Genomic DNA, 69,458 nt, shown 5'->3' on the forward strand with positions numbered 1-69,458 from the left:
CGCGACTGCCTTGGCTCGCCCTTCGCCCATGCCCATTCGTCCATTGCTCGTGGCCCACGACACAAGGCAGGGCTGCTGCCTTGTGCACGTGCACCATGCCTTGCTCATTGCATTTGTGCCGCACGGGCGACGAGCTCCCTTGCTCGTCGTCGCATGCCCGCATTATACAACACCCCTTAAGGGTAACACGAAGCGTCCATTGCTTTGTGCGTGCAAGTTATATGAACGAATCGCATAAAAAATTTAAAATTTATAAAATTAATGACAAATTAATAACTATTATTAATTTCATAATTTTAGGGCGAAAAATCGAAAATTTATTATCCAATTGATTTCCGATTGTTATGGATTCAAGCCTAGGTCATAAAAATTTAAAATTTATCATAAATTTACAATTTTTTTATGGTGGTTTTTAATCATAGGTTTCTAATTAAATTACAATTAATTATGAAAATCAAATTAATTCTAAATTATTCTAATTTTCAACAAATTAATCATAATTACAAATTAGATTGCATAATTAACAAGACTAGGCATTCAAACTTGTTAAACATATGCAGTAGGTCAATCAAAAATTCAAGATTTATCAACAAGAATCGCAAATATTTAATTTAACATCTTAAATTTACGAAATTTTGCATTCGAAAAACTAAAACCTTCGAAAAGTCATAGTTAGGCTTCGAATTTGAGAATTCTGGGTTCGGCAGAAAAATAATATTTTTGTCAAAATTTTAGAATGCTTTTTACATGCGAAATTGACACAAAAATCACTCGATTTGGATGAGTAACGAAGAAACTGCCGAAAAACTGCGTACGTATAATTAAATAAACGCAATTTGCAATTAATTAACAATTACGAAAATTAATCACCCCTTTTAATTCTTGCAAATTTGTAATATTTAACCATGTTTATGCAATTTAGATTATGAAAATAATAAGGGGCTCGTGATACCACTGTTAGGTTATGATACATATGATATTACATAAATCATGCGGAAACAACCATTAACCCAGGATTACATATTATTTACACATAATCATATAGCATAATTTAGATGCATACTCTTTGTTGCGTGCCCTCCCTAGCTGCGCCCGAACCGAGCAAGAACAAGTCTTTAGGACTCCAAGTGTCGTCCCTCCGTAGATAGTCCACAGCACGTCCGGATCCGCCTTAAGATTGACCAACTAGAATCGCCCTTAAGGTACTAGAATTTTCGGCACTTTTGAGCAAGATGTGTGGCTGAATTTTTCTCTCAAAAACTCACTTTGAATACTTTGAAACTCGTTATAAATTGTGAACCCAGGCCACATATTTATAGGGTTATGGAAAGGGAATTGGAATCCTATTCAGATACAAATTAATTAAACCTAGAATCCTACAAGAACTCTAATTTAATTAATTTATCAAATAGAATTAGGAATTTAACCATTAACCGAACTCTGCACGTTTTAGGAAACGTGCACGAACACAAACACTTACACACGCACACACGGCAGCCACGATGGGCCGCCCATGCGTGCGCACGAGCAGCAGCCCACGCAGCGAGGCCTGCGCGAGCTGCAAGCCCACGCAGCTCCCGCGCGCGCTGCGCGCGCTGTGCGCGCTGCCACGGCCTGCTGGGCCTGGCCTTGCGCTGGGCCTGGCGTGGCTGTTTGTGCGGCGCGCTTGGCTTGCTGGGCGATGGCCTGGCTTCGTGCTGGGCCCTCGTCCGGCAGGCTTCGTCCGATGCTTATTCGTACGATACGCTTCCGATTAAATTTCCGATTCCGGAATTCATTTCCGATACGAACAATATTTAACATTTCCGATTCCGGAATTAATTTCCGTTTCGAACAAATATTTAATATTTCCGTTTCCGGAATTATTTTCCGATTCCGGTAATATTTCCGATTCTGACAATATTTCCGTTTCCGGCAATATTTCCGATTCTGGTAATATTTCCATTTCCGATAATATTTTCCGATACGTACCATGTTTCCGTTTCCGGCAACATCTACGACTTGGATAATATTTATATTTCCGATACGATCCATATTTCCGTTTCCGGTAATATCATCGTTTCCGGAGTATTCATTTCTTGCCTGTGACGATCTCAGCTCCCACTGAAAACAAGATCCGTCGATTCCGAATATCCATAGATAGAGTATTTAATGCCATTAAATACTTGATCCGTTTACGTACTATTTGTGTGACCCTACGGGTTCAGTCAAGAGTAAGCTGTGGATTAATATCATTAATTCCACTTGAACTGAAGCGGCCTCTAGCTAGGCATTCAGCTCACTTGATCTCACTGAATTATTAACTTGTTAATTAATACTGAACCGCATTTATTAGACTTAACATAGAATGCATACTTGGACCAAGGGCATTATTTCCTTCAGCCCTCCGGGCTAGTTTTGGAACTGGAAGAATGTTTCCATGTTCCAAGTCTTACTAAAAACATCATTTCAGTTTCTTGCTTAGATGCTAAGGGATTTTCCTTTTTAATAAAAGACAATAGTTGTTCGTTTTATTTTAAAGAGATGTTTTATGGATCTGCTAGATTAGTCAATGGACTTTATTTATTAGATCACGACAAACAAGTATATAACATAAATACCAAAAAGGCCAAAAAGAATGATTCAGATCTCACCTATCTGTGGCATTGTCGATTGGGCCATATAAACTTGAAACGCTTAGAAAGACTTCAAAAGGAAGGAATTCTAGAACCATTTGACTTAGAGGATTATGGTAAATGCGAATCATGTTTACTTGGCAAAATGACAAAGCAACCTTTCTCTAAAGTTGGAGAAAGAGCAAATGAACTATTGGGTTTAATCCATACAGATGTATGTGGACCAATGAGTACAAATGCTAGAGGTGGTTTCAGCTACTTTATCACTTTCACTGATGACTTCAGTAGGTATGGTTATGTCTACCTAATGAAGCATAAGTCTGAATCCTTTGACAAATTCAAGGAATTTCAGAGTGAAGTAGAGAATCAATTAGGCAAGAAGATTAAGGCACTGCGGTCTGATAGAGGCGGTGAATATCTGAGCTATGAATTTGATGACCATCTGAAAGAATGTGGAATTCTATCAGAATTGACTCCTCCTGGAACACCACAATGGAACGGTGTGTCGGAACGGAGGAACAGAACCTTGCTAGACATGGTCAGGTCAATGATGGGTCAGGCCGAACTTCCATTAGAATTTTGGGGACATGCACTAAATACAGCTGCACTCACTATAAATAGAGCTCCGTCTAAAGCTGTCGAAAAGACTCCATACGAATTATGGTTTGGAAAGCCTCCAAATGTGTCTTTTCTTAAGATTTGGGGATGTGAAGTATACGTCAAACGATTAATTTCAGACAAACTTCATCCAAAATCTGACAAATGTATCCTTGTGGACTATCCAAAGGAAACAAAGGGGTATTACTTCTACAATACATCTGAGAACAAAGTGTTTGTTGCTCGAGATGGTGTCTTTTTGGAGAAGGATCACATTTCCAAAATGACAAGTGGGAGAAAAGTAGACCTCGAAGAAATTCGAGTCGAACAACAAACTCTAGAGAATGCTCAAGATGACATTCAGGATGAAACTCAGAAATCTTTAGAAGAATCTGGTGAGAATCATGGTCAATCTAGAAATGTTACCCCGCGTAGATCGCAAAGATATAGATCTCAACCGGAAAGGTACTTAGGTATTTTGACGAACGAGAGCTATGACGTTCTATTACTTGAAAGTGATGAACCTGCGACTTACAAACAAGCTATGACGAGCCCTAGCTCCAAGCAATGGCAAGAAGCCATGCAATCTAAATTAGACTCCATGTCTGAAAACCAAGTATGGGATTTGGTCGATTTGCCAGATGGCTACCAAGCCATTGGAAGCAAATGGGTTTTCAAACTGAAAAAGGACAAGGATGGGAAACTTGAAGTTTTCAAAGCTAGATTGGTTGCAAAAGGTTACAGGCAAGTCCACGGTGTGGATTACGATGAAACCTTTTCACCAGTTGCAATGCTAAAGTCTATTCGGATAATGTTAGCAATCGCTGCATATTACGATTACGAAATATGGCAGATGGATGTCAAAACTGCTTTCTTAAACGGCGTTTTAACAGAAACTGTGTTTATGACACAGCCTGAAGGTTTTGAGGATCCAAAGAATGCTAAAAAGGTATGCAAGCTAAAAAGGTCAATCTACGGATTGAAGCAGGCATCCAAGAGCTGGAATATACGTTTTGATGAAGCAGTCAGTGACTTTGGTTTCATCAAGAACGCAGACGAATCTTGTGTATACAAGAAGGTCAGTGGGAGCAAAATTGCTTTCCTAGTATTATATGTCGACGACATATTACTTATCGGAAATGACATTCCTATGTTGAACTCTGTCAAGATTTGGCTTGGGAAATGTTTTTCGATGAAGGATCTAGGAGAAGCACAGTACATATTGGGCATCAAGATTTACAGAGATAGATCTAAAAAGATGATTGGACTTAGTCAAAGCACTTATATCAATAAGGTGCTTGATAGGTTCAAGATGGCGGACTCCAAGCGAGGCTACCTACCCATGTCTCATGGAATGACTCTAAGCAAGACTCAGTGCCCAAAAACACTTGATGAGCGTAGACGAATGAATGGGATTCCATATGCATCATTGATTGGTTCAATAATGTATGCTATGATATGTACACGCCCGTATGTTGCGTACGCACTCAGTGCTACGAGCAGATACCAGTCAGACCCAGGAGAGGCGCATTGGACTGCTGCCAAGAATATTCTGAAGTACCTGAAAAGGCACAAAGATGACTTCCTGGTCTATGGTGGAGATGATGAATTAATTGTTAAAGGCTATACGGACGCAAGTTTCCAAACCGACAAAGATGATTTCAGATCACAGTCTGGGTTTGTCTTCTGCCTCAACGGAGGAGCAGTAAGCTGGAAAAGTGCTAAGCAAAGCACCATTGCGGATTCTACAACTGAAGCGGAGTACATTGCTGCACATGAAGCAGCAAAGGAAGCTATATGGCTAAGGAAGTTCATAGGTGAACTTGGTGTAGTCCCCTCCATTAAAGGACCAATAGCCCTGTATTGTGACAATAACGGAGCTATTGCACAGGCAAAGGAGCCTAGACACCACCAGAGAGTCAAGCATGTACTTCGTAGATTTCACCTTCTACGAGAGTTCGTTGAAAGAAAAGAAGTCGAGATAAGCAAAATTGGAACTGATGACAACATATCAGATCCATTAACTAAACCTCTGCCGCAGGCGAAGCACAACTCGCACACTGCAGCTATGGGAATCAAGCATATTGGAGAATGGCTTTGATGTCTCTGTTTAATGTTTTAAAGTTTTAGAGTTTAAATCTTTGTAAAACATTATTGGTTAATCATTCACAATAAATGAAAAGAATTCATTTTTTCCATTTAATTTGTGGTTTATTAAATGATGAGTCCCTTCAATTTGACGATATATTCAAGATAGACTGTCAGGACCAGTCCTGTGACTAAGAAATGTCTATCAAGTGAACTTGAATGTCAAAAGTTGAAAATGGTCCCTAGTCGGAGTTTTCTATAAAATTGGACGCATAGAAAACGTTAGACGATTAGAATGCAAGATGACTAGTAGTTCTGTTTCTTGAACTATGTGGACATGGCAATGTTATAATCATTTGCATAGATACTTACTTTGGGAAAACTAGTATCGGACAAGACCTATGAAACTTTACTGTAAGAGATGAAAATCTGTCATAAGTAAATTTCATTAAATTATTAGACACTAAATCCTCAATACCTCAGTGATTTGAGATTACTTGTTTGAGAACTGGTTGCTTTGACGTTGACCAACCGTCGCACCGTAAAAGGAGGCTATAAAGGCAACGCTCAGGTAATCACCTATCAAACGAAGTCTAATCTCAAGATCGCAAGATTGGGATTGTCCTCCCATAAATCGGGATGAGATGCTTAAAAGTTGTACAAGGCCACTCGGAGAGCTAGAAACTGTGAAATGCATGGCCGTGCTCGGATGAATCATAGGCTATGATTATCTGTTTATTTGATCAGTTGAACTCTGAAACCGAGAAACACCTCTGGACATAATAAGGATGACAACTCTTACCTTATGTTCAAGAGCAAGCATCAAGCGACAAAGGAATTAGGAAATGCACACTTGTCCCTAAGGACAAGTGGGAGACTGAAGGAAATAATGCCCTTGGTCCAAGTATGCATTCTATGTTAAGTCTAATAAATGCGGTTCAGTATTAATTAACAAGTTAATAATTCAGTGAGATCAAGTGAGCTGAATGCCTAGCTAGAGGCCGCTTCAGTTCAAGTGGAATTAATGATATTAATCCACAACTTACTCTTGACTGAACCCGTAGGGTCACACAAATAGTACGTAAACGGATCAAGTATTTAATGGCATTAAATACTCTATCTATGGATATTCGGAATCGACGGATCTTGTTTTCAGTGGGAGCTGAGATCGTCACAGGCAAGAAATGAATACTCCGGAAACGATGATATTACCGGAAACGGAAATATGGATCGTATCGGAAATATAAATATTATCCAAGTCGTAGATGTTGCCGGAAACGGAAACATGGTACGTATCGGAAAATATTATCGGAAATGGAAATATTACCAGAATCGGAAATATTGCCGGAAACGGAAATATTGTCAGAATCGGAAATATTACCGGAATCGGAAAATAATTCCGGAAACGGAAATATTAAATATTTGTTCGAAACGGAAATTAATTCCGGAATCGGAAATGTTAAATATTGTTCGTATCGGAAATGAATTCCGGAATCGGAAATTTAATCGGAAGCGTATCGTACGAATAAGCATCGGACGAAGCCTGCCGGACGAGGGCCCAGCACGAAGCCAGGCCATCGCCCAGCAAGCCAAGCGCGCCGCACAAACAGCCACGCCAGGCCCAGCGCAAGGCCAGGCCCAGCAGGCCGTGGCAGCGCGCACAGCGCGCGCAGCGCGCGCGGGAGCTGCGTGGGCTTGCAGCTCGCGCAGGCCTCGCTGCGTGGGCTGCTGCTCGTGCGCACGCATGGGCGGCCCATCGTGGCTGCCGTGTGTGCGTGTGTAAGTGTTTGTGTTCGTGCACGTTTCCTAAAACGTGCAGAGTTCGGTTAATGATTAAATTCCTAATTCTATTTGATAAATTAATTAAATTAGAGTTCTTGTAGGATTCTAGGTTTAATTAATTTGTATCTGAATAGGATTCCAATTCCCTTTCCATAACCCTATAAATATGTGGCCTGGGTTCACAATTTATAACGAGTTTCAAACGTATTCAAAGTGAGTTTTTGAGAGAAAAATTCAGCCACACATCTTGCTCAAAAGTGCCGAAAATTCTAGTACCTTAAGGGCGATTCTAGTTGGTCAATCTTAAGGCGGATCCGGACGTGCTGTGGACTATCTACGGAGGGACGACACTTGGAGTCCTAAAGACTTGTTCTTGCTCGGTTCGGGCGCAGCTAGGGAGGGCACGCAACAAAGAGTATGCATCTAAATTATGCTATATGATTATGTGTAAATAATATGTAATCCTGGGTTAATGGTTGTTTCCGCATGATTTATGTAATATCATATGTATCATAACCTAACAATCCTTAGACAGCATTTCAAAAATCGTAACAGTATCTTGATTCATTCATCGAACCCTTCTATAAGTCAACTTACTTAGGACACCTCGGATTGTACACAGTAGGATTCGGATTTTAAATAATTTTCAAAAGATTTTCAAAGACTTTTTCGAACATAATAAAATGTCGTTGGTTTAAGCTAAATATGCGTTTATCTCAAAGTTGCAAGTGAGTCAAAAGATTTCTAAATATGATTATGGGTAAAGAAGGGCACCTAGCTTTTGCTCAAGGCACACTTCAACATGTGATTACCTTGACCATGGCAATGTCGCACAATACGACATTTACAAGAGAAGTAGCAGATCACTACTCGAACGTACCTCGCACTAAACGAGTCTGGTTCAAACTATTCATGATCCATGTCACCATGAATGCACAAAAACGTATGCAAGGCATTATAGCGCCAAGCCAATCCCGTAGCTACAGTTGGAGGCTTGAGAAAAACACTCTAAAAATGCTCGAAATGACGATCTTATCGCAAATTCTCGACGCTAATGCTATACATACATCATATAGGTACAATCCTAAGCTTTAATCGTGTAAAAAGAACCTTAGAATGGCTACAACCCCTCCCAAATTCTAAGCACTACTTAGAGTATATAAAGTCGCCCCACTAACAAGGGTAACTGAAGACCGCGAGTCACCAAAACTCCGATCAAACCACTGCACATAACGCTCGCCCTATAAAGCGCCCGTTACACAATCTACATTGTTCCAAAGCAAAAGCGCAAGAAAAAAACAATCAAAAAAACAAATGTCAAAATTCTGCCCAGAAATCATTTTCAACGCCCAGAGCTGGGCGCCGATATCTTTAACGCCCCATCCTGGGCGCTGAATCTTTCTGCTAGCCAAGTTTTGCCCAGATATAAAAAAACAGAAAAAAAACACCTATGAATCCTCGCATCGAACGATGTAATAAGCCGTGCAAACCCACGAAGAAGGTGCTACACTTGTTCGAGGACCTGAACGAGGCGTGATGAAGTACTCCAATGCAAAAAATAATAATGATATCCCAACACCTGGAGGAATGTTCTAAGACACGCCGTTAGGCCACACAAGCCTACGTCGCACCATAAGTTCAACCATCCCACGGTACAAGTCTAAAAAAAGAGAGTAAGGCATATTGCACTAATGCGGGCACGACCAAAGAGCATGTGTAAAAGAGGCAAAGACTACTTATCATGCAAGCCACACGACTTCTACATTAAGGATTAAAACTAGCAAAATATTACCTACCATGGAAGGGATAGCTCGCACCTACACGAGTGGAACCCCAAGGCATCTTTCTCGAAAGAACCTACAAAAATCGTACGCCAAAAGAAAGCATCCCAACATGCATACTTGGGGGCTCCAAGCTACGAAACAACCATAGCAAAATAAAAAATCTCGAAGAAAATGTTTGAACAATCAAAAGGGCACGATGTTTGAGCCCACTTCGTAAATGGGCCTGAACCCTACCAAGCTTCTAAGCAAACTATTCAAAATCAGTCATTGCTCAAAAAAAAATGATTCAAACAAACTGATTAATGGACCGCACACAACGGCCATTCTATGAACGCTCATTCGCACATTCATATCATCATTCTAAGTATCGAACATTTACGAACGCGTTCAAAAGAAGAAAAAAAAGAGAGAGAGAAACGAACGAACAAGAGGCCAACTGTGTCATCAAGAAACCTTGCCAGAATTCATTTTCAGCGCCCAGCGCCGGGCGCCGAAATCTTTAACGCCCAGGCACGGGCGCCGAAAATGAACCCAGACTCAAAAAAGGGCCCTAACTTCTAATGGGCCCTGCCGCATCCATTCGACTCGAATATTGCCGATTTCCTTGCTGAAAGTCGCACTCCATGACTTCGCCAAAATAGCACACCACTATAAAGGCCGCTCGCACGTACGAGCGCGACCCCAAATATGATTAAAAGACGTTATAAACGTCCCCCTCTTGGCGAAAAGTAACCGACAAGCCCAAGTGCTTGGGGGCTCGCGGAAAAAAGTATATACTCCAACAAAGAGTGTGCGGAGTCAAAATCATATTTCCGGACTACGCTATACGCAGTCCCATGTTTAGGTAAGCTCAAAAAAACAGGTTCGACCTCAGAGAAAGGTCGTCATTGACACTTGTGCATGGTCCTCTGATCAAAGACCAAGTAGTGGCAAAAATCGAGTCGTAAAGACTAGCTCAAAACCACGAAAGCAGACGGTCGCAAGACAAAGGTCCATCCAAACCCGTTGTCAACCCACGTTCAGGTTACAACTAAATCCGAGCATCCCTCGAAAGAAATCGCTCTTGCAAGAATGAATAAAAGAAATTCTCAAAAAGAAATCACGATGAAAAAAGTAGGAAACTTGCCCATCTTAGTGGGCAGGATCGCGTCACGAACCACGCGAGTCCCAAATTGAAAAACGAATTCAGGGGCGTCCACCCTCAGCGGATAGGGCTCGCCCACCCGCAGCGGGCGGGGTCTGCGTCACACCGCGCAGGTCCTTAGTTTTCGAAAAATAAAGTCTTCAAATTCAAAATAGGCTCGCCATCTTCAGCCGGCGGGGTCTACGTCACAAACCACGTAGGTCCTTATTTTCAAAAAGCACAAACAAATTTCAAAACAGATTCGTCCACTTCTATCGGACGGGGTGTCCACCCTTAGCGGACAGGCTCGCCATCTTTAGCCGGCGGGGTCTGCGTCACTAACCACGCAGGTCCTTAGTCGCTGCAGCGATAACTCTTTTTGGTTTTCCGTTTTTCCCAAAAACGATGTAAGTAGCTTTTGGTTTTCCGTTTTTCCCAAAAACGATGTGAGTAGCTTTTGGTTTTCCGTTTTTCCAAAAAAGAACGATGTGATTAGCTTTCTTTTTTCCACAAAAAATTCAAAGATTGGTTTTCCGTTTTTCCAAAAAAGAACGATGTGCTGGATTTTCCTTCGTTTTACGTCCCATAAAAACAAGGGGGTTTTCTCGTTTAACTAGCCTTGAAAATGAGAATCTTTAAAAAACATTTTTACCTCGTGGTTGGGCTTGGCCAGGCCCAATTACACTTTACAGCTTTGATTTCGAAAACATCTGTAGCTACTCCCAATGAAAAAGTGAGGGAGTTTCTACGCACCTTTAGATCCTTCCAATGACAAAGTGAGGAAGTTTCTATACTATCAGTTGACAAATCCCAATAACACGTGAGGGATATGTCGACACTTCAAAGTGATGACCCTTAAGTCAAATGTTATCACTCGGGGGCTCGTGAGACCCTCGCAAAAGCAGGTCACCATGACTTGTGTGACGCACTCCGTCTAATACTTTGACCATCGTCTTACTCCAAGACTCAGTCAAAGTGGGGGCTAACTGTAGACACCTACTTTTTTCCCCATTCCCGAAAGGGAAGGTTCGATGATGAAAACATAAATCTCCACTTGACAACGCATCTCCTATAAAATAACGAATCTCAATTCCCCTTTTCATTTCACCCGAAACCTGCTATTTATAGAAACCTGCTGTTATGGAAACCTGCTAAAAATAGTAACTGCCGTAATGGGCAGTTGTTAAAAGTGGCAAGTCATAAAAGATAGAAACATGTCAGAATTAGGTGTTGCACTCCAACATAAATCCTAAATGAGATAGAAACTGCGAGAGAATCCTATTCCTAATACGATTCGAAAATAAGAGTTACGTATTGATCGGAATCCTAACGAGCCTAGAGTTCGTAACGGGCCCAGACGCATTCCGTCATAAAATTAATACGCACTAAAAGACTCGATTAAGTCTCATACACTCCGGATTCTAAGAGTCCGAATCTGACAAAGAAACGGCCCAAACAGCAATTTCAACGCCCAGCCCTGGGCGCTGAAATTGCCTGGATCCTATTTTCAACGCCCAGAGCTGGGCGCCGAAATCTTCGGCGCCCAGGCTTGGGCGCTGAAAATACCTGGTACGTGTTTTTTCCTAATTCCTCGTGGATTAGAGTTCTGCAATTCTATCTTTCCACGAACTCTTTTCTATAAATAGGGCCTTAAGTTCGACGTGAAAAGAACACACAACACACAATTATTATTATGAGTATTGACTCCAACCCCTAGCCTAAGCCTCACGCTGCGAAATTGTTCACGCGTTCAGTCGCAATCGATCCATAAATCGAACAGAACGTATCATGTCCCCTAATTTTTTGATTTGTTAAATAAAAAGGAGAAATAGCAAAGTCAAAGTGGTTAGTTTTCTGAGAATCGTGACGCACCTCTCAAGGGTGCGTCGTAATGTGCCCCTTTTCTATGATTTAATTGCTTTCCTCGCCCTTTTTATGAACTGTTAAACTAACTAAATCTGATTGTTCTACCACGCCTAACAAATATAATATTTTTGGGAAATTGGATTATCATGCTAGGTCCCTTAATGCTATTTAAATCAGATAATCGCGATCGATCTAGTATTATATGTTGCATATTGCTAAAATCAACTCAGATTAGCTTAATAGTTAACGCATGTCCCTTCAATTATTTATGCTGAGCTAGTAAGGATATCCTGCCTCTGGAGTTATCGACGAGCGAGTACTCCTCTCGGTAGTTACAGTCCCCCGAACCCTCAATCTCTACCTTGCGGATGTATGTTGAGAGATCCCCACACCAGGGATCACAAGGGAACCTACGGCCGTCGTGGTCAAACATAATTGCACTCCCTTTATGTCACGATAACCGGGTTTTGTCAGTTTTTCTCATTGTCGTTAAAAACTGAATGGCGACTCCTATATTACTAGTCAATTGGGTGTAAACTCACAGGAAATCCAATTACACTTGATTGAATAAAAAGAATCGTCACACCCACGAGGGACGAGGTCACGCATTAGCCTCGTGCTTTTTCGACCCCCTCACAGTATGAAAGGAAATTTTAGTCATGTGTGGTCATGTTAGATTTGTATCGATATATATTTTTTAAATATTAATTTTTTTTTAATTTTTACTTGCACATGATTTGAAATATTAAGAGTCAAAGTAGTGGTTAAATGAGTAAAAGTCAACCATGGTGCGATATTTCCGGAACGGAGGAAGTATAAAGATTGGGCTTTTGTCTCGTTCTATTACCTCCCTTTCCTTCTTTACGGACTCAAAGTCGTGGTTAACAACTTGCGGTAAGGGAATTTCTGATGGACGCTCTCCAAAAGTTTTCGTTAGGATAAATATTTGACATATACATCATTTAAAAAAAGTGGAGCAATTTCGAGTGCATCAAGCACCTTTGCGTGCCAGATGACCCTAATCGACGGTGGAGGACGGAGCAAGTTCAACGTTGCATCATTTAGAATATGACTAATTTCTCTTTTTCTTGTAGACTGATCTTATATTCTAAAAAAAAGTTAATTAATTGGTAAAGTTTTGGAGGTGGTACCCTAGACGACCAGACAAGAGATTGAGTCAATGAGTCTTGTCAACTTCTCGATTTGTTCATAGTGTAGATGAAATCCTACTACCCTAATGAAAAAAGAGAAAACAAAAAAAAATCATCACTAAAAAAGCTAGTGACGACCCTTAGATGTTTCAGGTTCTAAGCATAAGTGTGAGCCATGTGAGGTGTGTCTAGACAGCGTTAAGAAGAACTACCAAGTTGTGTCACAATTGGCCAACTGCGTCTCCTTTAAGCACAAAGAGCTTGAAATCATTTTTAGGAGCAATCACACACATTCACACTATTACATAAATGTTCGTTAGATCTCTAGGACACGTAGAGCTAGAGGCATTACCAGATCATGCTTCTCTCTTTTCCCTATTTCTTATCTCGTATACTTCTTAACAACTTATTTTAGGAGCATAAATATCACGCCATCACATAAATATATATCTTATACCTAGGGCGCCAAAAGCTACGTGCATCAAAGGAGCACCCCCGATACAAGATAGAATTTATAATCGTATTGCTATACTAGGCAATCCGTGGACTATGGACCATGGTGCACATAGAGCATGGTGCACATAGAGCATGGTACACCATGTGCACCAAAAGAACATGACACTACGACCAAAGAACATGCAATATAATGTTTTACTTTTTTGTTATAAAAAATCACAATTTATTAAAAATATAAAAAAATATATGTCGATGTTCTTTTTACGTAACCATATGTTCTTTTAATTATACACTAATGTTCTTAAGGTGCATCATGCTCTATGTGCACCATGGTCCACCTTCTAAATTGCGCTATACAATGACATTAAACATCTTTTGCTCTTTTCCTTGTTTCGTTTTTGGATTTTCAAACTTTGAATTAAGATGGTCTCTTGAGTCAATAGGTCTTGCACGCAATCGGTACGACGCACAATAAATTTATTGTGCATCAAAGTAACTTTTAACATTTTTTGATTAAATTTTTTTATACTATAAAGTAAGTTTTGATTAGATAATTTTTTGATGAGTTACCGATAAATTTTGAAGAGATAATTTTTATTTTTTAAAAATAAAATTATCACTGAAAAATAAACTACGTTTATATTATACTTCCTCCGTCTTTTAATACTCGCAACGTTTAGACTTTTGTCACTATTCATATAGTCATGTGGGATCTTGTTAGATTCGTCTCAATGTGTATTTTCAAAATATCAACTTTTTATAATTTTTGCATAAAGAGAATTTAAGATATAAATGATCAAAGTTGTGCATTGACATGCGTGAAACTAACAAACGTTGCGAGTATTAAAAGACGGAGGAAGTATCAGATAATTTTTAAGTATTTTAGCATAACTTTACACCCGTTTTAAACTACAGTTATACTTTATGGTCAAATATTTATAAGGCAAATTTGCCAAAAAGGACCTTTTATAACTCAAATTTTGCGAGAAAGGGCCTTATATAATTTTTTTTTTGTGAAAACACACCTTAAAGTAATTTTTTTTGCGAGAAAGGACCTAAGGGTAGTTTCCGGCATTGACTGAGCTTTTCCGGCCATTGACTTGCACATTAGCAGCAAGTGTGGCTTACGTTGGCTAAAGACATTGATTTTCCCGAGTCTTGAATTTTCAAACTTGATTTTATTTCGAATTTTTTTTTTCAACTTCAGGTTTTGAAGCTTAGAATTTTGAAGGAAAATTGGGTGTGATTAGTAAAATAAAGTCACACGTGCTTCTCACGTGCAAGTCAATGGCCGAAAAAACTCAGTCAATGTCGGAAATTTACTTTTGGTTGTCTTTCGCAAAAAAAATTACATTAAGGTGTAATTTCACAAAAAAAAATTATATAAGGTCATTTCTCACAAAAAAAATTTACATTAAGGTGTGATTTCACAAAAAAAATTATATAAGGTCTTTTCTCGCAAAATTTGCGTTATAAAAGGTCTTTTTTAATAAATTTGCCTATTTATAATCTGTATTTTTTTTATAAAAAAAAAGAGTCAATTACCAAATAGGCCACCGCCAACTGTCCTCCATTGTCCCCAACTAACAAGTGGCTCAAGAAATCATCAAAAAAATGCTCACGCCATTAAAATTCAACCAAAACCTCCTCCTCTCCTCCTTCCCTTCGCATCTCTGTACAAAAAACCCTCAAAACGACGCCGTGTCGATCATCCACCTGCGCATGTTCAGGTTAAGAGGTTTCAATCTGCTATTAAACCACCATCATCATCGTCATCATCATCATCATCGGAATAGTAATTTACAGATCTTAAAACCAGACTTCATCTTCGCTCGAAAATCATCGATGGCTGACACTCAGGAAGCCGAGAGGAGTGAGAAGCAGAATCCGCTTCCGCTTCCGCTTGCGGCGGAGAAGACGGCGGCGAAAGAGAAGGAGAAAGAGAAAAAGGAATTGCCTCCGCCGCCGGAGAAGCCGGAGGCCGGCGATTGTTGTGGCAGTGGGTGTGTTAGATGCGTGTGGGATATTTACTATGAGGAGCTCGACGCTTATGATCAGCTTTTGAAGGATTTTAACAATTCTCCCAATTGAAAACTCATTGTTTGGACTAATTTTATTTTATTTAGACTCAATTCATTCTTCCAGAAATTGTTGATACGATAATATTATCTCAATACATAATTTATATTTCTGGTGATATCTTCGGTTTAGAATTTGTGATTGATGTTGTTCCGGGTGTGGAACTGGGGGAGTCCTGCTTGGTGATGCTGCCATGTCAGACAGAACGAACGTAAGCTAACCTCGGGGTTTAACCGAGGAAACCCCCTACGATGCCTAAGTCAGCAAATGAGATAATGTTCTAGAGAGAGAAAGTAGAGAGGGTTAAGAATTGTACTTGTATTGAACGTGTCCGCAAATGAATGGGGACGGCAGTATTTATAGGCGTACTATTCAGTACTTTGGCCTATTCAGATGTTGCCGCGTGTACGCTAGTGATGTACTTGTTGTTTGTCCTTTTGCTTAACGACGTATCTATGTTGTCGTCTAGCAGGTCGTTTCCCCGCAGACCTGAGGGTCTGTGCGGTTCTTGAGGACTTGTGGTACTTTCAATAGGTACTTCCTGCGGTTGCTTTGCTTGATCTGTCTTATCTGATGTCCGATGGTCTGCTGTGACATGGATGATCTGCTAGGTTACTTCTACTCCGTACAGATGTTGATGAAATCTTGGTGTTTTTTTTTTTACGATTAGTTGGTGTTATCAATTTATTGTTTGTATAATTGTATTGGTTTGTATTGGTTGTTTGACTTGCTTTTCGTTTAATAACATGCGTAGGAGAGTGGGTATTTGGTACACCTGATCAAGACGAGCCCGTCCCGTCGGCCCGGCCCAACACACCTGATTTTTTGTGGTTTGGACGTAATTTTCCGGCCCAGGTCCGATTCGACCCGAAAATTTAATTTTTTTGGGCGGGTTTTGGAATACAAAACTATACTTTTTAGTTATAAATTTGGCCCTGTCCGAAAATGGCATGAAAAGCCCGGTATTTTTGACCTGAAAATATAGGATTTGGGCACAAATTTTTGGCCCGACCCTGCCCGACATTGCGGGCTGCTTTTTTATGCCTAGGCCTGGCCCGAACCCGATTTGGCCCGCTGTTTGATCAGGTCTAGTATTTGGTAAAATCGTTGGTTGAATGTTATTAACAACCTTATGCAGGTGGATAATTGTTAGCGGTCGAGTAGTAGGTAACTGCCAGAGTAGATTAATATTACGGGGATAATTTTTGATGTCTTGTTATATCACCCTCTTGCAATTGTAACGACAATAAAACCAAGCTTAAATCTATTTTAACACGTATTTCATGGCACAAGGAGAACCGAGCTTTGCCACACGATTTTTCATGCTCTGCTACACGATTTTTCATGTCTCACGGTACAAGGTAACAAGGAGAACCAATTTTCCTTTGTTAAAACGGATGCAAATAAAGATTAAATAATGTAATAAAGAACGCGGAGATTTAACGTGGTTCACTAACATTGTGTTAGCTACGTCCACAAGCAGAGGGGGGAAAGTTTTGTTGATCTTGAGGAGCACAGATTACAGAATACAACTAGGTTATGACCTAGGGAGTTTATATAGTACTCTCTAGACAGATCCCCGTGCTAGGGCGTTGCAGTAAGGGGCTTGACTAATTCAATGCATTATTCTAACATCTTTGTCTCGTTGCACAAGGAGATCAGACGAAGATGTATTAATGGTGGAAGGATTTTGGGTTGATGAACCAATTAACTATGCAATTTAGAAGGTCGACTATGGTGCAATGGTGCACATTAAGAATATGAATATCTAGTTAAAATAACATTACCGAATTACCCTAAGTAAAATTATCATGAATATATTTATTATTTATATTTTAGATAAAAATGTAAAATAATACTTCGTATATTATTTTATAGGAGTAACAAAAAAAGTGAAATAGTATATCGCATGTACTTTTGTCACATGTGTCATGTTCTTTTGCTTGTACAATTGTACATATGTTCTTTTGTTGCACCGTACTTATTGTGCACCATTGTCCATTATCCACGAGTTGAATTAACTAGTTTTTTTTTTTGGTGTACCACCCGGTTCACCCATAGGGATAATCCGGATTCGCGGCGAGTTCTGAGTGGATATGTTCCAGTCCCCTCCCAATTGTTGTTGCGGGGGATCGAACACGGGGTATTGCCTACCAAGTTCAGCCTCAATCACCACTGAACTAACAGGCAATTGGTGTTGAATTAACTAGGTTCAATCCAAACTCAAGCATGCAGGATCACATCTTAATCGCAGTGGCGGACCTAGGCTTGGGCATCCTAGGTCACGTGACCCACTAATATTTTAAAAAAAAAAATTTGAAAACCAAAAAACCACACTCTCTCTCTGGAAGTCTGGAACGCAGAAAGTGTGAAACCAAAAGACAAAACCTAAAAACCTTCTCCCTCTCTCTTCGACGCAGGCCGCAACCGCCGGCCCACCAGCCACCAGGTCCGCAGCAGAACCGACTCAACGTCTCAACCGAGTCACCGTGGTCGCGGACTCGCGGGGAAGAGGATTAGAGGAACTGAGCACTCGAGCAGCGAGCAGCCGAGCAGTCGGGAGCATCGAGGATTCGAGGCAGTGTCGAGCACTGAGGGTCCGACGAAAAGGAGGAGCAGCCGACTAGCCGAGCTGCCGAGCATCGACGCAGCAAGGGTCCGAGGAAGAGGAGGAGCAGCCGACTTGAGGTATAAATTGTATAATTGTGTAAATTTAATTATTAAACATTAAAGTTTTAATTATTAGACATATAAATTTTAAACTGTTGATAATAATTGAATTGTGATTTGTGAATTATAATATGTTTATAATTTGGGAATTTGTGATATTTACATTATTACATATTGTTTGTGAATTGTGATATTTGGGAATTTGTGAGTAATTGAAATGTTGAATTGAATTGAATTGTTGAGGAATTAGGAATCGAATTTGTGAGGAATTGAATTGTTGAATTGAATTGAATTGTTGAGGAATTGTTGAATTGTTGAGTTGAATTGAATTGTTGAGGAATTATGAATTGAATTGAATTTAGAGTATATGTATAACTGTAACCCCAAATTGAAGGCAATAGTTCCCCCTTCTTGAACTCTCCTCATCCTTCCTTATAAGTTATAACTACTTATATTCGTTTTCATTTTCTTTTGTTTGAATTTTATTACCCTCTCAGTACACTATTCTATGGCTAAACATGCCCTAATCATTAGGTGTAATCAAAAGAACATACCAGAATATGGAGCCCCATGATGCCGAAATTAATCATCGATCATTAATTAATATCTCCACACACTTCTTTCAAAAACAATGAACAGAAACTGTTAGTATAAGTTAAATGTACTTCGTCAAAATATAATTGAGGATCTAGACATTTCATAGTCTCTCATTTTCATGTAATTGAATTGTTGAGTTGAATTGAATTGTTGAGGAATTAGGAATTTGTTGATTTTGATATTTAAATAGTTGAATTAGTAATTTGTTGATTTAGGAATTATTAATACTTGTTACTTTTGGAATTTTTTTTTAAGTATTATTTAAAAAAAAAAAAAAAACATTGATTTATGATTGTATGGTGAGCGGCGTAGAATGGTGACCCACCATCCGTGAAATCCGGGCTCCGCCACTGCTTAATCGTACTCGAGCATATATATATACCATCTCTTTTTTTTTCAAGTAAAATACCGACTTTAGCATCCCAATTGAATGTCGGATTGCAAAACACCAACTTTAGCATCCCAATTCTACTTTGGTGTCCCACCATCACTCTGACGTAGGAAGGATGGCTGCACGATTCGACAAAGAAGCAAATCGTCGAAAATTGTTGAAATGATTTCTACTAGTCGGCCCTCCGGTGTCCGATTGCTTAATAGAATATGTTTTCGGAAAGGAAACGGGCCAACGAGTTCAACACACGGCTATGCCATGATTGATGGGCTTTTTAAGCCATCCGAGTTCGTTTAGGGCTCGAAAACTGCAGGTTAATTATTTTCTGTTTTTGTTTTTTAATTCCGTTTTCGTATTAGGGTTTGCGTTACTATTTAAACACTTTACTTTCGTCAATAGAAATCAACTATTCTTTTGATAATAAATTCTGAAAGTTTATCTCTTTTCTGGTGAATTCCAGAGTTTTACAGATTTATCGCTCGTAAATCTGTTCGTTCGTTCTAAAGATTAGCCCTTGCTTTTCTTTGGTAATTCCGACTGCGTCACACTCCAAATTAACTAAATTAATAAAAACAAGCATGACATAAAAGTATATTACATATGGGATTTATAACAAATTAAAACACCTACAACCACATTAATTATTAAATCGATCGGTGTTTTTCAGGTCCTCGCAAGCTAGTTGTCTAGAAATAATAATAATAATAATAAAAATAATAATAATAATAATAATAATAATAATAATAATAATAATAATAATAATACTTCGTAATAATATGTTACAAATAACTCATAATTAACACGTACGGGTATATTGAGTTCGATCTATTTTAAGATAGATCATTCCTCCCTTCTTCATTTTCCACCCAGTTCGATCTTCTGGGTATGCATCTCTGCATTGCATATATGATGAATATTATTACTTTTCCGTTTTTCTTATGATGGTTACACTTTAAATTTTATAGTCAAACTTTATAAACTTTGACCGTAAATTTCCGCTGTCACCATTTACAAATATCAAAATAATATGCATGAGATATTGTTTGATTGATTCACACCGATATGTATTTTCAAAATATCACTTTTTATTAAAAAAAAAAAATCATACGTAATAAACTTTATAAACTTTGACCGTAAATTTCCGCTATTACAATTTACAAATATAAAAATAATATGCATGAGATATTGTTTGATTGATTCATATCGATATGTCTTTTCAAAATATCAACTTTTATTAAAAAAAAAAATTCATACGTAGTTGGATAAAGTGATGTTAGACGTATGCATTGTAGACCGTGAAAAGCTAAGTGTAACCATAAAAAAAAACAGAGGGAGTAATTAGTAACCAATTAATCACACCGTCTAATATTAATTACTTACTACTCCGTACAAATTAGTTACCTGGTCGGTATGAATGAATAGTAAGAGGTAGAAATTAGTTACCTGGTGGATAAGAATCAATAGTAAGAGGTGGAGGCCTGGGAAAGTAGGAAATTTGACGCATCAGGATGACCTTGACCTAGATGTTGTTGCGACGATGGCAGCTGCATTTGTTGCACCTCCGCCATATTTCTTTCCCTCTCCTTTATCTGCAATCCATACCCCATTGTTTTTTACGATGATCAAATAAAACTTCCATGCAACTTAATTAGTTTATAATTGTGACTGAATCATTCTAATTAGTAAAGTACCTCCTTTGCCAGAACATTGTTGTGCTCCAACATTGCCTTCTCCTGCAAACACAATTGCATATAATTAATGAGTGATAATAAAGGTAGCAAGTTGCGACAATATTTATTTATCGCAATTTTGCATGTCGAAATTTAATTGGTACACATAGGCGCCACGTATGTTATGCATCATCAGATTATTTTACCATCAATATAATATTTTTACTATGAAAATATGTAAATAAGGTATTCGAGATAAAGAAGGAAACAAATTAGAATATTAAGATTTTCCTACAATTTTCTTGAAACATGTATAATAGGTTATATAAGTTAAATATTTTAGTTTCCAATTTAAATCATGACACGTAAGCATGTCATGTCATCATTGTAACACGGCTTAAAGGTCGCATGTTGCAACCTTTATCATTTTCGATAATTAATAACTAGCTAGGACTACCTTTCTAAATTAACTTATTATCCATAAACTTATATTATTTGAACTTAGCCGAACTTGTAATCAAACGTAGAATAACTTGAATAAGTGAAAATAAGCTAAAGAGATAAGAAATGTACCTTCTTCTGGAGCTCGCAGATGGATTCATGCATCAGATGGTTCTGACATGGATGAGTTGAAACAAAATTAAATTAAAATTTAGTGTGTTATGACTAATCATTTAATCATAATGTGTTATTTTTATTTTTAAAGTAAGCTAAAATAAAATAAAAACAAAAATTACCTTCCTGGCTCGAATAGATTTGATAGCAGTATCAAGTTGTAACTCTAAACTTTGGATTTCTTTGTTATTGAGTAACCCCAAATCTTGTCCCATGTAATGCCTGATCCATTTTGCATGCAAAATTAACTTATTATATATAGGAAAATATACTATATCCGCTTTAAAAAATCTTTTCACTTACTACTTGTACAGATTTCGGTGAAATATTTAACCGTTAATATAATTAACTAGTTTTGATTTTATTAAATTCTTAAGTTAAATTAAAACTCTAATGCATACCAAACTACTATATTTATATAATAGATTATATTAGTTTTTGATTTTGGATTGAATTTCATTTTAGATTTATTTTTTAATTATCAAAGTGTTTGATTTTGGATGAAGTTGTATGTGTAATACTAGTAATTAATTAGTATAAATATCTAAGTGGCACCTAATTGTTTATCTACGTAGCACTCGATTTTTTGAATTTTATTTTTCGTTGGCCAAAACAATTAGATTAAATCTCCTACGTGGCTCTCAAATATTGGATTAATGTTTGATTTTGTATAACTCAAAAATAATTTTGAAATCTTATTTTTCATTGGCCAAAACCATTAGATTTCTTACGTGACGCTCTAATATTGGCTTACTGTTTGATTTTGGATTAAATTCTATTTTATATTAGTGTTTGATTTTGGATGAATTTATTTTAGATATTTTTTTTAATTATTTGAGTGTTTGATTTTGGATGGAGTTGTATATATTAGTAATTAATTAAAATATCCATGTGTCATCTAATTAATTATCTACGTGGCACTCAATTTTTTTAATTCAAAAATAAATTAGAAATCTTATTTTTCATTGGCCGAAACCGTTAGTAATCCTATGTGGCGCTCTAATTAATATTTCGGCAAAAATGCCTCATTTATATATATATTAGATTCTGAATGACAAAAAATTATAAAAAGTTGATATTTATAAAATACATTTTGAGTTGAATCTAACAAGGTGATAATTTTGTATAGATATAATAGTGAGAAGTTACCCAAATTCTTATATGAGACTGTCCTCACCATCAACTGATGGTGAGACCAGTTCACACTTGCGAATTTAGGTATGTTACTTCTATAGTTTAGACATGTTACTTTTTTTTTATATAATTTTAGAGGAAGTACTTTTTTTAGTTTAGGTATGTTACTTCTATAGTTTATACATGTTACTTTTTTTTATACGGAGTAGTTTTAGGAGAGATACCTTCTTAGTTTAGGTATGTTACTTCTATAGTTTAGACATGTTACTTTTTTTTATATATAATTTTAGAGGAAGTACTTTTTTTAGTTTAGGTATGTTACTTCTATAGTTTATACATGTCACTTTTTTTATACAGATTAGTTTTAGGGGAGATACCTTCTTAGTTTAGGTATATTACTTCTATAGTTTAGACATGTTACTTTTTTTATATATAATTTTAGAGGAAGTACTTTTTTTAGTTTAGGTATGTTACTTCTATAGTTTATACATGTCACTTTTTTTATACAGATTAGTTTTAGGGGAGATACCTTCTTAGTTTAGGTATGTTACTTCTATAGTTTAGACATGTTACTTTTTTTTATATAATAATTTTAGAGGAGGTGTTTTTTTAGTTTAGGTATGTTACTTCTATAGTTTAGACATGTTACTTTTTTTTATATAATTTTAGATGATGTACTTTTTTAGTTTAAGTATGTTACTTCTATAGTTTAGACATGTTACTTTTTTTTTTATACGGAATAGTTTTAGGGGAGGTACATTTTTAGTTTAGGTATGTTACTTCTATAGTTTAGACATGTTACTTTTTTTTATATATAATTTTAGAGGAGGTACTTTTTTAGTTTAGGTATGTTACTTCTATAGTTTAGATCTGTTACTTTTTTTTATATAGTTTTAGGGGAGGTACACTATTGGTTTCGCGCTCGTCACACCATCAAGTTGATGGTGTGACTGGTCTCACAGGAGACGCGCTGGAAAAGTTATGGTTAAAATTTTAATTATTTGACATATTTTTAAAAGCGTAAAGAATACTTAATGAAACGGGGGCATAATAAGTAAGAGTTTTTTTTTACGAAAAAAAAAAAAGAGTAAGAGATTTTCATGATCAAGCTAGGGCACCGGGAACGTGTACAAATACAGATGAGTATGTACTTCCCGTACAACGGTACAAATACGGAATACGGTCGTCTATACCTGTGATTCTTGTGAAGAAGCTCAGCTTTGGCCTTCAAGTGTGCAAAATCGATGGTCCAATTTACCTATATTATATTTATTCCACATAAACATTCACCAAAACATCAACTTAATTAATTCGCATAAAATATACGAGTATATACTTCGTACTACGTATGTATACCGTATACAATAAGAACAATCAACGTACGGTATGTAGTACGAAGTACGTAGTATACGTACCTGTATGTCTGTATCATTAGTAGGATGTAGCCGCTTCTCTGCATAACAGTACCTCTCATACCTTTCTAAGATTTTCTCCATTCTAAATTTTGGGAAACAAAATATATATTATTTACATTACAAATTAGTAACTGCGTAGTGTTAAATAATTTGGAAATGAAAACACAAGTACAAATTTGATGTTAAGTAGTCTAAAATAGAAATCAACCAGGATTCACAAATTCTTATTTACATGGGTTGTACGATAAATACTGTACATTAAAGTTAAAGTTAATGTAAAATGCTTAAAAGTTACCCTTATATACGTAAAAGTTATCTATTTTTTACTGATAATTTTTTTTTCATTTTAATAAAAAATATTTCTTCAAAATCACTAATAATGTAATCTATCAACTTATTTTTTAATAATGTAATCTATCAACTTATTCTTCAAAATCACTAATAATATAATCCATCAACTTATTCTTCAAAAACCCTTTAAAATGTTTATCTATCAACTTATTTTTTAATAATATAAAAATTAGAGAAAATTGGGTAAAAGTTAGAGAAAACTGGGTAAAAATTATGTTGGTGTACATGCAAGACCTTTTGACCATCATTTTGCTACTCTATTTTTTTTTCCTTCCAAAACAATTAATCTCCCTACAATTTATGGAATATCATTTTACCCTGACTTTTCCCTATAATATTTACACATTTTTACCCAGTTTCGATCTTTCGAGTATTAATTTATCTGCCCTTTGTTCCAGTACAAAAATTGTACCATTAACGACGGGAAATCCCGTCGCCAAAGGTCAAGATTAATGACGGGATTTTCTCTCGAGAACCCGTCATAAAAGGGGGTCGTCGTTAATGAAAAATCCCTTCGTTAACCCGTCGTAAAAGACATTTTCGACGGTTATTCTCATCTTTGTTTGGTTGTTAGCCCCGTCGCAAAATCCTTTTGCGACGGATATTTTAACCCGTCGTAATTAGATTGTCGTTAAAGATACAAATTCTCGTAGTGTTCACGCTTTGTTTACACCCACAATAAGTATGTAGTATTACACAATGTACAAAGATGATATTTGTCATAATAATGGTGGATGGTAATTAACTTTGTCTTTTATTCTTTTAAAATGTAGAAACAAAGTCATCATCCATCATTATTATGCCAAACACTATATTTATACATTGTGTGATATTACCTATTATTATTGTACTACTTTATTATGACAAACATTATCTTTGTTAATTGTGTAACACTACGTTATTTTATTGTAGTACTTCCACAATTTCACAATGTCAAATTTTACTCCCAACACTAAAAGCGAGTACTATCATCCACCGTACCATTACTTTAGCAAACACTATCTTTGTACATTATGTAATACTACGTATTATTATTGTACTACTTTCAAATTTTTACAGGCTATATTTTGTCAATTTTACTCCAAACACTAAAAGCTACCATGCTGCATCACTTTAACAAACACTATCTTTGTACATTGTGTGATACGAATATAGAATATATTACCTCTGTTTCTAAATGATCTTTAGGCTTACTATTTACACGGTAATTAAGGAAGTTTGGAGAACATGTGATGGTAGGGTAATAAATGGAAAAATGAGTGGCTATAAATTGTACTCCCTCCAATCCTTTTTGTTCTTACCGTTTCTATTTCGGGCGTTCCTATATGTTCTTCCCGTTTCTTTTTTGGACATTACTTTTTACCATAAAATTCTCCACCATCTCTTATTTAATTCATTCACATTTCCTTATTCACCCACCCAACCACACTTTTATGATTTTTTTATTACTTTATGAAAAATATCTTCTCTCTCCTTCAATTTTTTATTACTTTCCTTTACTACTTTATTACTTTCTCTTACATTCAATCATTACTATTACACTCAATCATTACAAGATTCCATTTTCTTAATTCCCACACCATTTCCCAACCGGGAAGAACAAAAAGGAACAAAGGGAGTACAATAATGTGAATTGATGAAAAATAATATTAAAATATTGTGAGTGAGTAAGTTACGGTGTAATCACATAATAAAATACGAAAATGATAAAGGTCGCAACATACGACCTTTAAGTCGTGTCACAATGATGACATGACATGCTTATGTGTCATGAATTAAATTGGAAACTAAAATATTTAACTTATATAACTTATTATACATGTTTGAAAAAAAGTAGAAAAATCTTAATATTATACTTTGTTTCCTTCTTTATATCTACTGCCTTATTTAACTATTTTCTTAGTAATAATATTGCATTAATAGTAAAAAAAAAAAAAAAAAACTGATGACGCATATCTTACGTGGTGCCTATGTGTAGCAATTAAACTCCGACACGTAAGATTGCGACAAGTAAATATTGTCGCAACTTGCGACCTTTATCATCACCCAATAAAATATTGTTAGTTGTATGTTGTAATGGGTCAAACGAGGGTATAAATGTAAAATTTATATGCTAAAAATGAAATAAAATAGAGTGTAAAGAACTTTCGAGAACGGATTAAAACATAAAGCTTGAAAAATTTCAGGAACGGAGTTGGTATTACAAACTTTCACATGCTAGAAAGTTCTGTAATAATAATATGTGGTACTTCCTCTGTTTTTTTTAAATGACGCAATTGTTTAGGCACGTTTGTCAATGCACGATTTCATACACTAATAAAAAGTTGTTATTTAAAAAATATTTATTGAAACAAATCTAATAAGACCCCACACGACTATGTTTTTTCCTATGTATAAATAACAAAAGAAGTCAAATGAACTTGTGTGAATAGTGTTAAAAATTCAATTGTGTCATATAAATAAGAATGGAGGAAGAATTACACAATACGAATACGAAGTAGTATTTTCAAATTTTCACATGCTAGATCTAGTCAAATTTTACTCCAAACACTAAAAGTCATCATCTATCATTTTATGACAAAAAAACTCTTTGTATATTGTGTAATACCACATATTTTTATTATTATATTATAGAACTTTCAAATTTTAATAGGCTAATCACTAACAAACACTATCTTTGTACATTGTGTAATACTACTTGTTGTTATTGTAGTTCTTTCAAAATTTCATGGGGTAGATTATGCCAAATTTTACTCCAAAGACTAAAAGTTGTCATCCTCATTACTTTAACAAACACTGTCTTTGTACATTGTGTAATACTACGTATTATTATTGTACGGAGTAGTACGATCAAATTTTTACATGCTAGATTTTTTCAAAATTTACTCAAAAAACTAAAAGTCATCCCCACTTTCTTTGGCAAACACTATCATTTGAATTAAGTAGCATTTTGGATCTACAAGAAATTGATTAAAATAAAACTCGGCAATAATTAAAGCCAATAATAATAACTATCTAATGTTTGATTTATAGTAATAACGTTGTAGCATTTTTTTTCAAGGATTAAAGTTCAATTTTTTTTTTCAAGTTACCTAAAATCAGTACAATTTTTTTTTTCAAGGATTAAAGGCCAATAATCGTTGATTAATGACGGGATTTTCTGTGGTGAACCCGTCATAAAAGGGAGCCGTCGTTAATGGAAAATCTCGTCGTTAACCCGTCGTAAAAGACATTTGTGACGGTTTTTCCCGTCTTTGTTAAGTTGTAAGCCCCGTCGCAAAATGCTTTTGTGACGGAATTTTCAACCCGTCGTAATTAGGTCGTCGTTAAGATACAAATTCTGTAATGAATTGGTATAAAGTTTCTCCAATCTAATTTAATTCATTCGAAAATTACTCTAATAGTTTTTATTTTGATTGCTAAAAGAGTAGATGTTAAATTACCCTGCTGTAAGAAATAGGTATCAATTTTACCTTATGATCGACTTACTCATGATTTATCAAAAAATTGGATGATAAATCACAAAGAAACTAAAAAAAAAACCAATTAGTCCGTAGGAGAGTATATTAGGAATAAAAGCAAACTTTCATGCAAGAAAATCTTTTATTATCATGGTTAAACATTGGATAATGAAAATGGTTAGGTCTGCTAACGGATTATTCTGTACATCCATTTTATATAAAATTCAAATAATAATAAAATTTTCTTACATAAAAGTTAGGTTTTAGTATAAGTTAATCGTAGTACACAAAAAAATGTCAAATGACCAACTCAACCAAAAATTTAAGCTGATGGTTGAAGCTCCAAAATTAGTATTATACTCTAACCAAAACCCTATATCACAAAATTAAGATATCCAAAACCCAAATATAGAAACTCCGTAAATTACTCGATATAAATATTGAATGCATTTTTAATAGTAAATCAACTCAAAAATGAAAACGGATTACTTACGAAGTATCAGAGCAGTACTGAAAATGTTTTCCTCGGTGGGAGAAAACGATGAGCGCAACATCAGCATCACAGAGGACTGAGATTTCATGAGCTTTCTTCACAAGCCCCGTTTTCCTCTTGGAGAAAGTTACTTGTCTGTTAACTTTGTTGTCTATCTTCTTTAGCTGCACTTTTCCTCTCCCCATGATAATCAAGATATTCAGAAAACCAAATAATAGGTGATTCTTTTGGATGGGATTATGATATCTTATTCTTATCTATAGGGTATGATAGGGTGATATATATGCAAGGGTGCTTTGAGGGGATGAAGAGTAGTAACTAGTATAGGGTTTGGAAAGTAATGATGATGGTGACTGGTGATTGATGATAGATGAGGGAGTAGTAAGTGTTTTTCTTTTATGGAATTCGAATTCTCAGCTTTGTTGTGTTGTCGACCTGTAAACGGTTGAGAGGAGTGGGGACCTAACGCATGACACTATCTAATCGATCTGATTCAAGCCTAATTTTGCGGAATACTTTATTAAAACGTACCAACTTACACTTTCGGGTCCCATCAAACTATTGACTTTACCTTTAGGGTTCGCTAATCATTCAAGGTCCCGCATGTAAGTTGAATTCTTTCTATCTTTGATTTTAGTTACATATAAACTATCTAACTTTCTGTTTAAGTTATGACCTTCGAGAGAAAATAATATAAGGAGTTCATATATTGTATTTGGTGAGGTCAAACTTATCCGTAGGACTTTTTATTGGGATCTCAATAGAACACCAAAAATATGATCTCAAATTATAAGAACAATTTACAAATATAAGTTTAATTAAATAGGGCAAATTGACAAGCATATTACAAATTCTTCAATGGTGAGGTTACCCACCATTTCAAAGTGGTAGAAAAGTTCAAAAATAGGCGACAAGTGTCAGCTTGCACCACATGAAAGTATGTTTGTTTCCCATTGAAACATGACTCGTGGTCCGAGAATGTCAGTAACCCAACAATCACTAGAGCCCCGACCCATCCCATGGGTAAGCTAAGAGTCATCATCTACAATGATTAACTTACTCATAAAGAGGAGAGAAAATGTTGTGAGTAACTATAAACTCACCATTGCTCATGCTTGTTGGTTGAATAGTGATTGAGGCTAAACTTGGTAAGCTAACAGTCATTATATACAATTGTTTGTTGTTTTAGAGCAACTTCAATGGTTGGAAAATGGACCTGCTTACGAAAAAAAGAATATATGAGCATGTAGCCCACCATTGTTGCAATAATGACATCAGCAGCTACTAAAACATTGTAGCTATTTTGGGCAGGTAGCTCAAAAAATAAAAGGGGAAATATATGAATTAAATATTACAGGGAGCTACAAGAGATTGTAGCCCACCAATGTGAAAGTTTATAGCTTAAATTAATTGTAGATAGAAATATGATGTGGCAAACTTAGCTACATCACCTTGTAGCCCACCATTGGAGTTGCTCTTAGTGATGATTGATGCTGAACTTGGTAGGAAGAACCTCGTTTTCGATCCTCCGCAACAACAATTGAGAGGAGACTGAAACATATCCACCCAAAACTCGCCTCGAATCCAAATTAACTCTAAAAGTAAAGCATGTAATAACAAATGAAATAAACTCAACATTGCTCATGCGTTTAAGTTAGTTCAGTTCATCCAAATAAATTTCACATAAACAAATAAAACTTAGACTAAATTACACGTGTCATCACTCTACTTCATCTCCATTTGACACGTAAGCTCGTCCTTCCCATTCAGCAGGCATTCATTCATCTCTTCTTTCTCTCTCTCCAACGCCCTCTCTGACACACACCCGTGATGCTGTTCCAGTATTCAATCCCCACTTTTGTCTCCTTCCTTTTTCCACCACCATCATTATTCCCAAACTTTACCACCTCTTTCAATTTCTTCCTTCAATTTTCCGAATCCAAACACTAAATCTTCGATTAATTTAACAGTATACAGACAGAAATTAAATGGGTGATAATCATCCTGTTAATTTCATCTTCCTTCTTCTTCTTCTTCTTCTAATCATCATCTCAACCTTCTTCAACAATGGAGCTTCTACAACTTTCTGGGGAGACACTCTTGTTTTGAAGCAACTCAAACTCGGAATCGCCCCTGACTCACTGAGTCACGGCTCATGCGTCAGCTCCTGGGATTTCTCCTACGACCCTTGTGATACTCTCTTCTCTGATAAGTTCACTTGTGGCTTCACATGCGAAGAAGACGACGTCGTTTCACCTGGAAATATCTCCCGAGTTACTGAACTCGCTCTTGACCAGGTTGGCTACTCAGGTTCTCTCTCCTCCATTTCATGGAACCTCCCTCTTCTTCGCTCGCTTGACCTCACCGGAAACAACTTCTCCGGCACGATTCCGGCTTCATTCTCCAACCTCACTCGCCTAACCCGACTCACCCTCTCTCGTAACTCGCTCTCTGGTTTAATCCCTGACTCGCTGGGTCAACTCGCTTCTTTAGAGGTGCTTGCTCTGGATAATAACGCCCTCGTGGGTCCCATCCCGGGGAGTTTTTCTGGGTTGGTTAAATTAAATAGGTTGGAAATCCAGGGGAATAAACTCAGTGGCGAGTTCCCTGATCTGAGTCGACTCAGTTCATTGAGCTTCCTCGATTGCAGCCAGAATTCCATCTCCGGTGAAGTTCCGGCGAATTTACCGGCTTCCTTGGTCGAGATATCAATGAGGAGTAACAATCTAGTCGGAAGTTTACAAGAGGGTATTTTAGGTAATCTACCCTTTTTACAAGTCTTAGACCTGAGTTATAATCAACTCGGTGGGTCAGTCCCGGCGAGTTTCTTTACTCACCCGAGTCTCCAACAGATTTCTCTATCCAACAACAATCTCACTTCAATCGAGGTGCCGAGTGGACTCGGAACTGAGTCAATGTTAATAGCGGTTGACCTGAGTAATAACGGGCTTCACGGGCTTTTGCCGGGCTTCATGGGCCTGATGCCGAAGCTATCAGCTTTGGCGTTAGAGAACAACACGTTGGTGGGTATGATACCGACCCTATATGCATTCAAAGCGGTTTGGCCCGAACCCGGAATCGCCCCGTTTGAGAGGTTGTTATTGGGCGGGAATTTCTTGTTCGGGCCGATACCAGACCCGTTAATGAAGCTGGATCCCGATTCGACCCGTATTAGTTTGGTGGATAATTGTTTGTTGGTGTGCCCAAATACCTTATTCTTTTGTCAAGGGAGAGATCAGAAGTCTCTAGAAGAGTGTAGAAGCTACATTGGCCTTGTTGCCACTCCTTAAAAATTAGGGAATAGGGATAGCTAGTTTAAATTTTTAATTTTTTTTGGATGTTGTATCTTAAAACATATTTATGTGAGAATTTCATCCCAAAACTTATTCGAAAATACATGATAATGACCAACTTGACTAGAAAAACCATACAAAAATAAAACAAAATATAAAATTTTTGTTACAAATGACCTTTATAAGGTGCATATTGAGACCTTAAAATCAAATTTCGATTGTTGTCTAAGATATTTAGTCAAGTTTCAACATTGACTTGGTGTTTCTAGCATTGACTTGGGTTTTTCGATATTAACTTGATTTTCTCTGGTGTTTACCTCCACGTGCAAAGCATATGCCTCGATTTTCTCCCTTTTTCCTCCCCTACCACCATGTCCAACATCCCACCACCAGTACGCCACCCGCCGCTGCCAATATCCTTCTGCAGGCCACCCCATTCCCTACATCTTCTCAAAAATTGTAAACCTAGGTCGCTGCCTCCCAACGCCACCTTACAAAAAAAGAGGGGATTTTCTACATTGTACTTTACCTCTGTATTTCTTTGTTTTCTACATAGTAATCATGCATTTAAAATCTTTCACGTTATAACTATTTACTTGTAAAATATAGTGAATCTTATCCTTAATGTTAATCAAACGCTTCTAAAAACCGTTGCTTTTTAATTAAACTTAAGTTTTTCTATATTACTACGTAATCAACCTTATGTTTGTTGTCAATCCAACGTTAATGTAGAATAATCAACTTTATGTTTGTTGTCAACCTAACGTTAATGTAGAATAATCAACCTTAGATTTATTGTCAACCTAACGTTAACGAAACTTGTTAACATTGGGTTGGCGGCAAGGATAAAAATGATTAAATTTGAAACTACAAGGGTACAATGTGTAAAATTTAAAATGTCTGAGTACAACGTAGAAATCAATGAATTACAAATATACAATGTAGAAAAACCCAAAAGAAAGAGATGAATACACAAAAGGACATAAAAAAATTCATGTCTTCTTCCATGCACATCACACTCTCTCTCTCCTCCCTCCCCTAATTCTTCAAATCCTCCGACAATTCGGATTCGGCTTCAAACTTTTTTTTCTCAGATTCAGATCGAATTTTTTCCTTCGGACTCGGTTCGGAACTTCGGATTCAGATTTCTTGTCGATGTAGAGAAGATCTCCACCATTTCAAATCATCTTCTTTCAACCACTATTATCAGGAGGCAAATGACACGACCAACTTCAAGAATATTACGGCCATAATCAGTCAAATATCCTTTATTTGTTTGATTCTTGTAATTATGTTTTCTCCTCTACCATCCGAAAGGATCGAGTTTACCCTAGTCCTTTCAATCTTTCATAGTCTAGCTTTCTGTTCAAGAAAGAGAAGAAAAACCTCCAAATGGGCCATTGGTGTGTTAATGGGCCAACCAACTCTAATTTGGAAACCTCCAAATGGGCCATTGGTGTGTTAATGGGCCAACCAACTCTAATTTGGAAATACTCATGAATGAAATACTCACAAGGACAGAGAGGGAAATGTTCATTCTAATAAGTTTCTATCTCTTCCAAAGCTAGAAGCACTCCAACTTTGACAAAACTTACGTATTTTATTATTTTAACACCACTAGTAAAGAAAAGGCAGATGGCAATAAATGCCTTATCTATCTACTTATCTATTAAAACTCCAAGGCAATTAATGTCATCTCTGTATGTGTCGCGATGACTTGACAAGTGACATGGCTCCAAAAAAAATATTGATATTCATCCTTGAACTCATGACCTCTAGTATGTTTACACAAAGTTTTATCCATCACTCCAACAATCCAGCTTATTACTCTAAAACTATTAAAGTAAAAAAAGTCATTCTTATGAATGTATAAAACTTTAATGCCCAATTTATGTACTTGAATAACAATTTATGATAAAGAAAAAAGCTTTCTTCATTTTATTCATCTATTAATCAAATTATATATAGTATATTTTCTAAAATATTATTTAGATCAAACATAAAAACTAATAGAGAAGAGAATAGGAAAAAAAAATATTTCGTTTTCCTTTAGCAAATCAAACATAAAATCTAATAGGAGTAAAGTTTTACGCAATACTTCAAAATTTAGTCTATCGATTGTTGATTAACCAATTCTATTTTCAACTGCATATATAATGAACTTCATATTATTCTTTAAATGCATACAATAGAAATTTATAAGTGAAATTGAAATGAATAAAAAAAAACTTAAATTATATGCAACACTCAGGGTACCGTCCGTGCCACTAACTAGTTATTTTATAAAACAACACTAGTAAAGAAAAGGCATTTGGCAATTAAATGCCACTAAGGTGTTTTGACTTGATCGATCCTCTGGTCTGATTAAACTTTGACAGAGCTATAATAAGTACTCCGTACAATTTATTCTTCTATTCAATTTTTATTAATATGGACTTAACTACAAGATTCATCATAATCATCGATCTTTGTATTTGAACTTAATTCTACACAGAAAGCAATGAGAGTAACCGTTATTCAATTAATTAGCTTGTCCATGAAACACACAAACTCAACTAGCTTAAATCTCATCTCTGTAGTTGCTAATTTTATATTATTGACAGTGTTTCCTTTATAAAAAAATCAATTAACGTTATTAAGGCTCATTCGGTATCACCGCCAGTTTTCATTTTTTTGATTTTGTAAGTCTTAAGTATCATTTAGAGTGAATCCTGAAATGATTATATTGATAGTAATCCTGTTGATTTTGAAAACTGAAACAACAACAAACTAATAAACTGGAAACAGAAAATGATACTCCCTTCGTATTTTAAAAAGAAATACATTTTTCTTTAAACGATCGTATTTTAAAAAAAGATATACCTTCCTTTTTTGACATGTATTGGTCCCCACTTCCAATCTATTCTAATATTTAATAGCAGGGAGGTTGGAGAGCCACGTGACCCCCTCCTAAAATTTCAGAACTTTATTATATTTTTTTATAAAAAAAAAACTAAATAACAAAGACATAAACGATAAACGACAAATCAGAAGAAGTCATTCTCTCCTCCAACCTTCAACCGTCCCCTTCAACCTTCACATCTGAAACAACAAAAAAACCAAATTGCATCGATTCATCCCATCAATTATCTCCAAGCTTGAATCCTATATCAAATTATTAGTTTAATTTCAAAAAGAAAACCCAAGAAGCCTCATCTTTTGGTTGTATATGGGTGGGTTTTGCTGTTGAACTTTCCAATAAGAATCAGGTAACTTCCTTCCTCTTCTTTATGAAATTAATCGTGTTTTTAATAATGTTTTTGTCAAATTTTGTTTTAGTGATGAAAAGGTTGTTCTGGTCTCAATGACATAGAAATATCTAAAAACAAATGTTAAATCTCTGCCTACTTGGTCCTTCCGTCGGTGACACCGCGGCGGCGGCGGTCTTAGATGATGTTGGGGTTCAAAAGAATTAGTATAATTTCTGGGTGTGATTGATTTTCTGATTATTGGTTTAATTGATTTGTTGCCATTTAATTTTTAGCATGAAAAAAATTGATTGAAGGTGAAGAAAAATGGTGACGTTTCACTGTTTCAATATGGAAAATATTTGTCTCTAAATAACTGAAAAGGTTAACTACTAATCCAAATGTTCTAATAGAAATTGCGATTTATGCACAGTTTTTCATTTCAATTTTCCTATAATCTTTAGTATACCTTTCCCCCTTCCTTAATTGAATTTCAAGTCCCCCCTTCCCCAGAGGTTTGGAAAAAAAACTCTCCCGGGAACTTGAGGAAAATAGTTAAGTTTAAGATAATTTTAATGAGAACAGATTTGGGATTCGATCAATAGGACTTGTGAAATTTATGTTGTTCAAGAGGGTTTTACAGAATTTTATGGTCTAATGTCATGAGGAATTTTCTAATGTTTTGTATTTTGATGAACTTTTCAGATATACAAATCATTTTCCATGCTCAATTTGCAATTTTGGGTACATTTTTCTCTACGATTTGCATTATTATTTGTTCTATTACAAGAGAACATAGTAAACTTGACCATATTTTAATGGGGAAAGACATAGGGTTTGGACCAGACTTGTGACATTTTGGTTGCTTTAGATTTTTAGAAATTTTTTTATAGAAATTTTTTGTCTAATTTGCAGGGGAACTTTTAATCCTTTGTTTTAACTTTTTCAGGGTAGAAGTTGTAGATAAATTGCTTAGTGCATTTGCTTTATAAGGGACAATGATGTATCACATATCTTGGCAAAATAACGAGGACTACGTATGTAATTTTAATTATCAAAATTAAGCTTTGTACCATGTTTTGTATAATTCAGAGATGTTGTTATGCTTCTTCATGTTTTCATACCTCATACCTCATACATTATACATTATTTTATTATAGTTTGGTTTGTTGGGAGAGAATCGTGATAATCATGTTTGGTGTTCTAGAATGGTTTCATAGGCTATGGTTTAAAGAATCCAGAGGAGTGTACAGGGAAGTTTAAGCATTCAGATTAGTTTTTTTGTTGTTGTTTGATGGAGGAGTTTGTCCACTCTTCTATTATTTAATAACAGGGAAGTTCAAGAGAATTTGTTGTTGTTTGATGGAGGAATTTTCGATCGAAAGATATGTGTGTTGTAGGTTTTTTTTATATGCGAGACTCGAGTAACTTTAAATTGGTTATTTTGATGGGTTAGGATAGATTGAATCTCTATTTATTCATATTTTTTTCAATTTCTAATGGTTAATTTTCAGATTGGAAGTTTGGAGTTTCAGAAAGATATCAAGCCTTGAAGGTAGGATTGTCTCAATCGGGTTGTTAATTTTGCTGCTATTATTCTTACCTTTTATTTTATTGAATTCTTGAAGCTTTTAGGGATTATCGTATTCACATTGTATTGGTCCTGATTTGATATTTTTTTATTCTTCTTCGTCTTTAAAAGAGATTCATGATTGAAATCTTAAATTAAACCCTAGCTAGCTATAGGTTAGGTTAAGAGTTCTCATTAGCCGGATTAGTATGGATAATGTCTTTACTTAGTCTAAATGTGAGGGAAGTTGTTCTTTTGGTTGAATTAGCTTATGAACGTTCTAGGCGTTTTCCAAAACATGGTTGATCCACAATTAGGAACATACTTGGGGATGTATGAAAGATAAGCCCCTTCAACAAACTGAAGGAAGTGGGAGACTATATTCCTATTATTCAGATTGTTGAATACCAAAAGCCAAAACAGTGAGACACGTTTATACTTTCAAGTTTCGAGGAACCTTCACTATATGAGTTTGATGTCATAGGAGTCATCTTAACAACATTTTGAACCGGTATAGGTTTTCACCTTTGACCTATGAATTGTTCTGTTTATATTTAGTCTGTCGGATACTATAAATTGATTAATTATAATGAGTGATTTGTTGTTGTCTATTGAGCTTATTTTCTTATCAGTCAAAATACTTAAATCATAAGATTTTTAATTTTTGTCTGAGTGTATCTCAATATGGTGAATGAGATGTTGGCGTTTGTCAACTCAACCATATTAACAACTGGTTTATCAACTCCAAGCACAAGCAATAAAAGGTCATGCCATGATCTGATTAATTTCTGCAGAATGATAAAATCATATGACACTGCTCATCAGTGTATTGTTTACGCTCATAAAGTTTTTTAATCAGTTTTTCTTCTCTGTATGCAGATTTCTATTTCTCAAGTTCATTTATTTCACATTTCAGTTTGTAATGGTCTCTGTGTGTGTTTTCTCTTGTGGTTGAAGTGAAACTTGAGTCTGTTAGTATATTTGTTGGTTGGCTCCATGCTATGTGTTCCTAAAACTTAGCTATTGTTTTTAGCTTATGGCCTATCCTGCTTGCATAAGCATGTTATTTCTGTGTTTGTAAAGGTTTTGTTATTTCCCATTCACACTTTTTCTGTTCTGTTTAGAAATTTGAATACTTTATTCTTTAGACTTCTTGATACATTTGGTCCAATGATACTTGTGATGAATACATATGATGGTAGTTTAGTCTCATATGCAAAAGGTTAGCAGCTTGGTCAAGGTTGGACTTAATACCCTACTGTTTTACAAACTTTGCAAAGTTGGCACATCAAAATTGTTTATTTGAGTTTTAACACTCTGAGTGGTTTAGGAAATCTACTTCTGAAGTACAAGACATGTAAAGGAACTAGTGAAGAAGTCCTTAATGATTATGTTACTATATTAATAGTTTTTAACTATAAAAAATATATAATTGGTAACTAATACAAATATCTTTTTGGTACAGGAAACTACCAGTTGGGATCTTCAAGTGGAACAAAAATTTACAGGAACTTGAATATTGCAGAAGTCGGGTATTTCAAAAAGGCGTAAGAAAATATTAATACATACAAAGTGCTGCAAATTTGTTAAACCATATCATCATCATTATCATTAAAATTATTTTTTAATTACAATGTAGGGGAACTTATTCCTGAAGTTACACAATTTCAAATACCACAGTCAGAAAGCAAAAATGGAGATAATGAGCAAAAATAGCAAAAGCATAAAAGAACTCCAACAAATTTATTTGGAACAAGAAGATAACCAGGTAATTTTGAATTTATTCATTTTTAAAATCTCATTCCATGTCATATATAAGTTGTCACTCAAAGGGAAATTATTCGATATTTTAATATTGCACATGACTCTAAAACACTTTATGTAACCCAGAAATAAGATATGTAATAGTTAAAATTTTGCACAAATTAAACTATATTCGTTCCACAGGATATACAAATAACACACACTTGTAAGGCACAAATCGAAATGATTCGTGAGAGATTTTGGATGGAAATATGAATCATGTCGAGTTTGCAAGACAAAGCTTGATGTATGAAATGGAAAACTAATACCACTTTTTTGCAGATTAAAGGAAAAAGAATAAGAGTCATCAACGACATGGCAAAGGAATAGGCTCGTGGGTGTGGATGCAGGACATCAACACCACAAGGATAAAATATTTTTGTTTCTTATATATTAGGTGTTGTAAACACATTGGACGTATTACTTTTTAGATTGTAACTAATCTGTTTGATTTTATCTATTAGTTTGGGATAACTTCAAAACAATGTAATTCTAAAAATTTATTTATGTATTGTACAAAGGATTTAGCTTCCATGTAACTATTAGACATAATAAAGACTCCTGTAACTTATGCAAATTATTATTCAATCAAATGAAAAATTTCAAAACAAACCACTCACTTTTTATGAGTTATATTTTTATAATTTTCATCTCCCGCCTTCAAATACACCAACTTTTTTGTGATAAATTTAGTGTCACCTTTAGCAATTCAAATGCACTATTTAATATTTTTGGTTGTTCAAACTATAAAATAATAAGGAGTTCCGTGCATCGCACGGGCTTGAAACTAGTTATATTAATTTTTCTCTCTTTTTTGTGGTCTCACACTTGCTCACATCATCTTTTTACTATAATAAATAATTCACCAACTAACCCACTTTCATCTTATTTCAATAAATTCAACTCACTCTCTTAAAACTACGTGCCGGTCAAAATATGCCCCTTTTTAGAATACGGAGAAAGTAGTAATCAGTCATGTTGTGGTTTTTATATTTTGGTTTTTAGTTTTGTAAAAAACAGAAAACTGAGAAACAGAAAATGATATCGAACGGAAATATCCTATGATTTGTTTAAAACTAAAATAGTCCTTCAGAACTATTTTAAATCCTTTTATTGACCTGTAATTTCAAGTATTTTCAACGAATACCATCAAGTCATCAACCTCACTGATTACGACACATTGTTTATGCAAATTGCAAACCAAGTCGTAGTTTTCAACTAAGTTGAGCATTATATAAAAGGAACCCATACCTGGTTCTTCTTTCAGCACATCCATTATTCCATTATCACTTCAGCAATAATGCAAACACTCAAAACTTCTCTCACCCTTGTTTCGATCCTCATTTTTGCTGCTACTGCATCTGTAAAATCCTGCAACGAAGTAGACAAAGAAGCGTTGCTCGATCTTAAACATCGCATTACAGACGACCCATCAGCGTTACTCAAAACATGGGTCACCAACACAGACTGCTGCACTTCATGGGCCGGAGTGGACTGCGATCGGCCCACGGGAAGGGTAGTGAACGTCTCAATGTCCGGTCTCCAATCCGGGGATGACTTCATTTTGGACACCACCATGTCAGGTACGTATGCTCTCTCCTTTCCTTAGCAACCTGGTTGATTTCAAATCAATAATTGTTATTGATGAATAGTACAAATTACATGGCAAAATCGTAATTAAATAGACTTTCAAAATATACATGTAACTTCATTTTTTTATTCATTTAAGATCACATTTTATTCTGTTAACCTCATATTTACTCATTTATTCACTTTTTTGGTTTTTTTTATTTCCACCTTTTTTTTTATTTTTGTTTTCCTACCGATTTATTTACAAAAATGTCATGTTATTTGCACTATTTAAACATAACAGTTGTTGATACATACTCCCTCCGTATTTTAAGAAGAGATACACTTTGACTGGCGCGTAGTTTTAGGAGAATGAGTTGAATTTATTAAAATAAGATAAAAGTGAGATAATGAGTGAATTGTTTATTATAGTAAAAAGATTATGTGAGCAAATGTGGGAACCACAAGTAAGAGAGCAATATTAATATAATTGGAAGTGATGACCAATACATACTCGTATCAAAAAAGGAAAGTGTATCTCTTTTTAAAATATGACCATTTAAGGAAAGTGTATTTCTTTTTAAAATACGGAGGGAGTAACAGTAATAGTCTTAATAGAGCATTCACACCCTTCTTTTTCACACTTTACTTGCAACATTTTCACTCACTCTATTTTTATATTCTATTTTTAATCCTAACTTTCCACTCAACCTAACAGGTACGCTCTCTCCTTTCCTCGGCAACCTTACCTTCCTCGAACTCCTCGATCTTAGCAACAATAAAGACCTAACTGGTCCAATCCCACCTGAACTAGGGAAGTTGTCACACTTAACCTTTCTTTTTCTAGACACAAATCAGCTAAATGGTTCAATACCCTCCTCATTTACAAACCTCCATAAGCTACAAAAGTTGTACCTTAGTAACAATAAACTCTCTAGCTCAATACCCAACTCCATGTTTCAATCAATGACATCCCTGTTAGAATTGGGTTTATCTGGAAACAGATTAACCGGACCAATTCCAGCAACGATTGAGAATTTGCTTCAACTTAATAAGCTTGATCTTAATACCAATAATATATCCGGTAACATTCCAATTGGTATAAGAAAACTTAAAAAACTTACATACATTGATTTATCCTTAAACAATATCAGAGGAAGTATACCAGATTCCATAACTGAACTTTCACAGTTAAATCTTTTATATCTAAATGATAACAAACTTACCGGATCAATTCCTTCCTCCATAGGCAGACTTCTTTCTTTGCAATTCCTTCGGCTTTGGAACAATAAACTGAGTGGTGTTTTACCAAATTCAATAGGAAGTCTTCCCCAAATACAAAGAATGTACCTAGATAACAATAACATTACCGGAAAGTTACCATCAAGTTTAGGAAATCTTGGTATGTTAACAGAGATGTCAATCACAAACAATTACCTCATAGGCTCAATCCCAGCTAGTTTTGGTAATCTCAGAAACCTCTTAATACTGGATTTGTCTGGAAATCAGCTTATTGGCCCTTTACCTCCACAACTTGTTCAACTACAGCTGTTACAGACACTTAGCTTATCCTTCAATCCTCTTAAGCTTGTGACAATACCCAGTTGGATCTCTAAATTAAACCTCTTTCAACTAAAGTTAGCAGGAACAGGGCTCAGAGGGGAACAGCTACCACATTGGTTATCTACCTCATCAATAAACTATCTCGATTTGTCGAGTAATAAACTCACGGGGAAGTTACCTTCATGGATAGGTAACATGAGTAGTTTATGGTTCTTTAATATATCCAACAATGGATTCTACTCTTCCATTCCTGTAGAATTCAGGAAACTCTCAAACCTTCAGAACCTTGATCTGCACTCAAACAAGTTTTCAGGCCCGTTGGGAATAATTTTCACACAAGGGTCTTACACCAACATCGATGTGTCTAGTAACATGTTCACGGGCCCACTTGATGAAAACATGGGTGATAAAGCTGTCATGAACTCCATCACTTCCTTGATCTTGTCGAATAACCCGTTGGGAGGATCCATACCAAAGTCGATAGGGAACTTGACTCGGCTCCAAGTGGTGGAGATGGTGGATAATCGGTTATCAGGAGGAATACCCAAAGAACTTGAGAATGCCAAGGAATTGACAACAATTTTGCTGTCAAGAAATAGCTTGAGTGGGAGTATTCCAAGAAATTTGTTGAATTTGGAGAACCTGAAAGTGTTTGATGTATCAAGGAATAAACTAAGTGGGCCTATTCCTCCACACAAGGCTGACGTTCCTGCTTCTGCGTTTTCGGGTAATGCCGGGCTTTGTGGTGCTCCGCTACCTCCCTGTAAGCACTGATACTTGGTTGTAGTCCTTCTGTTTATCAAGTATCAACATAATTTCTGTCAGTAATTATTTTTGATATACGCAAGTTTGTTTTATATATAAATGTAATTGTCAAAGGTAATTCTTGTATTTATACAAGTATTCTACTCCCTCCGTCCCTTAATACTCGCACCGGTTTGACCGGTGCGGAGTTTAAGACATTTGAATTTGAATTATTAATTTAATGGGTGTTTGTTGATAGTGTGGTATTTTTTTTAATATAGTTAGTGGAAAATGTGTAAGGGGTGGAGAGTGGTGAGTGAGGGGTGTTGATTTTTAAATGATTTTTTGTAGGGAATAGGGGTGTAGGTGGGGTAGTAGGTAAGTGTGAGAAATAATATAATATTGGTAAAGATTTCCATTTATAGAAGCGGTGCAAGTATTAAGGAACGGGCCGAAAAGGAAAGCGGTGCAAGTATTAAGGGACGGAGGGAGTACTTTATGTATTGAACACGTCCAAACAATCGAATAGAAAAGTTTTAATTGTAATAACAACAGACTAAAAGTACGAAGTATAAAGGAAAATTTGTGAAAAAAGACCTTTTACATTACATTTTTTGTGAAAAAAACACCTTATATGTTGATATTGTTACATAAGCACACCTTAAAGCATGACTCCGACCAAAAACTCAAAAAGTCAAGTTTTCGGGCAATGATTTCTATCTTTTCCTTCCGACTATGTGGGTCGTTTCCTATGATAATTGTCAATAGTGTAATAAATGTATATATTTGGAGGAAAAAAGTGAAATCAACTCCCGAAAACTTGATTTTTTGGCCAAAATCCGACATTAAGGTGTGTGTTTAATAGAAACAATTAACATATAAGGTGTTTTTTCACAAAATAAGCTTTAAAAGGTGTTTTTTTAAAACAAAAAAGTGTGATATAAAAGGATTTTTCTCACAAATATGCCAAGTATACATGAAGAAATTAGTGATTATCTGCTGTAAGAAGTAAGAAGTGCAGGTCTAATGGAGTTACAACTCTTATAAGCTATTCCCTCCGTCCCTTGATATTCGCACCGCTTTCCTTTTCGGGCCATCCCTTAATACTTGCATCGCTTCTATGAATGAAAATCTTTACCAATATTATATTATTTCTCACACTTACCTACTACCCCACCTACACCCCTACTCCCTACAAAAAATCATTTAAAAGTCCACACCCCCCACTCAACACTCTCCACCCCTTACACATTTCCCACTAACTATATTAAAAAATACCCCACTATCAACTAACACCCATTAAATTAATAAGTCAATTCAAATGTCTTAATCTCCATTAAGGGACGGAGGGAGTACTTCGTATTAGCTAATTAGCCTAATATTTTTAATAATTTTTTGTGATCCAAAAAGGGGATCAAGAACTCAAATGTCCAAAATCACTGCTGGACATCATGAGACTATATATAACAATATACCATTAACATGGATCCGCCTTTTTTAGAGTCAAAATGCCAAGATTTCATAAATTTATTATCTGATCTGACTCACAATGCAATTCGTAATGTTACAGCATATACATTTCCAAATGACTACTAGATCTGATACTGAAACTGTCTCAGTCTGAAATACCATAGGTCATTACTCAACCCGAAACTGACCAAACCAAATACACGATCCAAAATGACTCATCCAAGCAACTAATTTGCTACTTTCAAACATCCCCAAGAACACATAGGGGATTATATTGAAACAGGTTACAATTTTTGTAAAAAGCTAGTCATAGCTTTGAAACTACACATGATTCTTGAATAAAACGACCCATACACGTATTGGGGCATGCATTGTTTACGTTAACCATTAAGTGGAACAGGGATAAAATGGTAGCTTCTAAGGTGGTTGTCTTCATCATCAATAGGTTATCTTGATTAGTCAAGTACAGAGTATTAAACTCACAGGAAAATGCCTTTATGGATAGGGAACATGGGTAGCTTATGGTTCTTTAACATATCCAACAATTCTGATAGAATTTAAAATCTCTCAACTAGCTTCTAGACCTTGATCTTAACTCAAACAAGTTCCCTGGCCCCATGGGAATAATTTTCAACAAGACTGTCAACGAACCACGAGGGCATTACAGTGATTACACTGTATCGACATGTCTAGTAACGAGTTATCTTGATGAAAACATAGGTAATAAGCCCTTCAATGACTCCACAACTTCCTCAACCTTGTCAAACAACCCGTTGGGAATAGAGATGGCCAGTGGGTCGGGTTTGACCCAACCCACCCTGACACAACCCATAGTGGGTCACATGTGTCGGACACACTTATGACCCATGACACAACCCAACCCAACCCGAATATTTTTTTGATATGTTGTGGGTCGGATTTTTTCAACACAACTCATTTCGACCCACCCCATCGGACCCGACACAACCCGCCACGGCACACCCGACCAACCCAACCCAACACATGAACCCAACCCAACCCGCAAAACTCATCCTAATTTAAACAATTTTGTATGTTTAAAATGCTAATAAATTCTAATTTTATTGTGTAAATATACATTAACCACATTTATGTGAGTAAGCGATTAACATAAAAATTAATTAATTTAAGTTCATACAAATTTTATAACTTTTTATCGCTTGATTAATCATCCAAACCCACCTGATCCAAACCAGTTCCTAAAACTCTAGATAACCCACTAAACCCACCTGACCCAACGGAATCACATTTGTCGTAACCAGTGTTGAAAAAAGCGCGCTTAAAGCACGCTTAAGCCCTGAAGCTTCGAGCTTCAGGGCAAAACGCTTAATTAGGTCTGAGCGAAGCTCTTGTGATTAAGCCCGCCGAAGCGCGCTTAAGCGCATGAAGCCCGCGAAGTGCAATAAGCACGCTTTTGGCGCTTCATTGATTTTTTTTTTTTTATTATTATTACTTTACGTTGAAAGCTTTTTTATATGTTGTTATTGTGTTTTGGACCACTCCCTATTAATCAGTATACCAACGGTCCAAAAAAGAAGAAAAGAGAAGACAACAGTCACAACAGCCGATCCTAGCTTCTAGCTTCTGGATAAAGACTATGTTATATGCTTTATTTTTGTTAAAGCAAGGAGTAATATATTTTTGTTAAAGCAAGGAGTAATATATTTTTGGAAGCAAATCTGATGTTTATATATTTTTGTGGTTATTTTAGTAAGATATATATTCATAATAGTAAAAATCTTTAATTCTTAAAAAGTGCGCTTCACTTCAATGAAGCCCGCGCCTTGCGCTTGCGCTTTGCGCTTAAGCTCTAGGACTCATATCGCTTTAGTGCGCTTTGCGCTTTTTTATACACTGGTCGTAACCCACCAAACCCATCAGACCCACTCGACCCGCACAACCCACCTCGACCCACGACCCACGTAACCCACGACCCATCATGTACTGTGTCCATTTTTTCTAACACAACACACGACTCGACCCACCCTAGTTTAACTGAAGTGGGTCGTATGTCAACTATCCCCGACCCACGACCCACCAAACCCACCCACGACCCACCCAACCTGCCACGTTGGCCATCTCTAGTTGGGCTTGGGCAGAACCATACCAAAGTCTATATGGAACTTGACCCGATTGCAGGTGCTGGAAATGGTGGGTGACGAGCTTGTAGGAGAAATACCCAAAGAACTTGGGGTTCTTTGGGAATGCTAAGGAATTGAAGACAATTATATTCTCAAGCTATAGTTTGAGTGGAAGTATTCCTAGCAATGTGTCCAGGAACAAATAAGCCGGGAAATTCCTCCACACAAGACTAAGGGGATGTTTGGTTGCATGTAAATAGTGGGGGGAACCGGGGAAGTGTGAGCTCCTAGGAAGTATATAGAAGTTGAAATTCCCCATTACTCCTATCTCATGCCAACCAAACAAGTAGCTATATATACACTTCCTGAGTGGATTACCTAACATCTACCCTCCCCTTGGTAAGTCATACTTCCCATGTTAATTCCCATCAGTTATAAATTCTCAATTTCAACCAAACACAATCAACCTATTCCTAGGAAAGTAACAAAGGAATTAACTTCCTATAAAATGGAACTTACCATGGGGTTACTACCCAAGTGAACCAAACAGGCACTAATATTCTTGCTTGTGCTTTTTTAGGTAATTTTAGGCTTCATGGTGCTCCCCTCACTCCCTATGACCGTTCTTATGCTTGTTAAACAACACTAATTGAAATAATAAAGCCACAACTAATAATTTAACTAAAATTGAAAAGGTTATAGCCGAAATTGATAAGGTACTGAAACTATAACATACTTCGTATTTGATTAGATGAGTTGGTTGGTAGAATTTAATTGTTCAATGAGCTGAAATTTTTAAGATAATTGTATTAAATAAAAAGTTATAGCATGAAAATTTAAGCACTAACTTAAAGTAGCACATCAATTTAGGTCCATTTCAGTAACATAAATTCTATTTAAGGTGCTTGTGAAACAACATTCAGATTCCTGAAAGCAAGTGTAAACCAAAAAAAACCCAGAACTTTTCTGGATAACTTAAATTCAAAGTCTCAAAAGCTACCGCGGGATTATCTCAAAAAGAACAAATTCAACAGCCCCTTGCAAAATTGCATAATGTTGGACTCAATTTCTCAAAATATTACAATAATTAAAAATGTATGATTCGGTTCTTCCCTAATTCACAGTTCTAATCCTAATCCTATTCTAATATAATCAGCGCATGCCTAGGGTTCTTAATCCTAGGAAAATGAGGCTTCTTCTACAGTAATAACAATTAACGAAAATCAAAAACTGCAAATAGTGAGGAAATTATCAGAATAAACCAACTTACAGAGCTCTGGGCAATCCGCCAATGGAAGGTAATTCATCAAAAGCTCAAGCAAATAATCCGCTAAGTTGTTGAGATTTTGAGAATTGGAGAAGAATTTCATCTTTATGAACTCAATTTTATGTGGAGTAGAATTTCGATTATGCATTTCAATCGGGAAATTTGGAATCTGATTGCAATCGGAGCAAACCGTGTTTGTTTCTGGGCTTTGAAGAATTGCGGATCAGTTTGATTTTACTGGCTTCCAAGATTGAGGGGGTCGTAAATTCAGAAAAATATAAGTTAACAAAAATAAAATTCATTCATATATTTTTACAAACTAATAAATTGATTTCAGACATAATAGGTTTTTTCCAAAATAAGTTCGGTTAAGTTCAAATACGTTCAGATAATATAAGTTCAGTTAAAACAAGTCCAATAGAATAGAGCATAAGTAAAATTTAAAATAAAAACCGATATTCGCGAAATATTCATCAAAAACAAATTTAACAAGATCTAAGGTGAATATGTTTTTATTAAAGTAACTCGATCATCGAAAATAAAGTAGATTATGTGAATAGTGAAAAAAGCAAAGTGTTGTAACTATTTTGAAACGGAAAAAGTACTTCCTCCGTAAATAAAGTGACCTCGTATACTTTCTCCGTCCATTTTTTATTATCATGTTTTCCTTTTTGGAGTTAGGGTGTCCTAATATTTTTCCCGCAAACTTTTATGTATGGTGGTGTATAATAATACTGTACATCGGAGTAAAATTAATAAAAGTTACTCCCTTTGTATTTAATTAAAAGATACACTTTCTATAATCGGTCGTTTTTAATTAAAAGATACACTCTCATTTTTTTTGGCATGTTATGGACTCATGGTCTCCATTTCTAATTATATTAGTATTTCTATCCTCTTAGTGGTCTCTGCACTTACTTACATTATTTTTTTACTACAATAAATAATTCAACTATTATCCCACTTTCATCCTATTCTAAAAATTGAACGCATTTTCTTTAAACTACGTATCGGTCAAAATATATCGTTTAATTAAATACGGAGGAAGTAACTCGGATGGTCTATGTTGATCGTTTCGACTAAATCGGAATTTTAGCTGACCCTAACATAAAATTAGCAAATACATGGTTGCCTTTAGGGCTGAGCAAAACTATCCGAAAAACCAAAAATCCGAAATCCGAATCGTATCCGTTTCGAAAAAGTAGGTACCCGAACCGATAATGTTATCGATTCGGTACCCGATCCGAAATTTGGTTATTGGATATGGTGACGGATATCATTTTATAAATAACGGGTACCCGATAACGATCCCATAAGCCATTTTTTAAAGTTTTTTCCAATTTAAGTATTTTTTCCCAAGAGCTCAAAATCCTAAATGTTAATAATCAATGTATAATTTGAGTAAATTTTATTTCCATTAGTAATATAGTCAAAATCATGTGTTCATGTTGGTATTTAGTGTTGATGATATAACAATAATCTAGTTATAAAGTATATTTTTTTCATTTGGTTATCATAATGGGTTCCCGAAATCCGATTCGAAAGTTTGGGTACCCGAAGTACGGGTACCCGATTTAACGGTTCGGTTCATGGATATCAATTTTAGCTTTATTGGTTATTGATTACCCGATCCGATAATGCTATTGGTTCCGGTACCCGACTTATGCTCACCCTAATTGCCTTTTAAAAGTCTGAAACAAAAGGTTAATCCACCTCAACTTTTCCATAAAAGCTAAACTTAATTTCCTTAACCTATTGACCTTCTGTATGTCAAAAAAAAAAAAAAAAAAAAAAAAAAAAAAAACTATTGACCTTATTCCACCAAAAATCTTCTAACGCTATTTTTTCTAAACTAACTAGTAACTAGAAGTAATAGAGCATGAAGAATCGACGTTTGCAAGTATATAAAGGATAAAAATTAAGCATCAATTTTTAATTAAAGTATATCGTCCTGTCATATTTAATAAAGTATTGACAAAATCGAAACCCCACACGGGTTTTTCCGGACCGGGTTAATGAGCTAAACACCTTAAGAGTGGGGAGTGACAAGGATAACCTTCGCTCAAAGTGTCCTTAATGGGCCAATGCATTGCTTTGTACTACATCCGTTTCATTACTATTTACACAAATATTAAAACAAAAATGGAAAAGTTGATTGAATATAATAAAATATGAATAAAGTAAGAGAAATGTGTACAAAAATGGGTGAGTGTAAGAAAAAAATAATGAATAAAATAAGAGAAAAGAAGTGAAAAATTGTAATTGTTGTGGGGTAAAAAAAGGTAAGGTAGTAAATTTTCATGTCAAAAAATAGAATAAAACAAAGTGTAAAAACATTATGAAACGAACCAAACGAAAAATATAAAGATCATTTTAAAACGGATGTACTAGTACACTGTAATACGAGTAATATATAAATGTAAATCAATAAATCTTTGGGATTTGGGAGTATATTATTTCAGATTTCATTAACTTCCCGTGAAAATTTACTGCGAGTTCCCGAGGTCAGTAATGCACATGCGTTGGCACAATCAGCTATCAATCGAGGTATTTCTTTCGCCACCTTTGCACTAGCATCTGACTAGATTTATTTCATGTCCTTGATTTTATACTTTTACTTTTATGCAAAAATAAAAATAAAAAAATTACTGCGAGGGAGAGTTACTCCGTAAATCCCTTTTCACAATCAAACTATGACGACCTCATGAGTCATGAAGATTGTCAGTATTTCATTGACCAGATACTTTGCTTTATCCTCTTCTGGCTTCCGCAAGAAATAGAGTAAACAGGTCTGGAGGTCCCTAAACTTTGCCAAAAGGAGCAGTTAGGTCCCTCAAGTTTCAAAAGGAGCATTTAGGTCCCTCAAAATGGATGGGAAACGCTGCTTTTTGTTTTCCGTCACTAACGGCCGTTAAAATTCAATTAAATTAAAAGGAAACTAAATAAAAGGCACTAAACGACAAAAAAACAGTTACATTTACCATTTACCAATAATTAAATAAAGGGAAAATCATTTCAGTTAGCTTTTTACAAAAATATAGCCGTTGAGGCTCTAAAAAAACAGAGTATTTAACATTCCATGGCCAACAAAATAACAATAAAACACTTAAAAAAAAATTATTTCTTCTCCATCTTCTGCTCTGTGTTTTTTCTCTGTTGCTCCACCATAGCTGACTCTTCTCAACAAAAAGGTATTTTTCTGCCATTTTTTTTTAAAATCTTAAGTTAGCTTATTTTAACAATAATTAAACATATTTAGGAAATAATTATTAAAACGTAATTTATTTGCAGAATGATGAACAGGGCTATCTCTTTGTTCAACAATGGTGATAATGAACACCCTAAGAGGTGCTACTGTGGATTCACAGTATCCATTCAAAAGGCATGGACAAAAGAAAATCCTGGAAGGAGGTTCATTGCTTGTCCAGATTATGATGTTGAAACAAACAGAAGGGGTTGCATCTTTTTTAGATGGATTGATGAACAAGAACCAACAACTTGGCAAACAATTGTCATACTAAGGTTAATGCAAGATAAACAAAGCCTTGCTGCTGAAGTTGATAGTTTTAGGACAAAACTTAGTGAAGCTAACAATTATGCAAGGAAGAGGGAGGCAGACTATGTGATGAGCAAGATGAGAAGACCTATTAGTGTGAAATGTGAAGTGTGGGTTGTAATCCTAGTGGTTCTGTTTTTTTTTTAATCTGGTTTGTTTTAAGTTAAGTGGGTTAAGTGGGTAGGTAAAATGTAATGATCTGCACTAATGAAATGTAATGAAGACTTTAAATTCAATAAAATCTAACCTCATGGTCTTTTTTCTAATCTTCTAGCCATTGCAAGATCCTACAATGCTTGGCTTGATATTGTGTGTCCTTGACTTGGTTGAGTCTGTGACAATGGGAAGTCATGTGCAGGGAAGGAGTAGATGGTTTGCTCACCACCATGATCAGAATAGAAAGCTGCAGGAGGTCTTTGCCTCTGTGGTGTGGGGGAAATGTTGTGATATAGGCTGCATTAATTAAAACAAATTAGGAACAAGTTGGCTTCAGTACAGTAAAGTAACATGTAAGAAAGAATTTGAGTCTATTGAATGACTTACAGTAGCTATTCTTTGATACCCATTTGGGTAGGTATAAATACCCACACCCCTATTGTGCATTGGTATAGCTGAACTGGTTCTTGGGTGTTGTTGCTGTGGTGTGGTCTGCTCTGCAGTAGCATGATTGTTGCTGTGTTGTTGTTGCTTAGGGGCATTCTTGCAACCCCTTTTGTTGTGGCCTATCACACCACATAAGCTGAATTTCATAGAACAACCTGTTCTCTTCAGCTTACCAGATGCAGTTACCTCTCCAACACCATATCTCCTCTTTGTTTTAGGTCTTCCATTGACCTTTTTCACCTTTGGAGCCACAACAATGCTATCAGAAGTAGGCCACTCTTGAGGACCATTTAAAGGCTCTAACAAAAATTCATATGCCTTCATGTAGGTCTGTTTGCAGAAATATGCATTGACATATTGTTCTGGGTGGTCTACTTTATTCCATATAGCAACAATTGCATGTTTGCATGTAATCCCACTCACCTGCCATGCATTGCAACTGCAAGTATGTTGGTTCAGATCCACCACATACTTAACCTGTGTTGCACCTTCTCTTACTCCATAGCAAAACCCACCATCCCAGTATGCATTCCAACCCCTAGCCCAAATTTTGTGTTTCTCTAACTGAATTTGGATCCTAGGACACAACATTATCTCCTTTTTCCCAATGAAATCTCTTTTCTTATGCAGTCTTTCCATCAAACCCTCTCTGATATCTTCCAACATGGTAATAATAGGCTTGTGCCTTGCACTCAAGATGTATGCATTAAACACCTCACTCATGTTGTTGTCTACACTGTCACAACAAGATAATGGAGTGTAGAATGCCCTACACCATTTCTTGTAGTTCCTTTTCAGTAGGTCTTCAGCAGCTTCATGTGAAATACCCCTCATTACTTCAATGTTTTCATTGAAGTGATTTACTGTGTTGCTTTTTGCAATAGTCCAAAATTGTTTTCTGTACTCTAAACCACCTCTAAATACTCCCCTAAAGTTACAGTACACATGCCTTGCACACACCCTACTTTCAGCTTGTGGAAACACATTTGACACAGCAGCAAGTAAACCCTTTTGTTGGTCAGACATGAATGTGTACCCTGCTCCTTCACTAGTGCCTAAATCAGTAGCTAGAAGTTCTAGAAACCAACTCCATGTGTCAGTGCTCTCAACCTCACAAACAGCCCAAGCCAAAGGGAACATTTGATTATTTCCATCCCTCCCTACTGCTACTAACAATTGACCCCCAAATGGTCCCTTTAAGAAACATCCATCAAGTGATATGAAAGGTCTGCATCCTGCCAAGAACCCTTTCCTAAGTGCCTCAAAACACAAATACAGTCTGTCAAACACATTTGCATCCAACTTCAACTTCACTGTGTTCTCTGGATTGCTTCTTAGTATCTCAGCTGCATACCTTGGGAGTAATGCATACTGCTCTTTGTATTCACCAACAATGAGTGCTTGACCCCTTCTCCTAGCCCTGGCAGCCTTGTCTTTGCTCACCCTTATACCCTTTTCTAACCAAATGGTTTCCTGAATATCTTGCACTCTCATGTAAGGGTTAACCTTAAACAGATTCTGGTAGTGTTCTGCAATCCAATGTGAAGTCATCTTCTTAATGATAGGTGTCCTACCACAAGTGTGCTCACTGGCAAATGTTTTCACTGTAAATGACCTTCTTCCTCTCTCCCATGAAGCCCAAATTCTCCATTTACAACCTTTATCTTTGTGCTCACACTCTGCACAAACCCTAGTGGAATAATTTTTAGAAAATGGAATGTTTCTTCCTTTATCAATTGAATAATCTATGATTGCTTTCCTAAATGTCTTTGGATTCTCAAACTGTTGCCCAACATAAAAAGTGGCTTCCCTCTCTTCAGTTTCAGTGTTGTTTTGCTTCTGTTTCCCTCTCCCCCTCTTATGGTGTTGTGGTGCAACTAAGTAACCAACATCATCCTCATCTTCTGACTCACTAGGGCTGTCTAAGTCACTGTATCCATCAAAGTCATCCCCCAAATTCAGACCACCTTCTACTTTACTTTCTGCTAGTTTTTTCAGCATTACTAACTCCTCAAAATAAGCCTTTTCCCTTCTCATATCATCAGATATCTTAGACCTAGCAGTGGCTAACTCATCATCATCCTCATCTGTACCCTCTGAATCATAATCAATTTCAGGTTGAGGCACATTTTGAGGTTGAATTTGAGGTTCAGGTTGAGGTTCAGGTTGTTTGGGTGGGAGTACTGTAAAAGGTGGTTCCACATAATCAGAATTTAAGTCAACCACATCAGTATTCAACAACTCAAGGAAGCTACCTCTCCCTCCTCCCCCTCCTCCACTCCTGTTTAGGTTAAAGTTGTAGGTGGGTTTGATTTTATGTTCAATGTATATATGAATGCTTTTGTATTCAAAGAGTAAAGCTAAGAAAGGGTCACAAGTACTACTATCAAAACCTAAAAACCTAACCCCATTCTTGAATTCTTTCCTAGGGTCCCAGAAATGTACTTTCTCTATATCATGATAACCTAAACTATCGACTAATTCCTTAACATATTTGCCATCTGCATTCTCATGGATGTAATCAAAGACATCCACCCTCCCCCCACTATAAACCATATCACCTTGCACAACCCATTCACCACCATGATGCACATATATGCAAGGGTTTAAAGTCAAATCATCAACATCATCTGATCAAAGTTAAACAATATCAATTAAAAAAACAAAACTTTAAGAAATCAAACCAAACCAAATCTTGAATAACAACACAAGAGATAACAAAAGGTTAAATTGCATTCATTCATTCATCCATCATGACCAGAATTCATTTACAAAAGGGTAGGCTTCAACCCTAACATTTCAAACCTCAATCCACTATTGAGGGAAAAGCCTACGGTTAGATATAAACTACTGTCATAGCAGTGATGTAATACCCCGAAATTTTAAATTCGATTTATTAAAATTGAAAATATTTATTAACTTAATTTCGTTTTAATTAAATTACGAATAATCGAATTTCGTTATTTTAATCGTTTTTACGAATTATTTTAAACGATAAATTTATAAACTGAATTATTTATTTTCGTTAACGATAATTTATTTATTTTTAAGGAATTATTTTAATTAAACATTTTATTACAAATTCTGAATTTTTTCCAAATATTGTGAATTTATTATTAAAAAGTAAAAAAAAAATAAAAAAAATAAAAAATGAAGATGTCAGCTTTATTTTCTTGCTCCCCACGCTCAAACCAGGAAGTCAATACTTCCTTCCTTCCCTCAAAATTCTGTCCAAGTTCACTCCTTGGAGCCCAAGGAATACACCTTGTTCTTCACTCTACTTACTTACAAATTCAGAAAATTTAAGGTGGAATTTCAACAACAAAACACAATTTCAATTTCAATTTTTGGTGATTCAATCCAACCAACCACCATCAACAACCGTCTGCCACCATCGCAGCCACCACCGTGCACCACCATTCTCACAACCACCTCAACCCCCCCGACCACCGTCGCCCCAGCACCACCGCACACTCCACCCCTCGTCCCTGCTCTCCCCCCCTTCGACACTCCCCTGTTTCCCCCTCCCTTTTCTCTTCGCAGTACCACCACACCACGCACCACCACCTCCAACCACCTTCACCACCTAGGCAACCACCTGCTGCCATCGCCGCACCGCTCTGTCGCCGCCCAGAACCACCCACGAAACACCCCCCATCTCCCCTGTCTCTCCTCTCCTTCGCGCCCCTTTCTCCCTCTCTCCTTTCGTTCTGCCACCACAAAAAAAACCCCACCACCCTCACCGCCCTCCGACGTCGAGCTACCTAAACCCAGCCGCCACCTTTCCCTCCTCCCTCCTCCCTTTCCTCCTCCTCGTGTGTCTCTCTCCCCTCCCCTGTTCCGCGCCCTGCTCCCAGAAAACCAAAACCAAATTTTGGTTTTCTTTGGTTTTACTCTCCTTTAAAAACCCAAAATCAAATTGGGCCAAATTTATTTGGGCCTTGGGTAAGAAACCAACTTATGATTTCAGATTTTCCTACTTTATTAGTTTCATGTTTTAATTTATTTCTATGATATAAATATTCACTAATAAAATTATTTATTATTTTTCAGGTTTAATTATCGATTTTAATAAAGGAAATTACTAGTTTTATTTAACAAAAATGGGATTTAAATAATATTCATGACAAACAATTTATAAAATAAATATATATACATATATATATATATATTTTGATTGAAAATTAGATTAATATTAGTTTCATTAAATTTCAAAAGTATATTTTATTAAAACTCTTTATTTATAAAATTTATTAATTATAAATCTATGATTTTATAAACTATTGATTTTAAGGTATATTATCGATTTAACTAAAATCAGTTACTAAATGGATTTATCAAGGACAAAATTTAAATAAGATTTTCGCGTAAATTAACTAAGGAAAATATATATATTTCGATTGAAATTTCAATTAATTATATATTCTTCACTAAAATTGACGTTTAATTATATTTTCATTAAAACTATGAAATTATATATTATTATTATTAGAAAATTGGTTAATTATAAAGTTTCGAAATTATTAAGTTAAATTATTTATCAATTTGGTACTAATTCAATTATTTAATATTTTTAAAGAAATTGGACTCGGAGCTCAGGACGAACGAACCAACGAAAATCCCTTAGCAAAGTCGCGAAATTAAGGTAACGGCTATTGCTAGTACCCGCAATTCCCTTATAAATGTGATTATGAAATTACAATGTATGATTGATTTATTAAATGAATGTTTTGACATGTTTTATGAATTGCGGGAAATGAAATATGATTTTATTGAATAATTTATTATAATATGATTTGATGGAATTATTCCTTATTTTATGATTGATTATAAAATGCTATGATGATTGATTGAATTTCTTATAAAATGCTGTTTATAAGAAACCAGGAAAGAAAGGATGTTTGATCTTATGATCCAAAGGAATTATGTTATTTCAACTGAAGTAAAAAGACTAAAATGTAAAATTAAACGAAACATGATAAATGAAAGTGAAATTCCTAGTCCGTTGGGCAGTATATGTTCACAGGTTACGATTCTCGGTCATGCATGTACCCATGGGGCATCCGCCCATTGAGCCAAGGCTCTCATGTTTTCGGGCCAAGGCCCCATGTTTATGGACAGCGGTCCATCGTGGAAGACGTTCCACCATGTCATACTTGCCACGACTAGCATGTGCACCCTAAAGTTGAAAATGAATTAAATAAAGGACTTTATAAAATATTTTACATTATTCTATTCTCCTTGTGTTATTAAATAAAATGAATTGAAATGAATTTACGTTGCTAGAATAGTTCGTTACTGAGTCTTCGGCTCACCGTTATTTTGTTTTCTGTTTTAGGTACCGCTGGGAACGATGGGAACGAGTAGTGGCGAGGATTTCACTTTAATAATTCCCACCTAGTTTATGCCTTAAGTTTTAATAGTTTAATTAAAGACTTTTAGTAATTTATGCACCTTTATTTTGGTAATATTAAAGATTATTATATTAATTTTTGGGATTTAATATCTTATGATTGATGGTTGCCTTGTAATTCCCAAGAGGGAGTTACGGCAGGTAATGCCCCGACCAATTAGGTTAATTCCGCTGCTAATTATGCTTTAATAATGTAATTAGAGGTCGGGGTGTTACAGTTTGGTATCAAGAGCAAAGGTTCTGGACCATAAGTGCTAAACCTTACGGGTTTTCGCACGAATAGGATTCATTAGGCTTTAAGTAAAGAATTTTAAGGAACGAGTTAAAAAGAATGTTCTAAAATCTTGCTAAATTAAAATGAATATGAGTGTGAGTGTAGGAACGGGATCAACGGGCTTATTTTATATTATTATTTCGCTTCAACCTGATAAGATATGTTATGCAGAATGTCGACCATCGATGCTATCAACGATGTTACCAACGGAGCTCGCAACGAGCATCATGTTCACGATGATAACGACATTTCTCACGAGGAGTATGTCCATGTTAATGGCCATGAGGAAAGGATGGAACGATTGGAAAATGTGAGTTCAATGTTGGCCGAATTAGTCCATGATTCTCGGAAAAAGAAAGATGTTAGTGGAAACGAAAGCGCAACGATGTTCAAGAACTTTTCGTCACTCAACCCACCATCCTATGATGGCAAGCCTGATCCAGTTGAGTTCGAGGATTGGATAAGTCGCATTGATCAGTTGTTTGAAACCCTGCAGTGCCCTGAGAAATGGAGAGTTGATTTCGCAGTGTTCTACTTGTCAGGCCAAGCAGGATTATGGTGGAAAATTAACAAGGAACGAAAGAATGGGCCTGGATTTGGTTGGAACGAACTACAGAAGTTAATGAGAGACAAGTTTTATCCACCATCCTTGAGGAAACAAAAAGAAGATGAGTTTCTACACTTGCAACAAGGAACAATAAGCGTGTTGGAATACGCAAATAAGTTTATGGAGTTGTCAAGGTTTGCACCAGACTTGGTGTCGACAGAACAGTCCAGGATGAACCGTTTCGAACGAGGTCTGCACCTTAAGTACCAGGATAGGTTGTCCACTCAGAGGTTTACTTCATACCAGGATATGGTTGATATTGCAGCTAATGTGGAGCGAGTGGTACTACTTCGAGAAGCGAAGAATGTTGGGTATAAAAGGAGAAATGATAACCAAAGCCAAGGAGGAGCAAAGAAGCCTAACCAAAGTTACCAGGGAAATCAAAGGAGGAATGATGGTAATCAAGGAAATAATAGGGGACAAGGATTTCAAGGAAGGAACAATCGGTTGCAAGGATGTGCCAAATGTGGGAAAAGGAGTCATGTTGAGAGTGAATGTCGTGTTGGCACGAATGCTTGCTATCGTTGTGGAAGCCATGATCATTACGTCAGAGATTGCCCAAATCAAGTGACGCCAACCATGAGAGGACCAGTTTCAACTAACAACGATCGTGGTCGGAACAACAATGTAGGAGGTTCAAACCGCAACCCACCTCGACCACCGCCAGCTGGAAGAGTTTTTGTGATGAGACAAGATGAAGCAGATGAGGATGATAATGTTATCACCGGTACCTTTTCTATCCATTCGTTACCTGCCCATGTTCTTTTTGATTCTGGAGCTTCACATTCCTTTATTTCACCATCGTTTGTTAAATGTTTAAGTTTGAAACCATGTTGTGACTTTCATGCTATGAGTGTTTCCCTTCCTAGTGGAGAAATAGTGAAATGTAGAACCATGTATAGAGATTGTCCCATTGTAATAGAAAAAGTAGAGTTTCTAGCAGACTTAGTAGCCTTTGACCTATCTGAATTTGATGTAATCTTGGGAATGAATTGGTTGACTAAGTATGAAGCTAACCTTAATTGTTCGAGGCAAAATGTGACCCTTAGAACACCAAATGGAGATAGAGTTTCATTCCGTAAGTTAGTAAGAAAACCAACGATTCAAATTGTCCATGCTTTGAGAGCACGTAAAATGATTGAGAGTGGTTTATCTGGTTACCTATGTAGTGTTGTTGACCTAAATACCCCTGTACCTTCTATTACTGACATACCTGTTGTTTGTGAATACCCACATGTTTTTACAGAAGAAATACCTAGTATGCCCCCACCAAGAGAGTTAGATTTCAGCATTGAATTAATTCCCGGATCCACCCCTATTTCTAAGGCACCATATAGAATGGCACCAGCTGAGTTACAAGAATTAAAGAAACAATTGGATGAGTTACTTGAAAAAGGATATATTCGACCTAGTGTTTCACCTTGGGGAGCCCCTGTCTTGTTTGTGAAGAAAAAGGACGGAACTATGAGGTTATGCATAGATTATCGAGAGTTAAACAAGATTACCATTAAGAATAAGTATCCTTTACCCCGTATTGATGATTTGTTTGACCAACTTCGAGGTGCAAAGGTGTTTTCTAAGATTGATTTGAGGTCAGGTTACCATCAACTTCGAATTAAACCTGAGGATATTCCAAAGACAGCCTTTAGAACTAGATATGGTCACTATGAGTTTGTTGTGATGCCTTTTGGGTTAACCAATGCGCCCGCTGTATTTATGGATTTGATGAACCGTATTTTTAAACCATACCTTGATAAGTTTGTAGTCGTTTTCATTGATGATATTTTGGTATATTCTAAGAGTAATGAGGAACACGAGGAGCACCTGAGAAAAGTGTTAGATATGTTGATTGAAAACCAGTTATATGCTAAGTTGTCGAAATGTGAATTCTGGCTTAAGGAAATATCATTTTTAGGACATATTATCTCTGAGAAAGGTGTATCTGTTGATCCTGAGAAAATAAAAGCAATTGTGGAATGGTCTAGACCAACTAATGTACCCGAAGTACGGAGTTTTATGGGTTTAGCTGGATACTATTGAAGATTCGTTCAAGATTTTTCTAAGGTTGCCTTACCCATAACCCGATTAGTTAGAAAGAATACCAAATTTGTGTGGAATGATGATTGTGAATGTGCATTTCAAGAACTTAAGAAACGTCTTACCACTGCCCCTATTCTTACCCTTCCATATGGAACTGACGGATTTGTAATCTATAGTGATGCTTCCAAGAATGGGTTAGGATGTGTCTTGATGCAAAACGGAAAAGTTATAGCTTATGCTTCACGCCAACTCAAAGTTCATGAACAAAATTACCCTACCCATGACCTCGAACTTGCAGCTGTTGTTTTCGCCCTTAAGATTTGGAGACATTATTTGTATGGAGTTTCGTGTCAAATTTTCACCGACCATAAGAGTCTTAAGTACATTTTCACCCAAAAAGAACTCAACATGAGACAACGTAGGTGGTTAGAACTTCTTAAAGATTATGATCTTGATATTCAATATCATCCCGGAAAGGCTAACGTTGTTGCAGATGCATTAAGTCGAAAGTCTCACTTAAATTCTATCCTAACTTTCTCCCGAGTCAACCAAGATGATCTACAAAAGATGGAAATTGAGTTTATCAAAGGAGATGCTTGCTTGAATGTGTTGGTAATGAAACCAACTTTGATTGATGAGATTAAGGAAGCGCAATGTAAGGACTTGCAATTAGAAAGAATAAGGAGTGAAGTGGAAAATGGGAAGTCACCTGGTTTTGTCATTCAAGAAGATGGCACGTTAAGGTTTCAGGGAAGATTATGTGTGCCTAATGATGAAAAGTTGAAAAAGAGAATCTTAGAAGAAGCCCATAGTTCACCATACTCGATTCACCCTGGAGGAAATAAGATGTATAAGGATTTAAGGCAAGTGTATTGGTGGAGCAACATGAAGCAAGAAGTGGCAGAGTATGTGGCTAAATGTTTGACATGTCAGATAATCAAGATCGAGCATCAAAGACCAGCAGGTTTGTTGCAACCTCTGGATGTGCCAGAATGGAAATGGGATTCAGTTTCAATGGATTTTATCATAGGTTTACCAAGATCAACCAAGGGAATGAATGCTATTTGGGTCATTGTTGATCGATTAACAAAGTCAGCGCATTTCTTAGCAATGAAGAGCAATTCGAGTTTAGATCAACTTGCTGAACTATATGTGAACACTATTGTGCGATTGCATGGAGTGCCTAGTTCGATTGTTTCTGATCGTGATACAAGATATCAATCAACCTATTGGAAAGAATTGCAGAAAGCTCTTGGGACGAAACTTAACTTCAGTACTGCATTTCACCCAACGACTGATGGACAAACAGAACGCACTAACCAAATTGTTGAGGATATGTTGAGAGCATGTGTTTTAGATTTTCAAGGAACTTGGGAAAAGTTTCTACCTATGGTTGAATTTTCGTACAACAACAGTTATCAGGCCACCATTGGTATGGCACCTTACGAAGCATATGGAAGGAAATGTCGAACACCATTATGTTGGAGTGATATCGATGAGGCGCGTGTTATAGGACCAGAATTGATTCAAGAAACTACTGACAAGATTCGTTTAATCCAATCAAGAATGATGGCAGCGCAAAGTAGGCAAAAGAGTTATGCAGACCAACGAAGAAGACCTCTAGAGTTTGAGGTTGGAGATCACGTGTTCTTGAAAATTTCGCCAACAAAAGGAATAATGAGATTTGGTCAAACAGGAAAGTTGAGCCCAAGATACATCGGGCCATATGAGATACTAGAAAGAGTAGGTGCAGTAGCATATCGACTAGCTTTACCAACCGACTTGGAAAAGGTGCATAATGTATTCCACGTGTCGATGTTAAGAAAATATGTTCCTGATCCTAGCCATGTGATTACGCACGAACCCTTGTTATTGCGAAATGATTTGACTTACGAGGAGAAACCAATTGAAATTCTTGAACGAAGAGAAAAGCGACTTAGAAGCAAAGTAATTCCAATGGTTAAAGTCTTGTGGGCCAATCACTTGACATCTGAAGCTACATGGGAAGTCGAAGCGCAAATGAGAGAGAAATATCCCCAGTTATTCGTTTAGAAACGATAAGATGTATGCATGTTAATAAGTTATTTGAATGATTATGTTATAATGTTATTCCGCCATGTTTGTATAGCGAATAGAACGATTAAGTATGAATTATATGATTCTATGAATGGCTAGTTCGACTGAGCTCCAGTTTCGAGGACGAAACTTTTTCTAAGGGGGTAAGAATGTAATACCCCGAAATTTTAAATTCGATTTATTAAAATTGAAAATATTTATTAACTTAATTTCGTTTTAATTAAATTACGAATAATCGAATTTCGTTATTTTAATCGTTTTTACGAATTATTTTAAACGATAAATTTATAAACCGAATTATTTATTTTCGTTAACGATAATTTATTTATTTTTAAGGAATTATTTTAATTAAACATTTTATTACAAATTCTGAATTTTTTCCAAATATTGTGAATTTATTATTAAAAAATAAAAAAAAATAAAAAAAAATGAAGATGTCAGCTTTATTTTCTTGCTCCCCACGCTCAAACCAGGAAGTCAATACTTCCTTCCTTCCCTCAAAATTCTGTCCAAGTTCACTCCTTGGAGCCCAAGGAATACACCTTGTTCTTCACTCTACTTACTTACAAATTCAGAAAATTTAAGGTGGAATTTCAACAACAAAACACAATTTCAATTTCAATTTTTGGTGATTCAATCCAACCAACCACCATCAACCACCGTCTGCCACCACCGCAGCCACCACCGTGCACCACCATTCTCACAACCACCTCAACCCCCCCGACCACCGTCGCCCCAGCACCACCGCACACACCACCCCTCGTCCCTGCTCTCCCCCCCTTCGACATTCCCCTGTTTCCCCCTCCCTTTTCTCTTCGCAGCACCACCACACCACGCACCACCACCTCCAGCCACCTTCACCACCTAGGCAACCACCTGCTGCCATCGCCGCACCGCTCTGTCGCCGCCCAGAACCACCCACGAAACACCCCCCATCTCCCCTGTCTCTCCTCTCCTTCGCGCCCCTTTCTCCCTCTCTCCTTTCGTTCTGCCACCACAAAAAAAAACCCCACCACCCTCACCGCCCTCCGACGTCGAGCTACCTAAACCCAGCCGCCACCTTTCCCTCCTCCCTCCTCCCTTTCCTCCTCCTCGTGTGTCTCTCTCCCCTCCCCTGTTCCGCGCCCTGCTCCCAGAAAACCAAAACCAAATTTTGATTTTCTTTGGTTTTACTCTCCTTTAAAAACCCAAAATCAAATTGGGCCAAATTTATTTGGGCCTTGGGTAAGAAACCAACTTATGATTTCAGATTTTCCTACTTTATTAGTTTCATGTTTTAATTTATTTCTATGATATAAATATTCACTAATAAAATTATTTATTATTTTTCAGGTTTAATTATCGATTTTAATAAAGGAAATTACTAGTTTTATTTAACAAAAATGAGATTTAAATAATATTCATGACAAACAATTTATAAAATAAATATATATACATATATATATATATATTTTGATTGAAAATTAGATTAATATTAGTTTCATTAAATTTCAAAAGTATATTTTATTAAAACTCTTTATTTATAAAATTTATTAATTATAAATCTATGATTTTATAAACTATTGATTTTAAGGTATATTATCGATTTAACTAAAATCAGTTACTAAATGGATTTATCAAGTACAAAATTTAAATAAGATTTTCGTGTAAATTAACTAAGGAAAATATATATATTTCGATTGAAATTTCAATTAATTATATATTCTTCACTAAAATTGACGTTTAATTATATTTTCATTAAAACTATGAAATTATATATTATTATTATTAGAAAATTGGTTAATTATAAAGTTTCGAAATTATTAAGTTAAATTATTTATCAATTTGGTACTAATTCAATTATTTAATATTTTTAAAGAAATTGGACTCGGAGCTCAGGACGAACGAACCAACGAAAATCCCTTAGCAAAGTCGCGAAATTAAGGTAACGGCTATTGCTAGTACCCGCAATTCCCTTATAAATGTGATTATGAAATTACAACGTATGATTGATTTATTAAATGAATGTTTTGACATGTTTTATGAATTGCGGGAAATGAAATATGATTTTATTGAATAATTTATTATAATATGATTTGATGGAATTATTCCTTATTTTATGATTGATTATAAAATGCTATGATGATTGATTGAATTTCTTATAAAATGCTGTTTATAAGAAACCAGGAAAGAAAGGATGTTTGATCTTATGATCCAAAGGAATTATGTTACTTCAACTGAAGTAAAAAGACTAAAATGTAAAATTAAACGAAACATGATAAATGAAAGTGAAATTCCTAGTCCGTTGGGCAGTATATGTTCACAGGTTACGATTCTCGGTCATGCATGTACCCATGGGGCATCCGCCCATTGAGCCAAGGCTCTCATGTTTTCGGGCCAAGGCCCCATGTTTATGGACAGCGGTCCATCGTGGAAGACGTTCCACCATGTCATACTTGCCACGACTAGCATGTGCACCCTAAAGTTGAAAATGAATTAAATAAAGGACTTTATAAAATATTTTACATTATTCTATTCTCCCTGTGTTATTAAATAAAATGAATTGAAATGAATTTACGTTGCTAGAATAGTTCGTTACTGAGTCTTCGGCTCACCGTTATTTTGTTTTCTGTTTTAGGTACCGCTGGGAACGATGGGAACGAGTAGTGGCGAGGATTTCACTTTAATAATTCCCACCTAGTTTATGCCTTAAGTTTTAATAGTTTAATTAAAGACTTTTAGTAATTTATGCACCTTTATTTTGGTAATATTAAAGATTATTATATTAATTTTTGGGATTTAATATCTTATGATTGATGGTTGCCTTGTAATTCCCAAGAGGGAGTTACGACAGGTAATGCCCCGACCAATTAGGTTAATTCCGCTGCTAATTATGCTTTAATAATGTAATTAGAGGTCGGGGTGTTACAAGTGACAAATACCAAAAACCAACATTTGTCACATTCACAAAAACCTAATTGCAATGACAGTAGTAATGTAATTGTCCTTGAAAATTAAAAATAAAAAAAGCTATAAACAAGCTGGATCATCATAAGCTTGACAAAAGAGGGGCCACCACCAGCGCCACCACCACCCCTGCATGGCCTCCACCACCAGCTACTCCTCCTCCTTGAAAAGGAGGGGGAAGCCGTCAAAGTAGACGGTCATGTCCTTGTCCATCCAGGCGTGGAAGTCACGGCCATCATTGTCAATGATGTCCATGATCACCCACTCCCGCAGCCACGCGCGGTAGCATCCTTGAGGGTAGTGGTATGGGAGGCGGTACCGCAACTTGGCCCACCTACGCCACTGCTTGCACACCATCTGCACAGCAGCCTGCCCCTCCCAGTCCAGCTTGGTGAAGATCTGGGTGATGAGGATGTCTTGATGATGACAAAGGGGGTGTGCCTCCCTTAAAGAAAGGTCTCCTAAAGTCAAAGTAACGGCCAAAGTCAATAAAACAGTAAGTAAACCCTAATTATTATACGGAATCTAGATTAAAATACTTCCAAATTAAACAATAGTTTAAATAAACACCATTTTCAAGAACATGCAAGCATCAATTCGAATTAATCAAACTCTGTTTTTTATTTAAGTGAATCAAAAACAGTAAGTGAAACCCTAATTACTACAAAATCTAGTTTAAATTAATTCCAAATTAGGCAACAATTGTATAATTTAACATATTAAACACCATTTTCAAGAACATGCAAGCATCAATTCGAATTAAATATTGGAAAGTAAAAACGGACGAAACCCTAATTCCAACTTCAATTGATAAATTATGCGAAATCAGCCCACGATTGTTTAAATTAACATATAAAACACCACAATCAAGATAATGCATGCACCAATTTTGGGAAAAGTTACTTAACAAAAAAGCCCTAATTTATCATGGCTCAACTGCAAACATTTATTGAAAAACCGACAAATTGAATGAAAATACCTTCGTCCCATCTGGAAATTCTTGTTCTCTTGGGGGTGCGACATTCCCACTTATCAGCAGTCCTCTTTCCTGATACGCAAGAACCCATTTTTGCAGAAAACTCAGAGCAATAACTTCAATTTCTCTTAAGTGTTTGAGTGAGTAAATGGAAAAAAGACAACTGAGAGTGAAAATGGGGGGGGGGGGACCATATAAATAGGAAGTGAAAAGGGGGGAAATAGGGTTGGGAACAGTAAAAAAATTACCGCCAAAACATTATTAGGAAGGAACCAGAAAATACGAGGGAAGTTGGAAGGTTTCCACGTGTACACATTGAAAAAGTAAGTTGAAAAGGCTAAGTAATTGGAAAAGGCTTCTTTTCATCAAAATCATCTGTTTTCAATCATTAATCTACGTGTATATTAATTCTCCTTTTATTTTAATAATTTTTTATATTATTATATTCATTTTAACGGCCGTTAGTGACGGAAAACAAAAAGCAGCGTTTTCCATCCATTTTGAGGGACCTAAATGCTCCTTTTGAAACTTGAGGGACCTAACTTCTCCTTTTGGCAAAGTTTAGGGACCTTCAGTACAGCTTACTCGCAAGAAATATGTTGAGTAAAAATGAAAAAAAAAATCATGGGTTTCAAAGCAAAAAAATTAAAAGAAATAAAATAAAATGCATAATTAATACGGTGTAATCCTTGTGTTCGATAAAGATTATTCCATCTCCAATTTTTAAGACAACTCATCAAGGGGCGTTTGGTACGAGGGATAAGGATATGAAATTGATGAGCAAGATAAGGATAATGATGTGGACAAAAATAGTATGTCCACCATGGACCAATGACCAGGTTACACGTGTTAAGACCAATTGACATGTGTTTTATTTCTTGTTAACTTATGACATGGCAAAACAACCTATAACAAGTTGACATGTGTCACTAAAGAAAGCAATCAGACTATTTCTTCATTCTTGCATAAGTACAAATTCTCCAAAAGGCCCAAGACCCACAGAAAGAGTCTGATCCAGCAAACGACCACAAACATGTAAGGACACTTGTCCTTATGACATAAAAGAGTCAATCATATGGCTTAGTTTTAGGGTAAACGCTGACAAAACACTTTCCCCAAAAATTTATAAATACGAACCCGCATACCTCATTGTGGGGTCAAACAAAATATCTTCACGAAGTACAATTACTCTCTCTTTCTACTTTCTCTCTCTAAATACAAATTACTTATTTAAGCGTCGGAGTGGGTTTTCCGAGTGTAAATCCCTTATTTTGAAGGAATCCGGCGATCTAAAAGGACAAGTTTGAAAATGGTGTATCGGAGACCTCCACATAATCAGCATAAGAAAAACTCCACAACATATAAGATAAGTGTTTTCCCCATATGTAGCATGAAACGAGAGTAAATTTGAGATAAGTAAAAAAAAATTGTGTTAACTTTGTTTGATCTCTCGCTTTTTTACTTTCTTGATGGAAAAATAAATTTACTTCTTATCGTATTATCGTTCCTCTTACACCACCCTTCCCTCAAGTACTGTATAAAATTGATGGGATAAGGGGTGTGTTTATCCCTATCCCTCTAAATAAATCACTATATTTGTCTAGGAAATTTGGTGAAACACTACCTTTAAGTTTGGTGGTTTTGTGAATTCCTACCTTTTAAAAAGAAAATTAAATTTTACTACCTTATAAGATTGGTTTGTTTGACTAACACTACCATTTGATGTTTGTCATTAATGTTTTCCGTCTTTAAACCTTATTACAACGGTTATTTAATATGGCAAATGAATAAAACAACAAATAAATATAGTTATTTAAAAGAATAGAAGAAATACACGACGGAAAACATTAACGGAAAACATCAAATGGTAGTGTTAGTAAACCAAACTAAACTTATAAGGTAGTTAAATTTAATAATTTTTTTATAAGGCTGTAATTCACAAAACCACCAAAGTTAAAAGTAGTGTTTCACAAAATTGCCATTTGTCTATCCTTCCTTTTATCCCTGTCCCTCTAAATAAATCACTACTCTCTCCGTCCCTTAATACTCGACCTGTTTTGATCGGACACGTTTGCCAATGCACAACTTTGACCACCAATTTATTTAACTACATATTATAAAAACTTATAAAAATATTAATATTTGAAAATATATATTAAGATGAAGCCAACAATATATTATATACTAATATTTGTTTTCATATACTAGAAATAAAATAGGGTCAAAGTGAATTATGTGAATAGTGCAAAAAGTCAAACTGGGTCGACTATTAAGGGACGGAGGGAGTATATTTGTCTATCCTTCCTTTTATCCCTCCCATAAACACCTCATAAAAGAAAAACGGGATAAATTAGAAGTATTAATAAAATATCTTCCCGTGCACCCGGGTGCACAGTGCACCCTCTCACATTTTCTCCTTATGAGTAGAAAATGTGGTAGGGACCATCATTGAACATAAAAATTCATTTGGGTGCATGGTGCATCCGGGTGCACCTAATAATTTTCACACCCCCGAGTCGCATTAGCACTTACTATTCCGTGATTTTCATCTGCCTTTTTGTTTGTCCTATTTGTCGATTTGTTATGTCCCAAGAAATTATCTATGTTCTATTCGCCCCTAAAATATTGCCCCATTTGACTTTTCACGGTCTCCAAGACACGATTTAAAACGCTTTGGTAGTCGACAATCGTTCGGACTTGGTAAAGGTTGTCGCGGCGCCTGATCATCTTACGATGAAAAGCAGGTATATTCCGGGGTAAACCACAACGAGTAAGCGAGATAGGGGCCCTGCTTGGTCCCCCGGCACGCTTGAGGTTCCGTAGCGCGTTATGAGCACCGGGCTAAGGGGCGGTTGAGCAACTCAAGCGAACCGCCCTACCTTATTACAACATAAGGCGCGCTTCACGGAGTTAGTGAGGCGATTGAACGAACAGAAAGCGATACCTCTAATTCTACCCGCTTAAAAATTATAAAAATTTGATATTACGAAAATATATATTGAAAAGAATCTAACAACAATCCACATGGCTATATTATTTCGTATAGACTAATAATAATTCATTGTCAAAGTATTTAAAGTTTAACCCAAAAAATTGCAATGAGACAATCTTTTAAGTACAAAGAAGTACAAAATTAATTACAAAACTACCTCAACTCTCCTCTCACATGAAGGTCATGTTCGGCGAAACTAGTGGTAGCGGGTAACGTTTAGCGGTTGAGTAGCGGGCAACTTTTGAAGTAGCGGGTACCGGTTAGCTTTCAGAGTATATGAGTGTTTGATAAAAATAGCGGTTGAGATTGTAAAATACAATAAAAGTTATATATTTTGTTCAAAACTTTATTATAATTTTATCAAATACTACTCGCTACATTAAAACGCCACTATTTTTAATGTTTAACAAAAGCTACACAATCGCTACCTCTACCGCTAAGTCGCTAACCGCTATCTGACCCGCTACCATTGATATGTGTGTTTTATGTAGAGTTTTTACCCCCGTCCCTTAGTACTTTTTGATCCCAAATGAGCTCTTCGGAGCGATTTTTAGTACTAATGTGCTCCTTGTAGTGTGTTTGTAGTTTCAGGTTCATCATTGTAGGAATTAGTATATTTTTGTGCATTTCCTACTCATTTGAATCAATAAAAGAGATTATGTACTTTCGAGAGCACAAACATTAAGTTTGAAGAGTTTTGAAGCAAAGCAAATAACGAAGGAAGTACAAAAATGACTATAGTCCACTATTTTAAGCATAACTCAAGTTCTACAACTACAAATGATGTAATTCCAATTGGGTTGGATTATAGACTTCAATATCTTTCCAATAAGTGGTCACTCGCCTAATTCCGACGAATAACGAAGGAGATATGATGTTTTGAAGATAGAGGATCGTGCAGTTTCAACACGCGCCCGATCGGGCGGGCTTCGCCCGATCCGGATCGGGCGGTCATTTTGGGCGCTGTTCTGGGCATTTTGCAACCGCCCGATCGGGCGGAATTTCGCCCGATCGAGCCGACTATCGAGCACA

General features: G+C 36.1%; 4 protein-coding genes and 2 long non-coding RNA genes across 6 annotated transcripts; 4 read left to right on the forward strand and 2 right to left on the reverse strand.

Annotated features, from left to right (window-relative positions):
* Positions 1 to 15,030: 15,030 nt before the first annotated feature.
* Positions 15,031 to 15,659, forward strand: LOC130470594 (uncharacterized). Its single transcript, XM_056841010.1, has one exon. It carries the CDS (start codon positions 15,077 to 15,079, stop codon positions 15,551 to 15,553), a length of 477 nt encoding a protein of 158 aa, XP_056696988.1. The 5' UTR covers positions 15,031 to 15,076; the 3' UTR covers positions 15,554 to 15,659.
* Positions 15,660 to 19,778: 4,119 nt separating this feature from the next.
* On the reverse strand, positions 19,779 to 28,687 carry LOC110777992 (truncated transcription factor CAULIFLOWER A-like). The gene is made up of 8 exons (XM_056841009.1): positions 28,339 to 28,687; positions 24,034 to 24,115; positions 23,812 to 23,876; positions 21,607 to 21,706; positions 21,443 to 21,484; positions 20,891 to 20,932; positions 20,643 to 20,788; positions 19,779 to 20,092 (listed from the first exon to the last, which is right to left on the reverse strand). The coding sequence occupies exons 1-7, from the start codon at positions 28,521 to 28,523 to the stop codon at positions 20,657 to 20,659; spliced, it is 648 nt and encodes a 215-aa protein (XP_056696987.1). The 5' UTR covers positions 28,524 to 28,687; the 3' UTR covers positions 19,779 to 20,092; positions 20,643 to 20,656.
* A 1,332-nt stretch (positions 28,688 to 30,019) lies between these two features.
* Positions 30,020 to 31,734, forward strand: LOC110777993 (LRR receptor-like serine/threonine-protein kinase SIK1). Its single transcript, XM_021982558.2, has one exon. It carries the CDS (start codon positions 30,327 to 30,329, stop codon positions 31,626 to 31,628), a length of 1,302 nt encoding a protein of 433 aa, XP_021838250.1. The 5' UTR covers positions 30,020 to 30,326; the 3' UTR covers positions 31,629 to 31,734.
* A 3,740-nt stretch (positions 31,735 to 35,474) lies between these two features.
* Positions 35,475 to 38,649, forward strand: LOC130470596 (uncharacterized). The gene is made up of 5 exons (XR_008931292.1): positions 35,475 to 35,895; positions 36,373 to 36,413; positions 37,894 to 37,975; positions 38,068 to 38,196; positions 38,514 to 38,649. It is a non-coding gene; the product is annotated as an uncharacterized lncRNA (long non-coding RNA).
* Positions 38,650 to 39,531: 882 nt separating this feature from the next.
* On the forward strand, positions 39,532 to 42,363 carry LOC110777991 (probable leucine-rich repeat receptor-like protein kinase At1g35710). The gene is made up of 2 exons (XM_021982557.2): positions 39,532 to 39,814; positions 40,519 to 42,363. The coding sequence occupies exons 1-2, from the start codon at positions 39,532 to 39,534 to the stop codon at positions 42,135 to 42,137; spliced, it is 1,902 nt and encodes a 633-aa protein (XP_021838249.2). The 3' UTR covers positions 42,138 to 42,363.
* LOC130470595 (uncharacterized) lies at positions 39,707 to 47,218 on the reverse strand. The gene is made up of 4 exons (XR_008931291.1): positions 46,947 to 47,218; positions 41,238 to 42,155; positions 41,027 to 41,150; positions 39,707 to 39,844 (listed from the first exon to the last, which is right to left on the reverse strand). It is a non-coding gene; the product is annotated as an uncharacterized lncRNA (long non-coding RNA).
* Between the last annotated feature and the right edge of the window lie 22,240 nt (positions 47,219 to 69,458).

Source organism: Spinacia oleracea, chromosome 3, assembly GCF_020520425.1.
Source record: "Spinacia oleracea cultivar Varoflay chromosome 3, BTI_SOV_V1, whole genome shotgun sequence".
Lineage (NCBI taxonomy): Eukaryota > Viridiplantae > Streptophyta > Magnoliopsida > Caryophyllales > Amaranthaceae > Spinacia > Spinacia oleracea.

What these genes read in the sequence shown, in the direction of transcription:
- LOC110777992 (XM_056841009.1), bottom strand. Translation starts at nt 28,523, where the DNA reads ATGGGGAGAGGAAAAGTGCAGCTAAAGAAGATAGACAACAAAGTTAAC. An exon ending in CAGTACTGCTCTGATACTTC is followed by an intron (nt 24,116 to 28,338) that starts GTAAGTAATCCG and finishes CCCAAAATTTAG; the next exon opens with AATGGAGAAAATCTTAGAAA. An exon ending in CTAATGATACAGACATACAG is followed by an intron (nt 23,877 to 24,033) that starts GTACGTATACTA and finishes AATATAATATAG; the next exon opens with GTAAATTGGACCATCGATTT.
- LOC110777991 (XM_021982557.2), top strand. Translation starts at nt 39,532, where the DNA reads ATGCAAACACTCAAAACTTCTCTCACCCTTGTTTCGATCCTCATTTTT. An exon ending in TTTGGACACCACCATGTCAG is followed by an intron (nt 39,815 to 40,518) that starts GTACGTATGCTC and finishes TCAACCTAACAG; the next exon opens with GTACGCTCTCTCCTTTCCTC.
- LOC130470594 (XM_056841010.1), top strand. Translation starts at nt 15,077, where the DNA reads ATGCTCACGCCATTAAAATTCAACCAAAACCTCCTCCTCTCCTCCTTC.
- LOC110777993 (XM_021982558.2), top strand. Translation starts at nt 30,327, where the DNA reads ATGGGTGATAATCATCCTGTTAATTTCATCTTCCTTCTTCTTCTTCTT.